We start from the raw sequence: 70045 nt of genomic DNA on the forward strand, positions 1-70045 counted from the left end.
AGGTTTCGTTACAGACAGCCTCCAAGCTCTGTGCATGAAGATACAGCCCCAAAAGTAATCTGACAGCATAACAACGCACCTAAATCATCCAAAAAAGCCCTCAGATTTAGCTCCTTCATTACGTAAGGGTACATATTTTGGATACGAAACATATCCAGGTCGCATTTTACCCTTCCACGACTTGCAACGTATCCATTTACACTTTCACATTTCATTTTAATAACAGGGGAGTCAAGCAAGCCCGACCGGCAGGCTGGTTCCCAGGGAAACATGAGCGACTTATTTCTCTTAAATAGCAGGCGCAAATGTTCCCGGTGTTAAAGCGGGCAGCCTGCTGTGACATTCAGATCGCTGGGGTGTAATTCCCAAAAGGACAGAATGTGTTTGGCTCTGAGGTGGGCAAGGAGGGCGGCACACTGCAGGAAGGTGGGCAGAGCTGGTGACCGGCACCGGCAGGAGGCTGGCACCCAAATCCAAGTTTTGGAGACAGGCTTCTGGTCCTAAACCACTAAGGAAGGGTGAAACAAGGCATAAAAAGAACTGGTAAAATTGCCCGGTGCTGCTGGGAGAGAAACAGAAGGGAATTTGTAATAGCAAGCAGTCAAAAATCTCAGTCAAAATGTTAGGCTGGCTGCCTGATGTTTAGGGACATACAAAGAGCCTAAAAACAGCCGCGTTATCCTGGCCCAGGGTCTGTCCGGCTTGGAAAATTGTTTTGTTGGCTCCAGCTTTGGTTGGGAAGGGGCTGGGAGAAGAAATGAAAGGCAAAGCTGAACATCCAGGCTGTTTGCTGGCGGTGCTGGGGCACATCTGAGCTTAGGACCTGCTGTTCCTGATGGGATTTGGCTGTCAGTAAATCCCAGCAGCTCTCTCCTCCAAACCCTTCACCTCTGGAAGCTCACAGCACCCAGAAGAGCCTTCAGCTAGAAAGCTCAGCCACCCAGTGCTCGAGGACTCATCTCCTTTGGTTTTCTTGGAGCCCGTACCCCAGGAACATCACATGCTGGCACCTTGGCCTCGTGTTGTCTCACCGCCCCATCCCTGGCACTCAGGATTTTCCAGAAGTCCCTCAAGTGCTCCTCCAGTACCTAAAACCACATTCGGCTTTCACTTATCTCCCCTGAGCCCATATCCAAGCGGTTTATAAACAAGCAGGCGCCAGTTTAGCCTCCTGACAATGATTTCTGCCTCTCTTATACAATTTGCTTTTCGTTAAAAAAGAAAAAAAAAAAGAAAAAAGAAAGAAAGAAGGAAAAAAAAAAAAAAAAAAAAAAAAAAGCTTTTCTTTAGGATTCAGAAAAAAATAATAATAATAATTAAAAAAATTAAAAAAAAGATAATGAAATACAAGGTTTGCATGCCAAAGTTTCCAGGTGCCACATGTCCTGTTACCGGGACACGGAGCAAACAGCCGACAAACACGATCCCCTGGCTTTGTTCTGCCAGCTGGAAACCTCAGGTCATTCTGCACCCGGGCACAACCACGGATAAATCCTCAGGAGGAGGCGATACACAGCTGAGCAAAACACTCTACAGGCACCACCACTGTCTCAAAAAGGCTACTAAGAAGAGGCCTGTTTTTTTTTTTTTTTACAGACTGGCTGGAGTTTTTTAGCTCACGGAGGAGCAGTTTCTGTGAAAAGGTCTCTGTCCGTGCAAGTGACTCAGCTCCGCAAACAGCACCGGTGATTCACCGCTGCTGGGTGCCAGCGGTGGCTGGTGACCCATGTGGCGCGGAGTCTCTTCCTCACCAGAAAGCCTTACAAAATGGCAAAATCAGTGTGATTCAAGGTGATGGGTGGCAGGTCTCCCATGTGGGTGCCCGCTCCAGATCTCATTTCATTCAGCTGCCCACGCTGGCTCTTACCGCACGTCCAGGTGGTGCCCGGCACAGTGGAAAGTCTACGCTGGGCTGGGATGCAAACACCCAACCGAGAGAGGAATTCACTCAAACTACAGAATTCAAACCATTTCCCTGAACTTTCCATGAACATAAATAATAATAATAATAATAATAATAAAGGTTACAGAAAGGAAATGAAAGGGGCCAAACATCAAAAGCGAAAGATGGTCCCTTCATGGGCTTGTGGAATTACTTGCTCACGGACACACAGCCCGGGTCGTACATCCCAGCCCAGCTCCCATCGGAAAGGTCTCCTATCAGGTCATTTAAAACATTGAAATGAGAGGTGATGCAGCCTGAGAAATTGGAAGAGTGCATTGAAAAAGCCATGCCTCTTTTCTGTGTTCGGGCCAAATACCCAAATCTCCAGCAGCTCGCAGTGTCCCGGTGTTCCACGTGTCTGAGTCCTGCCAATACTTTCCACACAAAAGAAGAAAAGTTGTCTCAAATAACTGTGATCCTACTCAACTTCAACCTAAATTTTTGGAAATAAAAGTGACTGTTTGATGTTACAAGGACGTTAAGCCCAGCTGTTTTCCTAAAAGCAAAGGGTCCTTTTCACCTTTCCCTACTGCTGCTGTGCCTAAGGGCTACCGTGGGATCCCTGCTCCCGAGGTGCTGAGCAAACCCCGGAACAGAAAGCCCACGTCCATTTTTTTCCTAGGACCACCCAGGTGGTGTAATTAAACTCACCTCACAGCCAAAGCCCATCCTGAGGAGCAGAGGACCACCCCAAGCCCATACAAACACCACCAGGTTTTCTTATCTCCCAGCGCCTGCCTTCCCCCGCTGCCGCTCGGCGCTATCAGCGCCCGTCCAGTTTCACGAGGCAATGCGATACGCAGAAGCAAAACCGTATAAAAAAGCATAAATAGGCGTAACTTTCAACTTTTTTTCAGCCTCCTACAAGGAGGACGAGCCCCTCCGGTGCGTGGTTCACCCTGCAGACGGCACCCCTGCGTGTCCGAGCTACCTCCAGCTGCTGGTGCCCGGGGGTGGGAGCAGGTCCCTTTAAAACCTTTGTTGTGCTTGCACAAGTGGAAAACAGTGCCTATAAAAAAAAAAAATCCCCCTCTGTTTGCCAAGCCGTGTGTAGAGATTATGAATCATTAAATGGCAGCCACGTGTCAGCAAAAGTAGCAGGAAGTGTCTTGTGTTTGACCTTTATTTGTAATAGCAAGAGCGCTTCGCAGCGTATAGCTACGATGAGCTAATTATCCCGGCTCACCAAGAAACATCGGATCAATTGCCTGCACAGGAAGTTTTTTTTCCATTTTTATATATATATATGGCTAATCGCTACTTTTCCATTTATATATATATATGGCTAAGAGTTAGGAGGCTGGAAGGCCTCTGAGAAAGCCCTTTCAGTCTGCTCCTTCTGTGTGTTGGGAAGTCGGAGGACTTCTGTGGGTTTTTTTTTCCCCTGGGATCCCGATGGAATGGGGCACCTGACATGGAGACCCCTTGACAACCTCGGTGGCCGATCTGCTGGCACACCTCCATGGGTGCCAATAATCCCTTATTTCACAGGATCGAGCTGCGAGTTTGGGACGCGACCAGGTGCCAAACCCTCTCCTTGCCTTACGCAAGTAATTTGAAACACATGCTGGGTTTTTAGTCAATCCCACACATCAGAGAGTGCTCCTGAATCATGGCAAAGTAGCTCCAGGCTCCTAGCCAGGCTTCGTCCCACATGACCAGCAGAGCCCTGCAGCTGGTTGGTGACACGGGACAAAGCGAGGTCCCCGAGGTCCTCGCTAGCAGCAAGTGGAAGGGTCTAAACCATGCCAGGTGGCCTTGGCGAGCTCTGGCAGCCCCAGAGCAGAACTCACTGCCCTTCTTGGTCTCTGCTGCTCCACAATTGCCCTCTTTGGTGGGCTCCTCTCCGTTAGCCCCAAGCAGGGGTAAGTCCCCATCCCTCACCCGGTGTCCGTCCCGTGGCGAGCACTGCTGCAACCCCACTGACCGGCTGGGTAACACTGAGCTGGGCAGCCCTTCACCCTTTTTGTAATTAAAGCGCTTCTAATCAGATAGAGGTCTCCATTCTGCTTCGGACGTGGGTCAGGGATGCACCCTATTGCCTTCCCTCCACCACTGGCCCTCCCTGTCCAGTCAAACCAACTGGACAAGAAACTGAGTTCTCGGTGGTCAAGTGCCACTGGCACCTGGGCTTGGTGCTGGTCACTCCCAGAGGCGCCGTTTATCAGCTGGATCAGGCCTTAATCACGCTGTCCTTCATGGGCTGCCCTTGTCCTTTATGGCTCTTCCTTTCACCTCTCCTCGCTCTGCTTTGACTGGTTTCATCTTCAGGCAGCGCCGATCCCCGCGTTGTGTTCTCCAGGACAAGGCTGGGCCATTGCAAAGAGCCCATCAGTGCCTTGCACACTCAGTTCCTCTCTGGAAATCCTTTTTCCAGGTCAGCCCAGATGTCCAGCATCCTCACTTGTCCCCAGACAGTCCCAGCCCCATCTGGGTCTCACCCAGCTCGTCCAAGGGACCAGCTCAGACTCTGTGTTGGCTCTGCACCGCAGCCGCACGCCTGGAGCGGGTGCACGGCACCCTGACCCCTGCCTGGTGCAGCAGGCACGCTGTACATCGTCACCTTCCCCGCTTCCAAGAGGTTATGAAAGCCTGGCACTGGCAGGAAGCTGAAGATTTTGGCAGCTGGGCAGGGGACTCCCATTCAAAACCAGGAGCACGAGGAGCAGATGTGCCGCGTCTCCAAAAAAAAGTGGTCTCGGAGGGCAGAACAATCTGCCTGGCGCAGCATCCGACATGGAGCTGCGGAGCAAAACAAACAGGCCAAGGAAAGCCACGGCCCCATGGGGCTGGAGTCTGCTGCCTCCAGCAGTGAAAGGCGCTGAGATATTTCCTGAAGACACCCGTGTCTGCCCGCACAGGGTTGAAAATGCTCCTTGCTGCACCACTACAGGGCTACAGCTGAGAGCAGAGCTCAGCCCCCACACCCCGGCAGAGCGGAGCCACCTCATGTATCCCACCCCAAAATAATGGTATTCCTGTAGGAGGGGAGTCCTGGAGCTTGCCCCAGGCCTCCTGGGCAGCTGCAGACAACACAGGACCCTTACTTGTGGGGGTAACCATGGCCACTTTACAACCAGGATGCCGGAATTCAATTCAGAAGTCATTTTTTTTTACCAGATGCCAGAACACATCATTTCTGTGCTGGTGCCTTTTATCCACCTGAGATGTTTTTAGGACAGGGGGCATTGCCAGCTCACACCTTGTCATCAGGAGCCTCCTGATCTTCAGCGTCCCTCCTGAAGCTCAGCCTTGCAGTTACACAATTAGAGGAGAAACCCAGGTTTCGTGACACCCCATGCACACAAGACTCCCTTGAATTTTCCAGTCCTCCAGCCTGGTGCCTTATGCTGAGGAGGCAGATAAATGTAGAACTTCAGCCAAATGCCATGTTTTTGGGGAAGAGAAGGGGGAAGGACTCATTTACGACTTGGAGTGTGTGAGCAATTGCTCCTGGTGCCTCACTGCCGTCCCTCGAGGAGCGCAGGCAGCACGAATTTTCAAGCAGGAAAGTTTGCTGTTTGCGCAGTGGAGGCTTCTGGCTGGCTTCATCAACATGAATTCTCTTTTTGTAATGCTCCAGAACCACACTGGGTCTGGGAGGCCAATGCTAAACCTGCAGGTCAGCTTACGTGGCAGTTGTCACCAGGGCTCTTCTCCTCTGAGCAACGTCCCCAGAGAAAGAGAAGGGACCCTGCTTGACTCGGCTACTAAGGACACCACACAGGGTGCAAAAAAAACTCTGCAGCATCCTTCTACCAGCCATGGCTGGAGGCTGTGGGCCTCCTTACCCTCCTAAGACTCACCCTGCCAGGACAGAAGCAGGAGGGGAGCAAGAATAAATAGTTCAAAATGCAGCAGAAGCAATAAAAACCCAATGACTTCACATGGATCTGTGCCTTGTGCTTGGACTCTGCTACAAGGTGACTGCGCATTTGAAAAATCTTTATCTTCATGACTCTCCTACCATGAAATCTGATGGAAGTTGGTCAAATGCCTCAAGAGAAGTGGAAGTAGGGAAGGACAAGATGAAACCACTTGTCTCTTCCAAATGTGTGGTGAAGCCCATAGGGTGTCCACAGAAGGTGTGCTTCCTTAGGAGACTGAGGTACAGCTATCCCCATGGCAGAGAGCCTTGGGAGCAAGCTCAGGAGAGAACAAGGAGACGAGAGCAGGGGCAGAAAGCCAGCGCCTGCAGCCAAGAGCGACAGGTTAGTCAGGTCTGGGGCGAGGTTACACCCAGGAGATGGGACAGACGGCGTGACGCAGCCGCCTTTCTCAGCATCGCCCTGCTCCCAGGCCTGCTTCACACCACGCAGGGCCAGGCAAGCTGCTTGGGAATTTTCCAGAGCAACATTTTTCTCCCATCAGAAGGTGCAGTCGCGTGGAACACCGAGCGTTTCACGGACAAGGCATTGCATTCAGTGAACCTCTGATGGAGCCCGGGCAGGGAGATATTTCCACGAGACAAGACAAATTTCCACCACCAGTTTGTGTGATGCTGTGATGTGCTCCTTACAAACCCACTCGTCCATACCTCCAGGGAGCCAGGCTTGTGGATTTGCAGTCAGGTCCCCAGGTTATCCAGCCGGAGGACTCAATGAGCTCAAAACTTCTCCAAATTATTTTCTGATAGATCCTGGTCATGTATCGGGATAAGCTTGGCACTTCGTGGCTCTGGACAGCTCATTACAGGCGCAATCCCAGCTCATGTTATCTCTGGGATGTTGGACTCTCTTTTGGGGAACTTCACTGTCCCATCAGCCAGGCAGCCCATGGACCCATCAAGCTGAACGGCCTCAGAAGACCTAAATCCAGTTGGGTTGCCCGAGGTCATTGCTCCTTGTTTCACCCCTAGAAATCCCCGCAGCCACCATTGAAACCAGCAGAGCTCTCATCGCCTTGGGATAGCAGCTCTAAAATTTGCAACAATCACAGCTCTTCAGTCAGCACTGCTGGGTCCTGGGGTCCACATACAAGTCTGGAAGCAGTTGGATTTGGCACAGCCTCAGATGAACATGTTATGAGATTTCCATTTGGAAGGGGAAATACATATTTCTGTAGCCAGTGAGGACACGGATGAAATGTGGCATTTCCCAGGAATTTCTAGTGCTGACAACGTTCGCACTGTGGCAGCCCAGAACCCTTCAAACTCATCTGCTGGCCGTGCCTGGCCACGAGATTAGGTCCCACCAAGCTACACTGCTAATCTATAGGAGAAATCTACTTTTCCCTGGTCTCCAGGCCAAGAATTAGCAAGTCTGGCCAACAGTTTCATGGATAGAGATGAAGTGCTGGTGAGGGGACCTTGACTCACAGCCATCAGCTGGTTGAAGCCTGGAAATAGCGCCCTTAAGGTGGTCGATGCACAGGTTCTTCCTCTCCTGCAGAATTCCTGCACCGTGTGTTGGCCCCGGTAGCCCTGTGGTGCAGAACAAAAGCATTTTTCCTCTGCAGATCCTCACCTCATTTGTTGCAGGCGTTGACAGATGTGGTAATCAAGGCAGAAAAAGAAAGGTTGTTCTCACAGAAGTCCTTCGTGACTTTATAGGTGATATCATAACAGTGAAATTCCTGAGAAGTCTGCAGGCTCAGCTCACCAGTTTTCTTACATTTATCGCTTCCCCACATAGGGGAACACGCTCAGCAGCACCAGCCTGCAGTGCTGTGACCACAAACTCCACCAAGAAGCTGAGCCATGCATATTGACAAAACAAACAGGGCAGTTACGGACGGACACCTAATTATGTCTGATAACCCCAGGAGCCAGCAGGCAGACAGATCCAGCTGATCCATTGGTGACTCCCCAGAGACCAGCATTTTCCAGGGGAGGAAGGGTCCTGGCTCCCCGCACACACAAATAAATAAATAAATAAATAATCAGACATCTCTACCCTGATGTGGAAGGTGGCGGAGGATTTCATGGTCTTGGAAGAGCATTTGGTGCCGATGGGAGGAGGTTGTCAAGTTGGCAGATTAAAATGCAGAGGATCCTTCTTGGGGTGTTGCGCGTTGCCTTGCAATCAGAGCAGGCTCAGGGCTTCTTGGCAGCAAAGGAAGAAAGGAAATTTGATTCCTATAAGACAGAGTTGGTGCCTTCCCTCGGGAGATGAAAGGCTTGGAGATGAGACACGGGAGTGGAGCTGGAGTCCAGAAAAGCCAGGCTTACTTCTCCTCCTGCTGCTGCTGCAGGGGATGGAGGAGCCGAGAGTGACTGCAGTCACCTCCCTCGCACCGTCCTGCTCCAAATCCCCAAGCCACAGCGCCAGATAGGAACTCGTGCTTGAATAGGCTGGCGACCCAATTCAAGGGGCCCAGGAGGGACACGACAGCATTTCAGATTTTAGGTTAGTCAAAACAAGGGAATAATGCAAAACTGTAAAGGAGCATTAAGGGAGCAGCGAGACAAGAAGAGAATTTCTCTCTTCTCTTTGGGATGCTGTCCCAGGAGCCATAACTACTCATTCCCTCACACCCTGAATTAAGGATAACTGCAGGAGGTGTCTCAGATCACATACAAATCACCCCGAGGTGTCTGCCTACATACACCATCTACATACACATATATGCATGTGCCTTATAATCACTGAGCATTTCAGGTTGGAAGGTGCCTCTGGGGGTCTCTGGTCCAGCTCCTTGCCCACAGCGGGGTTACTTAGCTCAGGGTGCTCAGGGCCTTCTCCACCTGAGTTCCAAATATCTCCAAGGATGGAGATGCCACCACCTCTCCAGCCCCCTGTGCCTTGTTTGTCCACCCTTGTGAGGCAGAACTCCTCACATGTAATCTCCCATGTTGCAACTTGAGCCCATTGCATGTTGTCCTTCCACTGTCCACCTCCAAGACATATCTCCTCTATCTTCTCTACACCTTTCCATTACCTATTTGTCAACAGCAAGAAGATAACGAGTCGCCCTACCCCTCTGCAGACAACACCCTATCTGCCTGTCCTTGTACCTCCCGTACTCCTCAACCACCTCCAAGGCCTCCACCAGGCCTAGTCCAGAACATCCATGCCTCTTATGTACAGGAGAGACCAAAATGGGGCCCAGGAGCTGGATGTGTCTCACAAGTGCTGAGCAGAAGGAAATAATCACTTCCCTCAGCCTGCTCCCTTGCTGATGTGGCATTATTTGTGGTTTAGTACTGCAAGAGCACGCTGCTGGTCAGTCTTCTGTTTGCTGTCCACTAGGGTCCCCTTGCCTTCTTATGTAGGTTGTTTGTTTTGTTTTGTCTTGCCTTGTTTTGTTTTGTTTTGTTTTATCCAGGAGACTCATGGCCAGCTGCACTTTGATATCCACATCTATGCCCACCTCTAAGCCAAAAAGTGGTGGCAGTTGGGGCTGGTCCCTGGAGAAGGAGTCAGGGACCCTTCCCATTCTCCCACTGGCAAATGTCAGTGCTCCCACTGCTCCCAACACACAGAAACCCCAAACCAAAACCAAGCCAGAGCAGTCAATTACCCTGTTTCACCCTCTCTTTGGGTCAGTTATCCACGTGGCCAGTCACGTTTGTTGAGCCAAGGTACTTTCTCAAGGGCTTAGACCTTTGGTTTTGCTCTGTGAAACAAGGCCGCAGACTTTTCATTACAAAAGGTGAAGTAAATCCTTCACGGCCTTTGAGCAAGCTACAAATGATCTAATTAACTTGAACTACCTCCCTGCTGCCAAAGTTACCCTCTCCAGGAAGCGGTCTGTGGTATCCAGGCTAGATGCTGGGGGCTCTTGTCTACACCCCTCAGAAATACCCATCTGGAACAGACTGACCTTGCCCACTCTGAACAGGGCTTCCTCTGAGTCTCCTCTGTGTCCCCTGATGCCTTTACGCACAAAATGGACTCCTTTTTTAAGTTCAAAGACCTTGTAAGGCCTGTGTCACGACTCACTGGCGTGGTGTCCCAGGGGTCCTGCAATGCACACATGGGGCACGTAGATGTTCTGCAGGGCACCTACACACCACCACTGGTCGTAACACCACGTGGCATGGAGATACACCTGGTCTGTGCAGCCAGGGGTCTGCCCTCGCCTCTTCTGGAAAACCCTTCCCTTCTGCAGTCACCTCCCTAGTCCTAAACACAGCATTTATCTTGCACTTAGAGCTGGTGGACCTATGTTACTCGAGGTCAGACTATTTAAACACCAGCTGTGGTGTCTGTCTTGCTTTTTTTATTATTTTTGTCAAGAAGACAGTTTCAGCATGTACAGCACTTCTTCTTTTGAGGCATTTGAGGGCTGAGACTGTGACCTTTGGCTGCTGCTTGGGCTCAGCAGCTGGAGATGGAGGCCCAGGCAGCAGTCCCAGGGGTGAGGGGGCTGAAGGAGAAAAGCCTTCTTCCTCCTCCTCCATCTCTTCACGGACAAACCCAGACCAATTTTCAGCCAGCTGTGGCTGAAACACACACTGCAAGGAAGACCTTCTCCATGCAGCCCATGGCTGGAGCAGGGAAGTGTTGCTCTCAGTCTGCAGCAGCTTTGGGCAGAGAGGAGCTGGCCCAGCAAAAGCTCAAGCACAGCAAAGCGTATTCCTGCAGTAATGGTCCTTTCCATCCTCTTTTTGGTTGGGGAACTGGCCTCTGAAGGAGTCTGGGCAACGTTTAGATTCAATACTTGACTTTCATACAGACAAAAGTAAGGGAAATTAATCCCAATGGAATGTCTCTGCACTGAAGTACAAAGTAGTACCTACCAAAATGAAGCCTATCTCCCAAAATTCACATTCATGGCTATCTGTTGGTGAAACCTTCCTGCTGCCTTCTGTAGTAGGAATGGTTAAGTTTTATATCAGAGAAGCTCGAGCACAAAGGTTCAGGGAAAAGCTGGAAAGGTCAGGAGTGACTGCCCCATGTTTGGAGTGACTTTGGCTAGCTGGACCAGCAGCTGAGGAGGCTGAACGCCCCCAGAGATGGTCAGCGAGGAGCAGAAAAGGCAGCCCGACAGACCCATCCCCTCCCTGCAGCAGAGCCGGGGACAAGAGAGCAGTCACGTAGTGTGGGACTGTCCCCAGGAGGCTTCTCCTGGAAGGTGTCATTAAATGAAGCAAGGTTATGTCCTTTTGCCCTGAGACGTTTATCAAGCTTCTGATGAAAATGCAAGTGGCTGCAACAGGCCAGATAGCACCGGCTGCCTTGGCAGAGCCCTGCAGGGCTGGGGGAATGGTCTGGCCTGTGGTTAAGACATGGAAACAATCTTTCTCAGTCTTTTGAAAGAAAACAAGAGGCAATGACCATCTTACAACGCATTACTTTTCCTTCAGCTCCACCTCAGTTCAGCTGAAGTTGTGGGAAGCCAACTTTTTGTCAACCCAGGCCCAACTCATGCACGCACCCAACAAGTTCAGATCTCACTCAGGCACCAAAGCACAGCACGGATTTTCAGTTTAGCAGAGAACTGCAAACCACGCCAGCCTTTGGACCATATTTTCAGAATATGTGAGAGTCCTTCCCACCCCACAAAGACCACTGTTGTCAATCCACCTACTTATCTCAATACCTGATGAGAAAATGGGGCCCCACCAGAGGAAGTGGGATTTTTTCAGTCATTCGACCCAAAACGCCCTGCATGGGCATTGAGCATGTGGCATGGCTTATAGAGAGTGAACTCAAGGGAGGGTTAAACTCATTATAAGGGAATGCACTGACCCAGCTCAGGCTGGCAGGACACCTTATCCATGCTAAAGAGAAGCCAAGCTATGAGCAGCGTTGGATCCTGGACTCCAAACGGTCAGCTCATGGTGTCCCCCTCTCCTGCCAAAGCAGACAAACCTCCAACCTAAGAGTATTTCATGCTACTTAGTGAAACTGGTACTTGGGTACTTAAAAACCCACAGCTCTGCACCTGGGGTCAGCCCTCCTGCTTAGCTGCTGGGAGCTCAGCTTTGTCGTACACTACCTGCAGCCCTGTGTGCTGCAGTCTGCAGCTCTTCCAAATTTCCAGCTGGTTTTAGATAGCTCAATATGCGGCCTATAGCCTTCACACCTCTGAATCCCAGTGATGTCGTTTAGCTTGTAACAGGCTAATTGATGCCTCGTTTGCAGCGAGCATCTCCCACACAACCCTGCATCAAAGGTTAATGAGTCGGGAACGTGCAGGTGTTTCTGACCTGTGCAGTGAAAGAGTTTTGGGTAGAAATGATCACTTTTAGTTGTTGGGAAGGGAAAAGTGAAGGTAAGAGCTGAATGGAGGTGTTTTGATGTCAGCCCAAGGGGCAGGAGTCCCCATTGATCTGAAGCTGGGGGGTCCCAGTGGGATGCTTGGGACTGGCCTCTGGGGACAACCTCCAACACTGTCCAGCTACAGCTTCTGTGATGATGCTCACAGACAACACCAAGGCTCAGTGGGATGACATTGCCTGGGGTGTGGACACCAAGGACTGAGAAAACTTCTTCCCCTCCAAATCTCAGTTCGTCTTTTGCACCCTCACCTGCAGCCCTCAGACCCTCCAACCGCAAACCTGCAGGAGCTGTCGCGAGGACAACCAGCCATCCTCGTGCCTTACCTCGATGGAAAAAATCACCTCTCACTTTGGGCTCTGGGCAGGCCACTTGTCAGCCAGCTGCAGGCTTCTGCTTGTCTTCGGTTCCTTCTGGCAGGAAACGTCCACCATAGCCTGCGGAGGGAAGCCAGACAGGGAAGCCAATGTTAATGTGGGTTAACGTGGGCTGGGTTAACGTGGATCACACATGGCACATCTAACAGCCCAGCTAGCTTTGGTCATGTCCTGAAATGAGGGTGGCGATTTCCATCCCCACAGATTCCCATATAGCTTTCAGCCCCTGGAGCAGTCACCCCGTAAAGAGGCAAGAGTCTGGTGGGCCGATAATGCGACAGAGCTGGGTGTTCATCGTGATGGAGCCACCTGCATGTTCACTGAAGCTTTGCTTCAGATGGGGGAGAAATAAATTCAAAGAGTATTGCATCTACTTGGCTCTGGAGGATAGGCAGTTTTTTGACTCGTCTTAAGAGCTGCATTTGGAGACCAGGTAAAAAAATCCCGCAAAAAATATCCCCTAAAAAACATCCCTGGGGAACCTGGATGCTGACGAGAGCAGCTCCTTTCCATTTCAAGCATTAACAACATATCCACCAACAGAGAGGTGAAACTCCCACAGTATACCACCACAGCATCTTCACAAGTCCTGGGACCTAAGAAGTGTCGGTGGCCCTAACCCACCCCCCAGTATTTAGCTAGAAAAACGTGAGACTGTAGGAACAGCCACCAAGCTCCTTCATCCTGGTGCTTCGGTTTTGGCCATGGCCAGGAGTGGATATCTAGAGGAGAGTCAAAATACAGCAGTACTGCCCCAAAAGGCCCACTCAGCTTCCAACAATCTGTGGCTTCCAGACTTCCTGTGCCATGGAGAGTGTTTTCATACTTAATTACCCAGAGTGAATTTTTCTTCCATGAATTTATCTAATTGCCTTACAAACCGCCGTAGATTTTCAACGTCTGCAACATCCTGTTGCATGGAATTCCACAGCTTAATTATACCTTGGGAGAACCACCTCCTCTTGTTTGTTTTGAGTTTTGCTGGTTTCAGCTGCTGCCCTGTCATTCTTGTGCAGGCAGAGGTGGTGGACATACTCTCCCTGCCCACCCTTCCCATAGCACTGAGTGATTTATTTTCCTCTGCTGTTCTCAGATGTCTCCCTTCCGTCCTGACGGGTCCTCATCTACTAAGTGACAGGTGGCCACCAAAGAGTTTTTTGAGCATCCTGGTGTCCTCACCTGAGTCTTTTCCAACTTCACCTTCCTTCCGAAGCAAGCAAGCTCCCTAAAGGAGACCAGGAGCAGCTGAGATCCCTTCCCTGAGGACATGTGTGAGATCCTCCATGGTGACAAAGGTCCAGGGTGCTGATAAAGGCATGCAGGGACCATCAGTACCCTCCGAGAACCTCTCCCCTCTCCCCCTTTCCACCTGTGCTACCCCCAGATGCTGGGTGAACCGTTCCCAGCTCCCAAGCTGCTGAGGAAGCAATGGAGCAGGGCAAAGCAAATCTCACACGAGCAAATCGCAGGCAAACACCCGTGCCTGCTGGTGTCTGCAAGGTCAGCAGAGAGAGGAACCTGCTCAGGGTCGCCCTACAAACACTAGCACACGAGGAAGCTCTGACAGCTGAGGTAGGAGGGCATGGAAGCGCTGCCGAGCAGATCAGGCTCCTTTTGATCCCAGCCCACGGCCGGTGGGAAGTGTAAGAGGATTTGCTGAGCATTTTCTGCCTCTGAGCACAGAAATCACAACCTTCCCGAGCTGGTGGGAGAGTTTCATGCCTGTCCCTGCTTCTTTGTTGTGGTCAGAGCGCCCAGAGGGCTGGTCAGAGAACAGGACTGCGATGCGCTGGCGGCATGCGAACACGGTCAGCCCTTCTGATGAGCACAGCTGAGCCTTGAAGAGGCTCAGGCTGAAGTACAAAACCTCCAGCAGGTCCTGGCTGTGGGCAGCTGGTGTTGGCTGCCAGAACAGCCTCCCTGCCCTGCATATATGCCTCTGCCTGCCTGCACCCTCAGGCAGCTCTGCCTGCCTCCGGCGCCCCAGGGAACCAGGCACGTTTCTGCTGGGATCACAGCTCCAGCGAAAGAGATGCTGAAATTAGAGTCCATAACCCAGGCTCACTCAAACCCCAACGCAGGCATGGCAAAGCTCTCCCCTGAGCAGCGGGAAGGGCACAGCACAGGGAGCACCAGCAATATTTTCAGGCAGAGCACAACACCCAGGTCTGGCAGAAGCAAGGAGGGACAAATTCACCGTGTCAGCAGACACAGGGCTGTCCTCAGGCTCGGAGAAAAGGCACGAGGACAGCACAGGAGGAAGCGATTAGCTGTGCTGGGCACAACCCAAAATCCACGAGGACTTGTCAGACCCCAGCCAAGGTTTTAGCGAAGGCACGATCCGGGGCTTGGCACAGCGCGCGCACAGAAGTGGCAATCGGACCGAGCCGGAGAGGAAACCGGAGCCAAAGGAGAGTTGTTTCAGATGGGAAAGATTAAAATTGTGTTTGGGCTGCGAGGAGGAGGAGAACCAGAAGCCGGTGGGAGGTTAAAGCAAAGGGAGAGCCAAAGTAGGAGGGGGCACGGGGTGACGGACCGGGGACAGGTCTGGCCGTGGCAGTGCCGGGGCAGGAAGGGGGCTGCTGGAGGGGAAGGAAGAAATGTGCTGTGTGCCAAAGTCTCCTTGGAAGAGAACAGCGAGCTCACATGCAGAGCCAAAACGGGGGAAGGACGAACGAGGAAACTGGCTTTATCACCAGATATCCGCAGTGGGAGAGCTGGGGGGTGCTGGGGGGGCCTGCGGCCACCTGCAGGGTGAGGCACCAAGGGCAGAGCTGATTTGGTCCCCCCAGGGACAGCCCATACAGTGCCCTAGCCTGGGGCTGCTGATTGTTGCATTTTTACAACCCCCTTGAGAGAATCAGGAGACTGGTGTAGGGCACACAGCTGGGACGTTACTCTTGCCCCTGCCTAGACAACTACCTGACCTCCTGGACTCCCACATTTTTTCCTTTTTACCCCGAGGAGGTCCCCAGGGAGGAGAGCTGCCCCGAGGAGGGCACTGTCCCCAAGGCCAGTTGGGGCATGGCCACCCTCTAGTGGCCACCACTCATCCCACAGAAACTCCCCTTGATGCAGACACGGGTAAGAGGTTAACCCAGGCACAAAGAAACCACTGGGGAAAATCTCATCCTGCATTTGCAGTGACACTGCGTTGGCTCAGAGTGCAAGAGCTCACCATTAAAATTGTGCCCTCCCCCCACACACACCCTCCCAAGACAACTCATGACTTTCTAAACCACCCTTCTGTCTTCCCACAGCCATCTCTTGGAAGCCAACACGTGCTCACCCAGCTGTTCCTTAGGGGAATATCACTCCATGCTTTTGCCTGCCTCGCTGCCCTTCTCTGGACCTCTCTCTGCTCCAGAACCTCTGGGCCAGGGATGCTGTCTCCATGGCAGGGCTGGGCCAGAACACGGAGCATTGTGATATTCCCTTCTGTTCTTTATTCCAGTGTGAGAGTTCCTGGCACCTCCATGGCTCTGGGGACAGCCCCCATGGCTGAGCTGGTGCCCGCTTTGCTCCTCTTGGCTAAAACCATCAGGGCCACGGGGTTTGGCTTGGCCTCGTCTGGCCCCGGCCACATGCATGTGTGTGATGGGACAGCCCAGGAGTGAAGGTGTCTGAGCAGGAAGGGCTTGGAGAAAGGGGGTCAGCAGCAGGGTGGGGATGGAGAGGCTCAAACCTCACTCCCTCCTGCCTAACATCTGCATGGGAAGGAGTCGATGAGCTCGGTGGAATCTCTGTTGTGATGAGACAGGCCGATGGCAAGGTCTCAAGGACATCAGCCAGGAGCTTGAAGAGATACCGGCAGGGCAGGGCAAGAAAAAATTTGGGCTTGTGAAGGAGCCCAGGGACACGTGTGTGACCCCTTGTGCTCATCCTGCATCTGCTGTGAGCTTAGGACAACAAGGAGGGGCAGCTTTCTTATCCGAGGGGAGTGGAAAAAGCAGGAGAGGCCAGTTCCTGTGTTATTCTTCCCCGGGAAAACCCCTCTGGATATCAGCTAGCTCCACAGTGACGTTGGTGCCTCTGGCTTTTAGCACCAGAAATGATAACAGCAGAGCTCCAGCCAGCCAGGAGGGCAGGGGCTGGCAGCTCCCAGAGCAGAGCATCCCTGGGGACCTCAGCACGGCCATCCCAGGGCTCCCTCTGCTCCCCAGTGGGCATGGGGACAGGGACAGGCTTGTCCCCAGGGTGGCTGGGGCTGGTGCTGTTCTCCACCTCCTCACCAGGGGCTTATTTCCCCTGCTTGCATCCCTGCTCACAAGCCTTTTGTCTTTTCCTTCATTAACCCACAGTGTTGATGGAGCCGATTTGGGATCACGTGTTGCTTAGCAACATTCATTATCCCTGATAACAGCCAGGTTTACCCCGGCTGCTAAAGGGAACCCAAATGAAACGAGCCTTCCCCACCGCCAGCATGGAGGGTGCATCGATCGCTGCCCTGCACGCACACACCCTACAAGACAGGCACGTGGCAATGCTGGTCCTTCCACTGCATCACTTCCAAAGATTTTGTGTTGGGAGCGTGTCCCTACCACGGCAGGTGCCAAATCTCTACTCTGGTAGAAGTACTGGAGATGTAGCTACCAGAAAGCTCACCTGGAGAGGGGGTGAATAAAGGTCTTGGGACACAGGGCAGCTTCTGGGCTGCTTCCATCTCACACGCTGCTTTGGGATGCTCACAGCCACTGCCTCCAGCACCACATCACGCAGGAACTCATCCCACACCTAGGATGCTGCCTGACATCCTTCACTTGTTGCACCACAGGGAGCCAAAATTGCATTCATGCGTGGGCATCTCCCAGGACAGCACAGGTTGCCAAAGGGATCCAGCTTGGGAACGAGCTGGGAGATCATCTGCAGGGCAATGGCAGCATGGATGCGTCCCCTGTACCATGGGCAGGGGATGTGCTGGTGATGCCCCGTGAAATGCATCCTCTCTTTAAGGGCTTGGAGGGGTCAGTGTCTTTCTGAGTGAGCAGGAGTGGGGCTCAGTTCACAGATCAAAACCCCGCTAGCACCAGGTGTCTACCCGGAATAGGTCCTGTTTTCCACTGGGGACCTCCTTGGGTGTCCTACCCACCTCAACAGAAAGCCATGGGTCTCCTGTGAGTCCTGTGCCAGCCTGCAGCTGTCCTGGACACGGTGCCACAGCTCCCAAAAGGTCTGAAATATCTATATTGAGGCAACCAGATCTAGCCAAAGTTGCCCAAGTTCCTGTTACAGTTCATGGAGATTTAACCAAGGGAGCCTGAAGAGGTATTGACCCCTACAGAAAGTGCCTGCCCGTGGTGAGATGAATTACCTTCTGGTAATTGCCTGAGTGCCTCTGCAAGCATCAGAGCGCCCAAAAAGCTTGGGCTGTGCTTGCCCTGGACACTGGCACCCAAGATGCCCATTCAGCAAGTTTCTGAAAACGCCAGCCCCCTTTCCACAATAACAAGCTTCACCCACGGAGGAGAGGAACGATAACAGCTCTGTTTTGTGGCAGCCGCAACAAACAAAAGCAGTGTCAGAGCCCCTTCCAGCAAGGAGGCACAGGGTAACAGATTGCCCCAGAAAATGCAAGGAATTTCCTGGCATCGCCAGCCCTCCTGGTACGATCCCTGCGATCTGAATCCCTGTGTTGCTGGCTAAGAGGGGACCTAAAATCCCACGTAAGCAGCACTGGCACCAATTAGCCAACATAATGAGCAGTGCCGTAAGTGGTGAAGCCTGTAAAAGGCAGCAGATCAAACGGGAACATGTTCAGAGGGCAGGAGTGGTTTTCCAAGGGACTTTCCTCCTGATGAGCCAGGGCAATGGAGAGGGGAAGGTACTGAAGGCTGTGGGCTCTGAGCAGCTTTGTAGTGGAGAACAGAGGGGAAAAGCCACAGAGCTGGGAGAAACGGAGCTGTGGGTGATGGTAATAGCATCTTGACATGCAAGCATGCCTCTGAGAACATCATCACAGGCTTTGGGGAAGGTGAAGTGAGTGTTGTAACCTCTGGTCCGACACATAAGAAGCACGAGGAGGAGCACGGATCACAGCCTGGTGCTTTCTCCTTGACTCACCCATGTGGACGAGCTCTTTCTCATGATGTTCTCTGGGCTAAAAATCAAAGGATTCATGGAGGTGCATACAGGACTTCCTGAAGGTTGCCACAAAATGTGGAGGAGGGCAAAAAGCCTCTCTTCCTGAGCAGAAAAGAGAAGGCAGGCGACACATACAATCCCTTTCCTTCAGCTGCTGGGCCCTATTTCTAATCTGACCCAAGGCTGTAAGGCAGACCACAAGCTTCACCAGGCCTTGGAGCACTGAACCAAGGAGCCACCACAGCCCAGGATGTGGTGATGTCCCCAGGTGACATCCCACTGAGAGGTCCCTGGCCCAAAGCAGCCGTGCTCCTTGGAGAACAAGTCAGCACCCACAGCTGGGGGGAGCTCCCAGACCAGCTTCTGCCCCGATCCCATGGTGGTCACCGTGGGATGGTTCAGATATAAATTTTCTGTGCTGGCCTTGCTCTCGTTAGAGCCACATGAGGATGCAGCCACTTGGGGCTAATGAAAAGCTTGGCTTCCACTTTTATACAGGAGCCCAAACACTAATGGGAACTAGAGGAGGAAGCTCAGCAGACTCCGGGCTGTCCTCCCATCCACTTTTACCCATTCACCCCTGGAAAAAAAAGGGATGAGCGGGATGGGACTTGCCCTGGAAAACGCTGTGCTCGGCCGCTGCGGTTTCCTCCCACCTACAAGCAGCGGCCTCACTGCTCTTGGCACGGCCCGACCGGCCCCGGGATGAGAAGGGGCCTGTGTTTGGGCTGAATGGCAGAAAGCCTGTGTGGGTTTCCCTTTCAAAGGCGGCTGAGAAAATGGGTTTGTTGTGACTCCCTGTCAGGCCAGAAGCAGCAGGGAGGCCTGGATTCTGATCTCTGTGCTCGTTTGTGCTGGTTTCATGGCCCTGTTTACTCTTTAGCTCTGCAGAGAGGCCCCAGCCAGGCGAGGCTGGGGGCTGTGGTTCGTCTTTGAGGCCCAGAGAGCCCAAAATTTCTACTCAGCCCCTCCGAGAACCAACGCTGTCCCAGGCAGGACACCATTGCTATGGGAATGGCCCCAGGACAAGGTCTCTGCCCTGGCCCAGCCTCTCAGCTTGGGGTCCTCCTGCACTGAAGGCTTTTTTCCAGCCCAAACACAGGGAGAAAAAGAGTCAGGAGCACAGAAAGAGCTGCAGCCGCTGGAGATCTCCCCCTTGTCCAAGACCTCTGCCCTCACAACCACATCATCCCACAGCTCCTGCGTCCTCTTCAATTCCCCCCAAGCATCCCGGCAGGCCTGGTGGGAAATGTGCATTCCTCCTAGCTCAGCCTGGCCTTCATCTGCCTCCTCATCAGCTCCTCCTCGGGCCTGGCTGCAGTTTCCCACAGACCAGAGATCTCCAGGCTCCGTAGCTGTAACTCACTCTGCCTTGGAAGGAATCATGACATGAGGGAAACACTCCTGTGCCATCAAAATTTGTCTGGTCAGGAGGGCAGCGCCACAGGGAGCCACATCCACAGGTGCTGTGCCACCACCATCTGACAGTAGACATGCATGAAAGAGGGGCTGTCCTCAGCCATGCAATGTCTTCTACATCCCTAAAGTACTGGCCATAAGCTGACCCCCCAAGGTGGCCATCCTGGCATGGAAACACCCAGGGTCAGTGAGCATTTGGGGCTGAGCCACCTCTGAGCTCATTCCCAGTACTTTGCATTCCTCCCCCTCAGCCAGACACCGATGGGGAGATCACCTTTATTTCTTCTGTTGAAGTATATCAGGTTTTTTGACATATATATAGTGACTTATTCTGGCTGTAAAGCTTGTTCTGGGAACTCCAGGAAGGCTCTGAGTGACACTGATGTGGTGGCCTCATCTTGAGGTAATGCAGCACGAAGGAAAGAGGAGAGCAAAAAGGAGGAGGATAAGGATAAATATTATTTAATGAATATTAATAGTAGGCAGAAGCTCAGACCTCAGTCTGTGAATTCAGATACAAAGCTCTCAGAAAGACTTGGAGGGATTTTTTTGCCTCGTAATCTCATAGGTGCCAATTAATTAGCAGAGCCAGCCTGAGATGCAAGACGCCAGATACAAAGCAGGATAAGCAAAATCGGTGTGTATGAAAGAACCCTTATTTATGAATAATTCAGAATGAACATGGAGATCCCAATTAAGGCCAGCCCTCACAGGGGGAAGCGTGGAGCTAAGATGTGGCTTTTCTGGAGCTACGAGCACATGAATTGCAAGAGCTTGGCACCTGTGTTGCTGCACTTGTGCTGCATCAACGTGCTTTGTGCGGCCGGGCATTAGGGACACACAGCCATTGGTCTATCAGACATCCTTGGGGACACATTATTATTCCTACCCCTGGATATCTGACCTCAGCAAGGCTCGGCTCCAGCCCAGGGAACGTTCTGGCCCTCGCTCTGCAGTCACTGGGGTTGACACCAGGACAGAGCCTTCCGCTCCGTGCCGGGGACGGAGGTGACCCCACCGTGCTCCTTGCTCTCAAGTCCCCTTAGAGAGGACTTGATGTCGTGCTGCACTGGCTCCTCGCTCCCTGCAGTACCTCACGTCGGCTGTGTGACCCTAGAAAGGCATACAGGGAGATGTTCCCAAAGGCACGGAGGTCTCTGAGAAGGCTCAGGCTCTCCCAGCTCTCTCTGGAGCTCACGTATACCCTGATGAAGAACAGATGCATCAGAAAATGCGGGTGAAAGGAGAGGGACCCCACGCACACCTCTCCTCAGGATGCTGATGCCCAACCTTTCCAGGGGACCAGGGACTTGGCACCGCCAGGGAAGGCTTAGAGACATGCTGGATGAAGCCCAGAGCATAGCAGCTTTCACAGTGCATCGGAGAGATCTCATTCCCATCTGCCCTAGAGCCACAATTTGCAAGGAAAACCAGTGTCAAATCCCATTTGAATGCTGAGTGCTGCGAGAAGAGACATCGTTATAGCAAGGGGGGGATGCTCCTGCCTCCCTCTCCCCTCCTCGCAGCCCCTGCCATGCAAAATCCCCCAATTCCCAGCAGCTTTCTGACTTAGGAGAGATAGAGAAGGGGGAAGGGAATTAAATCTCAACCCGAGCCTCGTGCATTTTCACCCATCAGAAAGCAATTTCCCGTGATTACACAGCTTTCTATTCTGGTCTGCAATTGCAAGTTTATTAGTTAAGAGCACACCAGTAACTTTGAATTGTGACTGCATTAGGAGAAGCACTCGAGTCTCATCATCGTCTGAAGGAGACACTTAAGGCAGCATCCCCAGCAGTTATATCCTGTGATGGATCTCTGCCTGCGGCACGACCTAATGAGCTCACGGGGGGAACGGGGAGAGGAGAAGAGGGTGATGCAGCTTCCAGCACCGAAAGCCGCCCCAGGGCAGCAAATCACACCTGTCCTTTAGGGAGCAGGTTCACAAGGAATCGATCTGCTTTCCCTGTCAAAACCCCAGAAAGGGAATCGAGTTTAAGCAGATGAGAAGCCCTCTCTGATGAAAGTGCAGGAATTGCAAAGGGAGACATGCAGGAAGCTCAGCATGGGCTTGCATAAGTTGTCTCCCCAAAGCAAAATCCATCCTGGGGGCCTCCTTGCCAAATGACAGGTCTCCTCCCTGGACAAGCAGTTATCCTCTTTTCACAGCTATGGGCAGTGATAACAAGCAAAGAGAAAACAAGGCCAGATGTAGACCCACATCCTTAAGTACCTGAAGCCCCTTGCCTGAGTGGCTATTCATTCAAAGGGCATAAACCTCAAGAGACTATCATTGATTAATGTATTAAAATTTACTGAGATCACCCAAATTTATAGCAGAATCAGGGGACTGAATTTTTTTTTTTTTTTTTTTTTTTTTTCCATGAGCCACAGACATCTTCCTAAGCTGTGGAACCATCCTTCTGCCCTGAAATTTAAAACGAGGAAATTAAAACCCTGGAATAAAAATAAAATTTAAAAAAAAAATCAAAGCAAATTTCATTGATGTGAAATTAAGACTACCGCCAACATCGGCTTTCTGAGAAGGAGGGTGATAATCCTGAAAAGATTTTGCTTGTAAAGGAGAGAAGCACCTTAAGCCGGAATGTTTTTTTGAATGAAGAAAACCCAGCCAGATCTAGAGGAGCTGAAGCAGCCCTCTCCTTGAGCAGCCAAAATGCCCCTTTCTGGGAAATCCAGCAGATCTGAGCACCTTTTCCTGGAGGATACAACCTCTCAGGAGAGCTGAAACTTCACCCAGCCCTGCAGAGCTGTACCAGACAGAAATAAGAACACCTCCTGAGTCAGACTTTTCCCCTCCATGTCCCCATGCGAGGCTCAGCAGCTCCAGGCAAGGGCACGCCCAACCCAGCACACAGCAGCAGGGCACAAATCCTGCTCAGCCCCGAAGTGCTCAGCAAAATGAGAACATCTTTAAGCGCTGCTTTTCAAGCATCCACCGGCCGACCAGCTCCCTCTGCTGCTGCTTCATCCGACCTGACCCAAAGCACCATTTCCAGAGACGCGAGGCCACCAGCAGCAGCTGAGGAGTTCAGCCCAGCAGTTTTATGGCAGAGCGCTGCCTTTGGGATTCAGGGGTCAGCTGCCTGCCCACAGGGTACCTGTGGATGTATAACACACTATAGGATATCTTAAACATCTTTAAAAGCTGCCTATATCCCACACACCTGTGGGAGAGCCAACACAGGGGCCAGGCAGGTGCTAGGGCATCACCAAGAGCCTTTGGCTGCTGGCATGGCCTGAGCCCCGCTGTCCGTGTCAATAAGCTTTGCACTGACTTGGGAGGCTCTTACTTCACTAGCCAGGTTTCTTTTCTGTCATTTCCTTTTAAAGAATAAAAATTAAGTAAAAAAAATGCCAAGACCAAACAAACTTTTTTACTGCATCCCCAAGAGCAAGAAGAGCATCTGGCATCTCCCTCGCTGATGCATCCCTGCTCTCCCTAGGCTCACTTCCCTGGGCTCAGGCACGGTGAGAAGTCGCCCCGGGTGACAACGTAACCTGTGCCTGTTGCAGGAGGAGCTATCACCTGCCACAGCAGTGATAAACCTACAGCCACCACTATTCCCCACGAGAGCCAAGCCCCGCAGCACATTTATCAGTGTATGTGACACAGCAGGAGATGCGGAGGGGTGAAACAGCCTCCACCTACAATTCACACCTGGGGAAACTGAGGCACGCGTTGGCTCAGAGAAGCCTGTGGTTGCACAGAAAATCAGCATGCAGAAGCGTGCATCCCATCCTTGAGAATGAAGCTGCTGTGGCGGGGTGCGAGGTGTGTTTAGAAGTGAGCAAGGTGAGGCCAGGAGGCCCCAGCTGGGGCAGAGAGCCAGAAGGGGAGGCAGGGGGTGAGGCAAGCTGCTCAGCTCAGTCCTTAGTTTGTCTGCAGGGACTCTCAGCGATGTCTCCAGCCACCTGGCAGTCCTGCTGGTGAGGGGGAGCTGCAGGGGTGCCCACCCTCCAGCAACACGGGGGGCCACCACCTCACTTCACCCACCTGCCGTGGCCATGTTCAGCTCCTCTCCCACCTGCGGCTGGGCTGGACCCGATAACGTTGGGCTGTTTGAAGTGGTGACTGGCAGCACAGCTTATCTCAGAAGTGTTCTTTTGATAGGGTGTCCGCCCTGAAAGGAAAATAGCATGCGGCCTGTTTTAGAGCCGTGCCATGCCACCGCGGCCGGGCAGAGCGGTGGGAGCAGGGCAGCAAAGCCCCAGCTGTGGGGCAGTGGAGAAATGATGTACCAACATGACCTGGATCCATCTCCCCGAGCCTCTGCAGCTGCCACCAGGTCCTGCATGCCCTGTGTTGTACCTACCAGCCTCATGCACGTGTCTCAGAGCAGAGGGATAACACCTGGGCATAGGCCCCAATGATTTGAGGGTCCTGAGGAGGTCCAACAGAGGTCCTGAGGGCATCAGCAGCCATCCTCAGGGCCCATTTAATTCCCAGCTGGTGGCCACGGGCTATATTTTGGGCCGCATATGAAGCCACATCAGTTTGGGTGAGAGGAAAGCAGAAGACGAGTAAGGAGACAACAGACCTGTCTGCACGCACACCATGAGGGCCCCTGGGGACTCTCCAGCTGGAGGAAATTTCTGCCAGGATGTTGGTTTCATCCCCAAGCAGCTGGAAGCCAGAACTACTTGCTGAGCTGATGAAACACCAGCAGGAGATGTGTAGTTGTGCTGCACAAGGAGCGCAGCCCCAGGAGGGAAGGAGGGTGCACCCCCTCTGCAGAGCCACCTCCTCCTGCTTGCTGTCCTTCTGGCCAGCCCAGCAAACAGGCTGTGAAGATAGACCCCAAATTCCTCCGCTGGCACCCCAGACAGATGAACATTTGCTCTGCAGCTCAAAGAGCCCCTGCCCATCCAGGTCTGCCAAACCTGGCCCCATCCATTTTATAACCAGAAGGATTCGCATGGCAAAGGCAGGTGGCTCTGGCAGCTGCGGGCACCGCAGTGACAGAAGGCTTGCTTCAGAGGGTGTTCTAGCTCCAGGGAGGAAGATTTCTACAGAGGACACTGAACAGGATAGGAAGAATGCCTGCAGCAAGGGCAAAACCACCAGGGACCTGCCTACAGGAAGGCTTCATAGTTGTGGATGGGGCAGAAGACCCAGAGGAGCAGAATCAGGGAGGTGAAGGAAAAGCAACGCCACCTCTTTGGTACTCCACAGCTGCAGCCAGGAGGTGCAAGGAGGAGCCAATCTTAAGATGCTCCCTCGTAGCCTGAGGCCTGTCAGCTGCTGGGTGCGACTGATCTCACCTGCAGCATGCAGCTACTGGCTTCTTTATCTTTTTCTTCCTCTGGAAGCTGTTCTGGCGGAGCTTTGCACCATGAAGCACAAGTTCCCTCTCCATACCAGTGCTTGGAGAGCACCGCGGGAAGGGGAAGGCATGGGCGAGCACACCCAGCCCCTGCTTGTTCCTGGATCTCGTCCTAGCTGCACTTCACCCCGTTGATGTTTCAGCAAAGCCTGCCCGAAACAGCAGCAACAAGTCAGCATCGCTTATCTGCTGGCTCTGGAGTGGAACCATCTGGTGATGTCAGCCCAACAACCCTGGCAGTAGCTCGAGAGGTGCCATAAACCACCAACAATAAGTTAATCACTTCAGCTACTAGCTAAGGAGAAGAGGAGTACATTGTTCTGGAATGAAGCGAGATTTGACAGTGACAAACTATGGTATTCCCCCTCGTTGTTTTCTTTTGCGGACAGGAGAGCAACTCTAAAAGGGGTTTGCTGTGAAATCGCTGCTCCCCTCCTGGCAATCTCCCCCATCACCAGTAGGGAGACTAGAGCAGCTCTTAATGTAACTCCAAAACAAAGATCTTGTGTCACCGGGACTTTTGGGAGGAAGACTTCATAAAAAGAAAAAACCCACCTCCTCCTCCTTGATAACGTCAGCTGGCAGCCTCGTGTCAACTTTCACCCAGGGATGTGGAAATGCTGTGAAGCAGCAGGATGCTGAGCCTCCCACTGCCCCGGCGCTCCTGGAGGCACGTGGAGCTCTCCCTCTTCCGAGGTAATACAATGGGAGGCTTCTTTTCCAAGTACATACTTGTATACACACCAAAAAAAAAAAAAATCCATTGAATTAGCCGTGCTTTCCTCCTCCTGCCTCACTGAGCTGACAAAGGGCTTGCCACCTGGAAAGGTTTTTGAGAGCATTTTCGGAAATCACCAGATTTCATGCTGGAGAACTAAAGGGCTGCTTTGCTCTCACTCGGACGCATTGAAAACCCCTCCGTCCACACAAAGTGGATGGCACTTAAAAGACATGTGGCCATGGTGCTTAGGGACGTGGTTTAGTGGTAGATCTGGCAGTGCTAGGTTGGACTTGACCTCTTAGAGGTCTGTTCCAGCCTAAATGCTTCTATGATTTGAAAATGCACTAAAAAATAAATTAAAAAAAACACTTACCCAAGGCACGGGAAGGGAGCTTCAGCCAACAGAGACCAGTTGGGCGCCCCGCCCCGCGTAGAAAGCCAGGGATGCAGCAAGGCAGGGCAGGACACGCACCTTGTTCCTGGTGGCTGTGCTCTTGCCAAGAAGGGTTTGGGTGGGACGGGTATCATCAAGAGAAACCAGAGGAAGATAGGTGGACATTGGGCACCCGATCGTCTTGCAGGCAATGCAATTTTCCTCCACAGGCATGCACAGCACTGCATTATTGCCTCAGAGCTGCGTGAGGCAACCTAGATGAATCCCTCATCACAAATCCCATCCTCTCCTAAAGATCATGCTTTGAAAGTAAACTAAACTCAAGGACCCCATCTTGGCGTAGGAGCGCTGCTGCACCTCTCTGCAGGCAGCAAGCTCGCAAAAAGGGCAGCAGCAGACAGGAGGACCTTGTCACTCCCACCTCCAAGCACCACGCTGCAGAAAGCCAAAGAAATCCATCACTGGGAGAACATTTATCCTATCCCCGAGCTGTTTGTGAGGTTTTTTTTTCCCCCATGGTTTTTCACTGTGGAGCCCTGATTAGTGGCAGATGCGCAGAACGTGCCTGAAGTCAGAGCAGGAGGGGACCGGCCTTCCCTGTTCCCAGCTCTCAGCCGGAATCACGGTCAAGGGGGTGAGTCTGAAATAAAAAGCTTTCACCGTGTGAACTTTCCAGAGGAAGCCCGTTTTCTCCTGGAAAGAACAGAAAGCGTGTGTGGCAGGAGCGAGAGGCTCCTCGGGGGCTGCCGGTGCAGGAAGGAAGATGGTTTGGTTTATTCTAGGTGTGAAGCCAGGCCAGGGAAGCTTGCCAGGTGTTTGTACGGGTTGTGCTTTATCACCGGGCTGTGTTTCTGGTGGGAACTTTGCTCTGCTTCCCAAACCCGGCCTCTTCACAACCAGGAGGAGAAGCGGGGACAGCCAGCAGCAAGCGCACAACCAAGCAGCCAAAACCAAGCGCCCAAAAACCAAGCGCCCAGCTCATCACGACGAATTTCCCAAGCGATGGAGACCAAAAGCAGCACCTGGGAGAAGCCAGAGCTGCAGCAGCTCAAGGCACGGCAGCGACCAGCCTTTGTCACAGCCACAATGCAACAACTTCCCGCAGCCGTGGCCAGTTCCCATCGGCTTTTGTGCCTCCGGGCGGCAGGGAATGGGGCCGGGGAGCAGCCGCCCGCCTTCCCCCTCCGCAGGAACTGCAAGGTGCAGAGATAGCCTGGCAGCAGGCTTAAAACAAACAAAGGGAAGTGCTTTTTCACACCACTCACAAACAGACGGGGACTCGCTGCCAACAAGCATGGCCACGTTACAGCCACTGGAAGCAGTGGGAAACCAGGCGTTTTGTTCCGGCACCCAGCTGGCTCAATACTTGTGCTTCTCTGAATGCAAGGGGCTTTCCTTCCCCTCCCAGGGTGCAAAGGCACAGCTTTTGCTGCTTTTTACTCTTCCCCTTCCCTTTCCAGCATCTTCTCACAGAGGTCTCAGAGGCAGGTGACTCACAAGCATCGCCCCCTCCCTCCACTTGCATTGCTTTCTCACCTTGTCTTCTCCTGTGTGCTGGAAAGGAGAGGATGGAGAGTGTCATTCCTCACCTGCTTCCCTCAAGCCCCTCTAAATCTTCTTCACACCCCATTTCTGTCCTCCCACCTTTCTCCCTTGATTTTTTCCCCCCTTCCCAGCACCCACATCTATTCTGCTGAAGGCAATCCACCCGGGACCCAGCGGTGCAGAGCAGCTCACATCTTCCCTGCTACACCACCTTGTGCACATCCCCACCCCACCACCCAGGGCTGGCTCTGCTCCTCCTGTGGCTTTCCCGAGGCCAGGAGACAGCACATTTTCTTATGGTTTCACTCTTTTTGTTGCTGAAATGACGTCCATGAAGAATTTGGACAGAGCTAAGGTGCTGCAGAACAGCATGTGCTGCTGTGGGGACTCTAAGAGTGAGACCTGGGGTTTAGAGGGCTGGAGGATGCCACCAAGGGCAGACCAATTGCATCCATAAAACCTGAAATCAGGGAGAGGAGCCTCTGGTACAAACTATCCCCAGAATCACACTCAGGCTCCTGCAGAGAACATTCTGCTTTATTCCAAAAGCAATACAGGCTGCTTGTTCTGTCACTCCAGCATTGCTTTCACCACCAATTCCCTTCACTGTTAAGATGGAGGACCAAGGACAACCCCCCGACCCTACTCATTGAAGGTGTTCAAGCTCTCCTTTGCCACTTCAGGCCGCACACCACTGCGGCCTCCAGCTCTTTGGCACCACATCCCCCCTTTTACCCTCTTACCAGACCTTGTGCTTCCTCTTTTTCCTCCCGACATCACCAAAAGGCAGCCACAAACTCCACTCAGTTTGCGTTGTACACCAGGATCTCGGTCTCAACACAGAATCTTGCTCAAGCCAGGGGTAAGGACATCCCAGGAGGTCAGAAGTGCACAGCCAAGCTTCGAGAGGTGATGCAGACAGGGCAAGCAGCCCTTGACTTTGTTCCAGACCAAGCACGCCCCTTTCCTTGGGACGGGACTGACTTGCCAGGCATACACACAACATCCTGCATTTCCCTGACACCTGCACCCAGCAGCGCCCTCGGGGCAACTTGTGGGCAGTCTTCAGCTCTGAGCGTTCCTGGTTTCACAGCCCCAAATCCGACCTTTATTGTTGTGAGAAGGATGTTATGGTGAGCACTGCCACTTCCACTCACTGCTGGGAATCGGACCTTGAACCAGCACTCACATTCCCTGGAATATTAAGCCATCTATTGCTTTTTAGGACTTGGATCAACAGTCCTTCCTTGGAAGGTTAGGAAGAGACCTGCCTTAACAGAAACATGGGCAACCAGACCCACCTGCTTGGATCCTAATGTCTCTTTCCAAGGCTTTTGTTCCAGGAGGACATGACCCAAGCTTCACCCTGTTGAACAAGCAGGTTGCTTCACCTTTCTGAAGGGCTTTTCCTATCCTTTTATCCTGAACTGAAAAACCAAGCTCGTGCTGCGTTTCCTCTCAGCACCTCCAAACACATCACACCAAAAGGAAACTTCTCACCTGGTGGGGCTACATCAGGTCCAACAAAAAGGTAACCCCACCAGGTGAGAAGTTACATCAGGTCCAGCTTCATCACCTCATTCTGCACTACCCACCTCTCCAAAAGCATTATTGTTGGCACCTGAAGCCAGGTCCTGGAGGCACTGCAGTACCTTGGTGGCTTCAGCATGCTTGACTGGGACCTCCAGCCCCTGCCCTGGATGCTGCCTTGTGTCACGGGGCTGCTGGCAGTGCAGGCAAACCGCACGGGAGAAGAGCTGCTGAAGAACCCATCCCAAAGGCCTCGTCATCGGGACAGGCAGCAACGAAGCTCCAGCTCCACGGGAAAGCACCTGGCAGCCCTCTCCTGCTCTGGAGGCCTCTCCCTGGAGAAGGGGGGAGATGAAAGCAGCCAGGTGCAAAGCAGGCAGCTGCAAAGGGCACCAGAGCCCGTCCTTGCATGCGCAGGGTGCCATGTTCCTGGAGAGGAGTCAGGGCAGTGTGACGTGCTCCAAAAGCACCCAGGTCATCACATACCTGCTTGGCTCATCAGTTGGGTCATCGTGGGTGACCCTTGGGTGCCTACCAGGCTCCCAGGAGTCCTCAGCACCCAGCGTGGGCTCTGATCCATAGAAGCGGGCATCTACGCCGAGAAAAGGAGAGGCAGGACGAGGTGGATTTGGAAATCAGTCAAGGAGCACCTCCCTTCTAATCGCAAGGTTGTGTTTTCCTAGGGAGATCTCATCATTAGGATGAGAGTTGATCTCTGTGAAGCCTCGCGGGGGTCCCACATCCCACCTCACCCCCAACCCCGAGCTCCTGACTGAGCGCCGCTTCCGACAGGATCTGCCCGAGCACGCCGCGATACGTGGCTCGGGGTGGCAGCTGGTGTTTTGTAGGAATTAACCTCAAACACAGGCACAAAGTCTGAAAGAAAAGAAAATGAAAGATTAAATATCAAAGCTAAACCCACTAGAAACAGAACCCTGAAGGGACAAAATCCCCAGCCTCAAAGTAGCTTACACATCTCAAGTTCCCGGTGGTTTGTTTTGTGGGGTTTTGTGTGTTTCTTTTCTTTTTTTTTTTTTTTTTTTTTTGACTAGCCTTAGCTAAACCCTGCCCAGCTTCTCTTCCAGACACAGCATTTCCAAAGCACATCGCTTCCTTACCACAAAAGCCTTGCCCCCCCACTGCTAACCCTCCTCTTTGCCACATCTACCAAGCATGCTTTCCCCCAGGAATCCCCTCCAGCTACATCCCCACGGTGCGTCTCCACTTTCTTCCCAGCATTGGTCCCAGATAGCTGGAGCCCCCAGGATCTCCCTCATCTGAGACACTCCCCTCCTCCACTTCCCAAACCCCTGGGATTGTCACCAGCTCACAAAAGCTCTGCCAGGAATGCCATCACCAAAAATCACTCTACCCAGCGCAAATCCAGACAAGACTGAGGCATCTCTCTGCATTTCCCCGGCTCACCACCTGAGCCTCTTGTGGGTTTAGGGCCAAGCTACCCCCAGGTCTCCAGGAGACCTACGCACAGCTCCTCCATCCTGATGTGGGTAGGGGTGAGCCTTGCTCTTCCCTCAATCCCGTGCCTCTGCCTTTGTCATCCTACAACCCCTTATCAGAGCAGAATTCAGATGGCAGATTAGGATGCCTGAACATGTGCGCGTCTCGATGCTGGGCTGTGGTGGGAGAGGTGTCTCAAATGCCACCAGATGCCCGTTTTCAGGCCACCAAAGACAATCTGGGTGTCATCTCCCCTGTGACAGGCAGCGGGTTCTCCCTCTAATTTGCTGCTCAGGCACAGATCTTGTGCCAGCCCCAGGAACGAGCCACATCTCGCTTACCCAAACCATCTGGATTGCCGCTCATCCAACACCAACACTCCCCGTGCCAGGTGTGGGAACATCTCCCATCGCACCCAGGGGACTTCCCATGTTCGCTCCGCGGGGAAAGCAAACACCCCAGGTTTCAGGTGGGTTTTGCAGACTGGTGGGGGTAGGCAATGAAACCCCAGTGCTAGACAGATCTCGTGCCATACACGGATCCCTCAGATCACACCAGGGCTCAGGCACCCTGAGGACAGACTCCCACACAAAAACCCTTCACATCCCTAATCCCTTTGGGCTTCGCTGTGCCATGGCAGACCAGAGGGCACACCAACAGGTCTCCAAGAGCTTGGGGACCACTGAAATTGGTGTTTCTGAGGATCATCCTTCTCAGGGGAAGTTTCCAGTGCCCTTTTTCTGTGCCTGAAAGGAAGCAGAGATAGGAACGAGGAGTCCACGTCTGTCTCCTGCCTTGGATCCCTGATTCAGGGCTTACAGGTAGATCCAGACCCAAAACTCAGCACCAAGACCTACCGTGGGCTTAGTAATGGCTTTAAAGCTCTTCTCCATCATGGATAAGAAACCCACAGGCAGGCGAGAAAAATGAAAACCATCAGACAAATGCCTAAAAATGCTCCACCTTTGTAAAAAAGTAGCAGTCAGGTGACAATTAAAGAAGAAACAAGCTGGTGTAGCATCCCACAGCTTTCTCCCCCACTTCCAGAGCAAGCAGGGAGCCAGCCAGGAGGGCAGCAGCTAAATCCCAGCCTGTACCCCTGAGAAAGGCAGGATTGTGACGGCTGCTCAGGCCAGGAGGATGTTGCAGATGTGGGTGTTGCGGATGTGCTCTGGAATTAACGCCCCACATGCGGGTGTGGGCAACATTCAGCGGAACCTTGCTCCATACCCAGCTCAAAATTCACGTGCCCTGCCAGCACAGCTCATCCAAAGGAAATCATTTGGGGATTAAGTGGGCGAGCGTGCAGCAGCAAGACATGAGCAAGCAAGCAGGGGATAAAGGCACTGCCAGCGAGGAGAGCCCGGCAACCTCCTCCCACCTGGCGGGGAGATGCAAAGCTCACACAAAAGGAATTGACAAGGAGAATGAGACCAATTGCATTTTAGGAGCCTTAAAAAGAAATAGAAGAAATCCAACAAGACAGTTTACGAGTTCAAAACTCATGTCCCAACACCAAACATTGCTTGTAGCAGTGAGCCAGCCTCATGCAAGGGGAAGCAGCACAGCTCTGCAGGGGCTGCGGGAGACACAGCGGCCCCTGACTTCCACCTCGTGCCTTTCTTTTTCCAGCACAGGGAATTTCCAGAGATGAAGAGATCTCTGCATTGTTTGGTAATTATCCCCTGCTAGCTGCTTCCCTTCATCTCCGGTTTTATTTTGACATATTCGCCATGCTCTTTTGATCTCCTGCTTTGCAGTGACACCCTGGGTAATGATTTCCACGGAAGGATTAAATATTTTGACATCTGCACAAGCAGCATCTGCTGTCACTCCTTCAGCCTCACATGATCCAGAACTTCCCATGCTGGGACACCTGTGTCAGGTTTGTGTTTCACCTTCATTACGTTATTCATACCCAGAAACACCTGCATTCAGATGAAGGTGTCGATATCAAACTTTAACATGATGGCAGACAATCAGGAGAGGTCCCCATCCTCAACCTGAGTCCCGGTGCATATAAGAGCTTGTCCCCACCAGACCTTGTTTTGCTCAGTGGGGGGGCAAAGCAGCTCTGGGACCAGATCTGAACCCAATAATAGGAAATCAGAGTCTGCAGATCTCCTGGGGGTCACGGGACAGTGCCCTGCACGAGGCATTGAAGAGAAGGACTGCTGCTTTCCTCGTTAGAGCCACCGCATGTCGTCAGCAAATGCTGCAGCCACCTCCGCTGCCATGCTACTAAATCACCTCAACTAGGAGGAGGAGGAAGGGATTGCTGGCTCACACATTCTTTATTTCCTAGATGCCCATGACGGCAAGGAAACCTGCATCATGAGATCACACAGCGCCTCCAGCAACAGCAGGACTTCGCGCTCTGCCTGAAGAGGACAGCCAGCAGTCACCCAGGGCAGCAAGGAGTAAACAAAAAATAAATCTAAATAACCTCTTTGGTGCACACCTAAAAAAATACAAAATAAAGCACAGATATGATGGGGAAAAATGAAGGGCTGTGCTCTTCCAGATTGTGCCATCACACACCCAAGGAACGACATGAATGTTAGTACAGGCAACCTGGCATCCCCCAGCTTTTGAGGTCTTGGCTGAGCAACCCTCACTGTCTCGGGGCAATTTAATAGTATATAAAAAATATCCACAGTGATACTTGGCAGGGGAGAGGGGGGGGGATGTGGGAAGGTTTTGACAGGTTTGGACTGTGGGACATAAGCTGATGCCAGCTATTGGCAGAGGTGGAGAGAAAACTCCCATGGATTAGATATCTCAAAGCTTGCAGTAAGCAGGACAGCATGATCAAGTGAAGCTACCCTTTCACATAGCTCCAAAAAGCATTTTACAATGTAGAAAAAAAAGTAGAGACCCACCACGTCCATCCTAAGATGGAGTTACCATACTGCCCTCAAGCCCCAGGGTTTGTTGTCAGCCCCACTGCAGAAGTTATAACCTCCTAGTGCTCATAACCAACATCCACAGCGTGAACAGCATGCTGCTTTCAGGAGCTCAACCCCAAAATTCATTACAGAGCAGGCTAACATTACAAGCCCTGAGCTGAAACCAGCATCCTGGAAAACCCCAGGGCACCTGCAAGCTGTGCCAAGGCCGGCTGATGACAGGAACGTGGCCCCGGTTCAGTTTCAGGTGGCAACCTGCCAAGGCACCGTGCTTCTGATCCCACCCCACAGGGCGAGGAGCTCGTCCTCTGGCCAGCCTCCCTCCGCTGCTCTCCCATTTCAGGGCTCTGTGGGCCACACAGCTGTCAGCTGGTCACGGAGCAGGGCAAGCAGATGGACATTACCATTTGGGAAGCTGGAGGAAAAAAAAAAAAAAAAAGAAGAGCCTTAATAGTGTCTTGGGAAGGTGCAAGATCGACACATGTCCAGGTCAGAGGGGTCTCAGCCACAGGGGGTCTGTCCCTTCCACTGCATCCCCAGTTTTCCACACAGTCAGCCCAAGCCAACCTTCAGCAATCAGAGCGTGGGATCCCAGGGGAGGTAAAAAGACAACGCACCACTGCACAGATCCCCAGCACTGTTGGCAACATCCCCCTGTAGTGACAGGGAGCAAGGCAACAGCAACATAGCAAAGGGCAGAGGCTGTGATGTGAGACTGGAAGAGAAAAGATGCTGGAAATGGGCCTTTTGGGACCAGCCTGGAGTTCCACCTGGAGACAGCCTCAGCAGGCTGGAATATCTCCATCCAGTTGCTCAGGCTTTCACTGCTTTTGGAGATGTCTTAAGTCTGCCTTTTCTTTCACCAGTAAAGGTCTACCTTCTCCTAGCCAGCACCCTGGGGAAATTTGAGATGCTCTCAGACATCTCATACAGCAGCACGCCTACTTTGGGACATCCAGACTTGGCCTGTTGATCCTTCCAACCATAAGGATCTCAGTCCAGGAGTTGAATCCCATAGTTTTTTTCCCTGCACGCATGCTCAAGCACAAAAAAGGACCAGGAGATGCTGCAGGAACCCCTCTTTTGGTCACTCTGGTTTGGCAAACATTCAGGAGACACAAACCAACCCTCAAAGCAGAAAGGAGCTGATGGACTAGCTGAGGACCAGCACTTCCAGAAAAAAAAACTCAAACATCATTTGAAGGCCCCAGGCTGAGTTTAAATAGTGCTCCTGGGTCCATGGGTGAGGTGGAGGCCCCAGGTGGAGGTGCTCAGGGCTGTTAAGGCTTATTAGTGCCCTCCGAGCCCTGACACCAAGGGTGTTTCAGATGACACAGGTGCTTGTGTGTGGACAGCTGAATGGAGGAGGATGAAAACCATTCATGCAGCTACACCAGCTGAAAGTTTCAGCAAAGGTAATTCAGCTGTGCAAATCCCAAAAGGGCCAGCAGAATCATTTTACATCAGAAATGCCCAAATATCTTGTCTTCAGATGTTGAACACACCCTCGTTCCTTCCTCCTGCTGTCCTCCTTTATTCTAGGGGTGGCTTTGTTTCAGGGTCGCCCTTTTCTAGCTCCAGGGCTGGCACAGCAGTGAAGCATTCAAGACCCTCAGGCAAGTGGTGCTGTGGTGCTCCAGGAGATGCACGCAGACCGCAAGCCTGCGTCATCCTTCCATCACCCTTTGAAGTGTGGAAATCATCAGATTAGTGGGTAATGCAACTGGAAGTTAAGGAGCTTAGCAATCCTGATATTTATGTTCAAAAGGGCCTGGTTTTACTGCAGCCCAGCAGGGAAACTATTCTGCTGTGACGCCAACCGATGGCTTTGGGGACATTATCTCTCCTAAACATTAATACCCAGGAGCAAACAAAAGCATGTGTCCGAAGGGGAAAGAGTCCCACCCAAGGAAGGAAGTCAGTCTTCTTTTTATGCATTCACACTAAAAACTGATTCTAAATTCAGCTTTAGGAAAGGTCAGTTCCCATGCCAGCATCAGCGTGTCCACACGAATGTTCACAGGTTGTGACCTTACCACCGAGGGACCAGTCAGTCCTTCAGAAGACCTTGTCTTGTAAGACAAAAAGGAAGACCTTATAATGAGCAGAAATCTCTTTACTGATTCACAAAGCGAGTGCTGTGCCAGCGTCAGCTGCCCCAGAAGTCTGAGTTGTGCCTCCAAGGACACGAGCACTGGGAAGAGGCAGAACCAACCCCAGCCCCTCCTCACCTAACCCTGTTTGGACCTGTAAGGTGGCAAACAATTATCTCAGGGACTTGGAAAACCAATTAAAGACCGTGCAAGGAAGGAAGGAGCATGTTCCCAGCTCACCTCTGGCCAGTCTGATTTCTGCCACCATCCACTGCTAAGAAGAGGCTACACGAGGAGCAACATGACACAAGCTCTAGGTTTCTCCCCTGGCATGGGGTAATGCTTTGCTCAGTCTTGCAGATCCCTGTGGAGTCATTGCTAGATGTGCAGACCTGACCTGAAGCCCACTAGGGCACGTGGGGTCTCTGGTTTCCATGGTCAGTGGATGGGATATAGAGGGAAGGAGGAACCAGCTCCCTTTGGATGCTGGAGATGGCCCTCCAGGTCTTCTCTGCCAAAACGTGGAAAAGGTGGGAGCAGGACCCACCCCATAGAGACAACCAGCCCGTCTGAGCCACACCACAGGCATTTCCCACTGTTCTGCAGACTGTGCCTGCTGCCTGGCAGCGATACACACGACCCCCCCCTGCACCCCCGGCTGCAGCTAACGGTAATGTGAGCGGGAAATCCCTCTGCTTTCAGATCTCCTGCCCGCCGTTGCAAGCCCTGGGCGAAGCTGGCTCACTGCGGGCTGTGGAGCGCCTGCCAGCAGCCGAAGCAAACAGAAACAGCATCAGCCAGGGTTGCCCTTGGCAAACCCAGGCCCTGCAGTTCAGGCTCTTTCTGTAAGCCCTGGCTCATGCAGGACCTGCTGAAGAAGCAGCAGAAAGACCTGCGGTGCCTCTGCTAGAAGGGCTTTATTTATGGAGGGTGATTGGGACTGACCTGGCTGACAGCCCACCAGGACCCTAGATTGCTCCCTTGCCCCATGTATAAATCAGAAGGTGGTCACTTTGGAGGGTGGGAGGTAGTGGAAGCCTTAACACAGAGAAGAAGAGGAACCTTAGCACCAAGAAGATGGCAAAACCCTTCTTGTGAAGCCTCACCAGCCCACCTCTCTGATAACATCTGCAACCTGGACCTGGAAATTGAGGGAAGGAAGGCTGCTCACCTCAAATTATCATGGTGCCTGGGCTCAACCCTGCCCACGTGCTGAGGGTAAAATCAATTCAGCTCTCAGGTGCTAGAGAATCTAGCTGAGCAAGAACTTTATGTGCAAGAAGACAAGCAAAGAACAAGTAAATCAGGTGGTGCTGAGTACGTTGCAGCATGAGCTGATCCTAGCCCCTCTAATGACTGTGCCAGCAACTCTGTCCCACCAACTTTTCAGTGAGGGCTTCTATAAGAGACAGTCACTGCAATCTGTCTGCTGACAGGAGGCTCCGTAGACTCCCCTGCCATCCCAGATTAGGGTCACTCCCCCACTGACACCCAGCTTTTTGGCCCAGACTTGTGTGTTTATCACAGCCACAAGCTTCCTTCCACTTTCCTCCCCTCTTTTCACAGACATCATTCTGAATTCAAGCTGTTCACCTCATCTCCAGCTGCAGCCACTGGTGGTGTGGACCTTAGCACAGCTCACCTGCATATGGGGACACTTCAGGATGCTTGGCCAGCAAATATGGAATGACTTTGGCCATCAGGAGATGACTACCTACCCATTCTGGACTGCAGCCAGTAATACCCTTCTTGCTTTCAGAAGGCGATGCGGATGATCATGAGTAGCCAGACTCCACCTGAAGAAGCTCAGGGCATGGCTGTAGCTGGTGTTTCCCTGAGAGGGATGGAAATCCACTGGGACAGTAACTTCTCTTGGCAGTGCAGGACCAGGAAGATCATGTTTGTCCACAGCTTAATGGAGCTGGTTTTTGTTTGTTTGCTTGTTTGTTTGTTTGTTTTTGTTTGTTTTTTTGTTTTTTGTTTTGGTGCAATCTTTCAAAGCCTCTCTGCATCCCCTCCTTCAGAGCCCTCCTGGTCAACCCAGCCTGAATCTCCATGGATTTGGCTGCTGCCTCACAGATACTGAGCTGTGGGTGGCTCTGGGGTCCTGGATGCTTTTTTAGTGCCAGTGGCTCCAGCTGGTCTGCCTCTGCTCCAGAGAGCCGGTTGGGGTGGGAGTAGGAAAATAGCATAGGAAAAAGATGTGACTGCGGCTCTGTTTTGTAATCCGTGGGTGCTCTGTTTTTAATCTAGCTTGGGAAAGCCCCGAGGGATGTCTGTGCAAGGAAAATAAAGAGCGAGAGCACTGAGTTGTCAAGGTCAACCAGCTCCGCATGTTTCGAGAAAGGGCAGGACTCGCTGAGGGCCGGGCCACAGGCAACACTTCGCCCAGGCTGCAAGGCAAAAAGCAAGCCCAGGGCGGGCTCCCACGGGCTGAAAGCACAAACCACAGTATTTCCATTGTGCTGTGGGTGAACCAAGGCCAGGCCAGTCCCTGTGAGCAGTCTGTGTCAGCCACTTAGCCTCTGAAAACCAGGCCAGCAGGACCTTGGAGCCCACCAAGGTGTGGAGAACCCAGAGGCATGTTTAAACACCAGCAAGGGGAAGATGGCAGAGCATGGCCTTGAGCAAGACCCTGTTAACTACCAGCACAAGCAGGCTGAGAGTTGTATTGGTTTAGGGCTATGGTTCCCCTCATGAAGAAATGTGCTCAAACGCCCCTACCAGGCCAGATGTCAGTGTGCTCGTAGCAAGGTGGTGCTCCCCGTGGAGAAGTCGTGTGAGGAGCCTGAGGGCAACACACCATTTGAAATACAATCGCTGTACAGGCATTGGGGGGCTTTATTGATGGCTGGGGGATCTTATCAATGTGTATAAATACATTAAAGTAGAGTGCGGAGAGGCTGGAGCCAGGCTCTGCTCAGCAGTGCCCAGGGCCAGGCCCAAAGGCCATGGGCCCAGCCCGGAGCCCCGGCAGCTCCCTCTGCCCCTCAGGGGGCACCACCGGGACCCAGGGGCCCTGCCTGCCCTCGCAGTTTGGGATTCTGTGACCTCAGAGCCCACCCAAGGCCCCAGCCTCCCCATTCCACATCCCAGTGATATCCTGACTTCCATCAGCCCCTTCCCCACCACACTATGGAAGTAAAGCCCCAAATCACCCCAAACAGCCTCCACTCATCTCAGGGTTGGGACATTTCCCCCTGGCCCAGAGGGAGTTCTGGAGCCACTCAGGACCTCTCTCAACCAAAACCCATTTATTTTTACCCTTGCCCCAGCCCAGTACCAAGCCAAGCACACAGCTAGGAAGCCGTGCACACACACACACATCTCTGCAACCCTCTCCAGCCCACGGCCTCTGGGCTTCAGCACATCAGCAAGGCAGGGATACTCGGTAATCAAAAATTACAGAACATATGGATGTGTGCCTCCACAGGACAGACCCGTTTACATTGCTTTTCCCAGCTCAGGGCAGTTGGGAAGGTTTAGTGTTGTGCAAATATCTTGCTTTGCATCCTCCTAAAATGCAAGGTTATGAGGGGGTTGATGGGTTTTGGTTTGGTTTTGCTGCTTTATTCCAAATTGAAATGAGTCTTGTTGTGCTTGCAATAGTCACCATACCAATAGTTAGGGGAGTTTTACATCCCTGGGAGGACTCAAAGCTCAGTCCTTCCTTTAGGACATGCAGACTATTTCTTTCTCATATCAGTGTAATTACAGGGCTCCTTGTCCCCAGAATCCCTAAATCCCCATATAAATCCTTAGCAATGAGCAGGCCTGTCTCCTCCCCTGTCCCACAGGCATTTTTTTAACTGTGCCAAGCTCCAAACACCTTTTCTCCTGGGTTCAAATGGAGATGGTGAGGAAGGCGAAGTGTTAAGAGGAGAAGCAGGAGACCTCTGGGACCTCCCACCTACAGCTTGGAAGAAGAGGGAATGAGGGGGCTGAAATCAGACACTGGATCTTTCCATAACGAAATGCCCCAACACTGCCAAGAGGGTTTTTTCCACTGTACAGCTACTATAGGGTTGATGACAGGAAAGCTAATTATATCAACATCCTGTTTACCCGGCAGCATGGAACCAGAGCCCAGATATACTTGGGCTGTGAGGGCATGCTCTGATGCAGTTGCATAAAAGTAAAATTCCAGCCATGCACCTGGGCCTTCTTCTTTTGCAGGTGAAGCGCTACTTGCTTCCACTGTCCCAAACTTTTGTTGGTTTGCCCAAAGAGAGACACTGGAAAGCAAATCCTGCAAAGTCTACCATATTGAGTTCCGGCTGAGAACGGCTCACAGAGCTGGGGAACTGCTTTCTCTGCTCTTGTCAGTGCTCATGGGGTTTACTTAAATCCCTTCTGGTTCCTGCTAACCCCTGTGCCAAGCCCCAGCCCCGAGCCTGGAGGGATCTTCCCTGGGTACACCCCAACCAAGCAGCACCCCTTTGGCACAAGAAGCAAAGAAAACAGCAAAAGGCACCCAGCAGGTCAAGGCGCCTTGCCTCAGTTTCCCTCTTTGTCAGAGCTACATCCAGCACAGCGATGTCTTTTTCCCACTGCACGCTTTATGTTTCTGGCCAGCAGGCAGCTGGCTGTGCTGGCAGGCTCCTTTCCAGATAGGGCTCTCATTTCAGCCACACCACCAGCCCCTCTGCTCACCTGATGCCATCCGACTGGTTTTCATCATTTCTCATCTCCTCATTTCTTCTGCTAAGCCTAAAACATCACGGGGTAGCCCACAGGCAGCTGGGGAAAAGAGGGGGCCACCAGAAAGAAGACTTCTCCTCCTCCCTCCACTCTCCAGCCCATTGCCACCATAAGCTGCACCCAAACACCTTGAGCTCATGGCTCAGGGATTTTTATGGTTATGGATTATTTGTTATGGGATATAAGTTAGAGGTTATGGTGGGCATTCACCAGCGTCAGGGTGAGTGATTTTTTTGTTGGCTTTTCTTTCCCGTATTAGCATATCAGAGCACTTTTTAAATGTGAACAATTCAAATAATTTGTACAGGCCTGGAGAAACAATCCAGGATCAGAAAGTGTCACCTTGTTCAACCTTTTGTGCTGGCTCAGGAAACAGGAGGAGAAAGCAACTTCGCCTACCCTCTCCTGGCCAACAAGTCGGCGATGTGACAGTGGTGGAGAGAAGGAGCTGAAAGGCAACAGCTTCCTGAGCTAGAGCTAGAGCTGCCAGCAGGCAGGGGATTTGTCACCTGGATGCAGGCCAAGGAAAGTGCTCAGACCTGCCTCCAGATGTCATGAGTTGACAGCACATTTCTACCTGAGCATTGTGCTGGTGGAGCCCAGAGTGAGACAAACAAACAGACTCCAGCTTCTGGATCTGAATTTCCTCAGAGCTCCAGAGGGCCCACCAGAGTTTGGGGTTGGGTCCATCCTGGTGAGGCCCCGTGGGAGAGAGGAGAGTCTCTGTCTGAGCCGTGGCCTTTGTAGCTACCCTTCAACACCTTCAGCCTCTCGTTACAGGAGATGTGTTCTAGACCCCCAGCCTTCTTGGGGTAGCAAACTGTAGTTCCTGGACTGCTGGAGGTACTAACTTCCACGGCAAAACCAGCCAAGGTCCTGTCACTTCTTCATTATTAGCAACCCTCCAGCATTTTTGGTGAGGGCTATGTCAGTAACACCAAGCCCCTTGTCCTTTTCCAAAGTGCAGTTATATCCTGCTTTCTTCAGATCCTGCTGGAATTCCCAAGGGTTGTGCAGCAGCCAAAATATGGCACATGGGTTTGGGGCACAGCTACACGGTCAGATGTCACCCATCAGGTGGGCTGCCTCTCAGCAGCTAGGGTGGAATAATCACCCTTGCATTAACGTGTAGGTATTATGAAACTCAATGACTTGGCTTGCACAAGGTGCTCTGAAAAGAGCCGTTGAAGGAACACAGGTGGGCAAAGAACAAGGGAACTCGGTGAACCCTCACAACCATTCATTCCCAAAAATACAAGACCCAAGATCAGCCTCTCAGCCAAGTCTGAGTCAAGCAAGCCTGTTTTAGAGATTTTGTTTCCCTTGTCAAACGGAAAGCCAATCCTAATTAACACTAGGCCCAGTGCCATGGCCAAGACTTCAGAAGACCACTCTTGTTGCCAAACGTTCTTCCTTCATTCGCATCAGCTGCAAAACTGAAATGATGACGGGTTTTTCCAGGCCTCATTATGAATTAACAAGTCTACCCAGGTGTATTTATTATTCTGCCACACAGAAATATCTTTGTAGAAGAGCATGGCATGCTGTTTCAGCCTTCTCTCAAGCCCTTTTTCATCAAGGCCATGTGAAGAGAAGGGAGAGGTCCCTGCTCAGGCAGGTATGTGCCACCTCATAGGGTACCGAGGTAGGATGAAGCAAGAACATGGATCACAAAGCCTGGCACTTGCCCCACCAGGGACCCATGGACCACAGAGAACCTCCAGGCACCATCTGCAAGGGGCTGGGTAATCTGACAGAGGACCAAAGAGCAGCATCTGGAGACCCCGAGCTGAGACAGAGCCGTGGGTCAGCGCTTGCCCAAGCATCCTACATGAGTCACGGCACCCTACAGTAACGAGGCACAGCTCAGATGGCCTTTTCCACTGAAAAATGTGTATTTAAGTGGTCAGAAGAATTTCTGAATTTGGCAAATCATTCTGGCCAGACGAAAAAAAAAAAAAAATACACAAAAGCACAGGGTTTGTTTCGGAACAGTCAACATCTGCCACGGCTTTTTCACACCAGCAGTACTAAATCAAAACAGAGTTAAGGCTAGAAACAAAACCAAAATAACTCTTTTGTTTTGGGTCAGATTTCCTTTTTATTTTCAGACTCTGTTTTCATTGGGAGGGGGGGGTGTTCTTCTGTTTATTTACCTCATTTGACTCAGCCCCAATTTCCCTTTGATTTTTTAGTGCAAGCTGCTGAAAGCAGCACTCATTTACACAGCTGCCTGGGGCACCCATGGCTGTCCCTCTTGTTGGAGGACATCGGGGCAGCCATTTAGGGTCAGGCCAGAAGTGCTACTAGGCACGTCCTGTGACAGGGGAGCAGGAGGTCCTCCAGTGTCCCCATCCAACCCTCAGCACCATACAAATAAAGGAGCATGGTGACCTCTCAGCACACGCTCCTTCAGGTCCCTACGTGCCACCGAAGCCACCAGAAACAACGGCTATTCAACTAAAAGGAACAGCAAGGTTCACATCTGCAGAAGAAATAATAGGAGCAAATTAATGAAGAGTTTTGAGGGCAGGGTAGCAGCAGGAACCTGGTTCCCTCTGACTGTGCTCTGGTGGCTGCAGGTCTCGGACAGCACAAACCCCATCTAGGACGTTGGTGGAGAAGGAGGATGGGCAGCCCCAGGCCCCACATCCAAGAACAAAAAGGCTGGAATGAGTCCAGATTTCCCTCTTCCTTCCCCACTGCTCCATACAAACGTGGTCCCATCCCATGGGACACGGCGTGATGAGGAAGAGCCCTCATCCTACGGTGAAGCGATGCCAAAGTCAAGTTTAAAGCAGACCCTGCCTAGGGGAGCCCCCTGCCTCTTGGTTCGGGATGAAGGAAGCAAAAGGGCTGGAGGGTTTCTCTATGGCAGCTCTGATTTGCAGCATCTGCCCCATCTCCGCAAAGGCAATGGCAGGGGATTTTGAGGGTTGACGTTTTGGGGGCAGTTCCAGAAAAATAAACTTATGCCTCATTAAACTGTTAAAAGGTGCTGGATGAGCTGAGGCATCTCTTGGAACAACGAGCTGGGCAATGGCATTGAGACATCCCTCATGTACCAGAGGTGCAGGCACAGCTGAGCAGTCCCAGCATGAGATGTAAAATATTTTTGTGGATAGAGAGGAGATAAAATGAAGAAGCAGATGCTCTAGATCAGGTAGCAGGCTCTGTACTCATCACAGAGTCACAGAATATCCCATTTGGAAGAAACCCACAAGGTTCATCGAGTCCAACTCCTGGGTCCTCACAGAACCACTCAAAAATCCAAGGGCTGAAGACAAAAAGTATTTTACAGGCTTCTCTGGAACTGAAAATGGTTTTCAAGAAGACGTAGACTTTCAGGGCAGCTGCATGCGGCCCTTCCTTCCTTTTTCCTGATCAGGCACTGCAGGAAGGAGCAGCCCCGCCATGCCAGGAGGTTGCATCAGGCACATGGCCAATGGAGGCGAGCTTGCTGTCATCTGGGGACAAGATCTGCCCAGGGACAGAGCCCCATCCTTGGCAAACCCTGCTGTATGGTGAATGCAAGGACCGTTCCTCCAGTCCCCTGGCTTTCAGGGCCCTCTCCAGTGCACAAGACACGAAACAGCTGCAGAAAACAGCTGGAAGCTTCCCTCTCCACCCAACAGGGGCATTTTTTTTCTCCTAATCTCATTCTTGCAAAACGCTGAAAGATTTTAGCTGAAACTTTCCAAAAACATTTCAGCCTGGAGGCAGGCAGCCAGCCCGGAGAAAAACGAGAGTCTGGCTGAGTTATCAGTAATTAAAGGCAAAGTCTTTTAATTGGAAACAAGGAGCACACTGCCAGTAGATGCTCACTCTCCTTTCACATAGGCAGTGCCTCACTGGTCACTGAAATAAAGATGCCCTGGGGCAGTGAACAGGAGAGAGTTATGGGTGGGTGGAGGGATGGATGGGTGGACGGATGGGTGGATGGATGGGTGGGTGGATGGAGCATATCAGTAAGAAGCTGGAAAACCCATTCCCTGCTCAGGATAAAGAGTAGGATGTTCTTCACGACATCCAGATGAAGCCCTGTGAGCACAACCACAGTCAGAGGAGGTCCTCCAAGCCTGCTCTCCATGCACATCAGGCACACTTCACAGCCGCCTAGCAGCCCATGATATGGATGCCACCAGTTGTCATCTCACTGGGAGAAGGGGCGGGGGTGCAAACTCATTTTTTCCCTGATGTCTGCAGAAGCTCTTGGTCTTCTCCAGACCAGAAGCAGCCCCTCAGGCAGCACTTCTGGGCCAGGCGGGTGCCGGAGCCCCAGCACAGCCTCCCCAGAGCTTGGGGAGCTCCTCCTTGGGAAGCTTCAGCAGCCACCGGGACATGGGATTTGTGTTGAGACCACCAAAAGCATCGTGGGGACACAGTCCCAAATTGCACAGAGTGATTTGGGGTTTCCAGGCAGCTGGGGCATGGGGCACACATGGAAAACCTCACTGCAGAGCTCTGGGCTTGCTCGCACTAGAGCCAGTGCCCCAGAAAGAAATGCAGCCAGAGACTGTAATCCAGTGAAAGACAGCTGGAGGGTAGCAAATTTCCATCGTAACCACAAAGCGTCAGAATTGCAGATACAGCAAAAGCTGCGAACAATCTGAAAATCTGCGTCGGCCAAGGATATTTACATCCCACTTGGGATCAGCAGGGCAGACCGACCAAAACACTCAGACCTCGGGGGCACCGACTGAGGAATTTTTGGATTGTTAGAGTATCTCTTGGGGGCTTTTTTCTTTTTCTTTTGTCTGTCTTCTTGCTTTTAAACTATTAGGTCCTATCTTGTCGGCTGCCTCCTCCGGACCACTGATCAGACCAGGCACTTTTCTTGCACAATGATGCATCTGTGCCATAGTCTTGTGAGCACACTTACAAACACAAACCAGGGCAGTAAGGAAAAGCAGCAGAGATCCCATTCAACATCATCTGCATCCCTGCTGTATTGTTCTTAATTAGTTTCCTTCGATAATTTTTCTATTAATTGATTTTATTGTTCTGGTTCCTAAGCTACCCTTTCATGGAGCAGGATCGCTTTGTGCAAGATGCCATGCAATGAAAAGCAGTTTCTGGTGCAGAGATAGGAATTGCACAACTTTTTCAAGATATATTACAAGTTTGCACCAAACTTCAAAAATTGGGTGCGATTTCCAACTCTTGCACTGTTGGGCAGGGGACTGATAGAGAAATAGGGTCAGAATCCCAAAACCAGACCCGACCACACGCATCTCCCCCCAAGGAGCCAGCAGATGCAGTGGCAGCAGGGAGGCATGATGAGTTTCCATCCTTTTATTTGTCCAGTTCCCATTTTTCTGGCCATCAGCACCCAACGGAAGCAGGGGATCCCTCTGCAGGGTGCACGTGGTGACGGGGAAACGCCGCAGGTCGTGCAGCAACCCCGTTTGTCCGATCAACACGGACCTGAGCAAAGCATCACCATCAGTTTTAAATACAGGTTTCCAAAGTCCTGTGGACGCTGAGCTGTTTGCAGGGAAGGAAAGCTGCTCCCGACCCCTGCTGCTGGTGGAGGAAAGGGAAATGGGAGCTCCCGTGGAGCTCCTACCAACCTCCATGTCCACCTGCCCTGCTGAGAGCCACAGCGCTTGTGGCTCCGGAGACTTCACTGCTGTGCTTCTGGATGTAGCCACTAGAGGATGGCAATGTCCTAGGTCACCTGCTGCATGCTGGAAATCACCGAGATCCAGCTTTGGAAACACGAGGTGGCCAAAAATGCTCCCCCGGGATGCGCCAGAGCCATAGGGGGCATGTTGGGGTGCACGGGGCTGTGTGTGCAGGATCCCGAGGGTGACCCTGCCCCATAGCTGAGCTCGGTATCCCCAGGCAGGTAAATTGAGGCACAGCTACAGACACCAGTAACACACCACCAGTTTTGTTCTGACCGCTGGAATTGGTCAAAGTGGAAGCCCGCCTGTGCCAAAAATGTGCTGTCTGAGGGACAGCGAGAGGAAACGTTCCTCCTGGGGAGGAAGCATAAAAACTGAGCTGAGTTTGAGACAATCTCTATCCCCTTTGAACAAGAACCAGGACTAAGACAGCATCAGTTGCTTCAAAATAAGATCACAGCCAAGGGTGCAAGGAAGCTTGAAGCTAAACGTAGGGCATTCAGGGGCACGTGGCTGCATCGCCCTGCAGTGCGTGATCCTAAGCAAGTCACAGGCAACCCACCTCTCCTCTCACCTGGGGATTAATTCTGCCCAGAATTGCAAATATTTCCCTCGGAGCAGAGTAGAAAGTGGTCATTTCCTGGTGGGTTTGAGCAAGGGCATCAGGACAGCCCTCCTAAGACATTGGGAAGAGTTAATTATCTCAATATGCAAATAGATCTGTGTGCAAATAGGCAACATGTGCTCACACATGCCTTAGGGTGAAGAAGGGCGACCACAGCCATGCCAACGTCTTCTCCCAGCTGGGAGAGGCTTTGGCTTGCCTCTTTCCTCCTGTCAAGAAGAGTTGGCTACGCTGAGCTCTGTCCCAGCCTGGTGGACCTGCTGGGCTGGCCCACGTGCACCCAGGTCCCTCTGGGACCAGAGAGCCCCAGATGGGACCCGGTTTCCAGATGTGGTCTTGTGGTGGTCCCAAGTCCTGCTCTGCAGACCTGACTCCAGCTGGGTGCTGAGCCATCCTGTCCTGGACATCTGCTGAACTTCAGGTGGGTCCTGTTGGCCCCTGTCTCCATCCTGCTGTTGGCCATGAGAGCTAAGTCCAGCCCAGGAGAGCTGCTAGCTGCAACCAGCTGCCCACATCAGGGGATTAGGAGAAAAAAAAAAAACAGGAATAAAGGTCCCCATGTCGCCCACAACACACCGCAAAACACACAGGGACATGGCCCTTTGGCCATCTGCTCCAGCCGTTGAGTGCTGGAGGCGCACAGCAATATCTCGTCCTTCCCCAGGCCCAGGAAGGGAGACCCGGCTGCACAGCACCTGCCAGCAGCGTCCCCGAAACGCTTTCCCTCTGCTAATTAAAGCCTCTGACGTACGTGTTTTAATGCCACGAGGTTGCATAACACCCGGGGGTGGCCAGGGCTTGCCGCTGCGCCAAGGGCAGCGGTGGAAACAGATCCCCCAAACCTTGGCTCCCTGCTCGCTACCTAGCACGGGCACTGGAGGGCCGGAGAAGGAGCCGCTGGCTCTGGGGAAGAGGACATCCTGCTCCAAAAAAAAAAGGTGCAGAAGCAGGGCGGATCAGCACTGCTGATCCCACACCCTTCAGTGGAGAACCTCAGCCTGGTCCCTGCTGGAGACAGGACACCGTCAGCCCCATAGGGAGGGTGTCACCAAGCATCTAGACCCTATACGAGGCCCTTTTCTCTCCGGTGGGGATTTCCGTGCGGTGGCTCAGCTTTCTACACCCAAACAGAGCTATAAAAAGGCAGAGCGAGACCTGCGGCTCATCCAGCACATTCCTCCCAGCGAGGAGAGTAGGTTTTCACGGGGGACCGGGCTGAGGTTTCAGAGCCAGAGCCAAGCCCTGCTGAGTCAAAGCTCCCTCGCGCCTTGCCAGCTGGACACGGTGCGCCCCGGGTTCACGGGAATGGCGCCCGGCCAAGAGGAGCACGGAGCATTGCCCGGGTCAAGTGCTCCTCGCCCGTGCACAAAACAGGGCATCGGCTACGTGAATGGAGGCAGGGACCTCCTACAGCCTTCTCTGGTGATCCTAAATAGTCCCAAAGACCTGCTATAACCTGCTGACCCACGGGGAAGCCGTGGCTTTCCATGGGGCTGGTGGGACAGCCGGTGAAGAGCAGCTCATGGAGGACCTGCTCCATGGAAGGAACTGCTGATCTTTTCCCCCTCTATTCCCAAAAGCAACGAGGGACACAACTTCTCTCGGTGCCCGGACAAAATTACGAAGCCGGATGCCTCTGGAGAGAACAGGTCACCTCGGCGGGCCGTGCCTCAGTTTCCCTATCTATCACAAGAGGATTAGCGTGCTTCCAGGATGTCATGAGGTCCATAAATAAACGTGGCCAGGGCAGGACCCGAGCATCATGTAGGTGGGAACCCAGCACCGCCCAGGAAGAGAAAACACGGCCTTGCCTCCACAATTAGCAGGGTGATGGGCAGGGACGTCAACAGGGGCGGATGCGCTGGGTTCCCCCCCGCCCAGAAATGACTGCGGTCGCTGTGCCCGGCTCTTCCAGTCTTCCTGTTTATCCCGAGGGTGAACGCAGAGAGGTTTGTGCAGTCCTGGTGCCACTCCTTCCCGACCAGAGCTGAATGCTGGGGTGGGAGGAGAGGAGAAACCCCGTCCTGGTACAACTCCCACTTTGCAAAGCGCTTCTGGGCTGGGATTTCTCCTGCTGGAGAGGGGTTTGCAGGAGGATTTCACGGTGGAGAGGGGAAAACCACCTTGTGCATCCCCTGCTTATGAAGCCCCACGCTCACCCAAGAGGATTTTGGGGTACAGTCGGGCTCTTCACTTTCCTCTCACCCCCTCGGTGCCCTGGAAGTCCCTTGTCACCTTGCTTGTGTGCAAGGGGGTGATGGCAGTGCTGGGAGCTGCACAATCCCATTGGGACATAATGGACATGAGGAAACGGCCTCAAGTTGCACCGGGAGAGGTTTAGATTGGATGTCAGGAAGAATTTCTTCATGAACAGTGTGGCTTCGCATTGGAACGGGCTGCCTTGGGTTGCCCATGGCAGTGGTGAAGTCCCCATCCCTGGAGAGCTGATGTGGTTTAGCGGTGGGCTTGTAGGGTTAAGGTGATGGTTGGACTTGATGTCCTCAAGGTTCTTCTCCAGACTAAAGATTCTATGATACTAAGTCAGACCCAGAAGCTCAGCTCGGATGGTGTGGTGACCATCCCATAATGCTGCTGCGGGTGCAGTGCCAAGTTTTCAGGGCACGTTGGCACCTAGATCCACAGAGGAGGCTCAGCAAGAGATGTCCCACGGGCAGGAGCCCCTCACCCAGCTTGTCCCCAGCTCCCTCCTGGCACACCAGCACCCAGAGCTGGACGATGCTCAGGGCACAGACCACATCTCCCTATAAACACAGCCAAAATCTAAAACCACCAGGAAACCCGCTCTGAGCAAGGCCCCGACACACCGCCCATGGGAAGCGGAGCTGATTTGCAAACCCCTTGGAGGAGCAAGCGCTGGAGGAAGGATTAGGGAAGATTTGGGGTCACCCCTGCCGCAGATGGACCTGTCGGTGCCATCTGCTGCGTTTCCTTATCTCCACTCTCCCCACCAGGCTCAACCTGCTCGATGGGGAGCTCCCGGAGGAGCGCTCAGAGGTGTTTTCTTGTCTTCTGGTCTGTAAGAGCAGTGATGCTATCGGGAGTCTCCGCCCTGCCCGTACTTGCAGGAGGCAATATGCATTCGCTAGGAAGGGTGGGGACTTTCCTCGCCGACTTAAAGGCAACTTCACAGGAGCAGCATCTGTCTCTAATCAGTGCGCAACGAGCGCAGACATTTGATGACCACTGCGCCAGAGTTTTCAGGCATGCAAGAGGGAAGTGAAGTGGCCCCTCCGGCTGCGGGCCACTGGTAGCCGTGAGAACAGGGCTGGAGGTGTCATTTCTTGAAGAGGCTCTGGGGAAATTATTTTCCTTTCCTTCCTTCTTTCCTTCCTACCTCGCTTCCTCTCTTCCTTGCTTCCTTTCTCTTTTATTTCCTTCCTTCCTTCTCTCTTTCTGCAGGTTAGCAATGCTGTGATGTGCTCCACAAAGGAAGGTTGCCAAAGCAGCACTCCTGGTGGCCTCAAGCTCCAAAAGCTGATGTAAGAGATCAAAACCACCCTGCTCATCCCAACGCTGGATGTTTCTGATTCCTCCCAAATGCTGCCATCCCTTGCACATGGCAGCGTCCCCATCTCCTGCTGACCTGCCACGGGCAGGGGACATCCCGCACGCCTCCCCGCCTGCCTCCTGACTGATGTCCCCTGCCACAATCCAGGTGTCACCCCTCCATCTCCACACACAAGTGCAGCTCCTCTGATTTTCTCCCTCTGGAAGATTTTCCCCCAGCTCTCCCTGTGGATGCTGCTGCTAGGATTTTCCCAGCCTAATTTTAAGGCAAGCCTCGCTGATCAAGAATGGTTGAAATATCACAGCCAGGATCAGAGGGACAGCATTTAACACAGATGTTCTGAGCTCCCCATTCCAATCCTCTTGATCTGGTTGCAAGATCCCTGTTTCCACTCAATTTTTGTTCCAAAAAGCAAGCTGTCCTCCAAACCCATGTGCGGTGATGAATTTTGGCCTCCACTCCTCATAGCTAGATGGACGCTGGGGGATGCTGCCGCTCCCGGTAAGGTTGGGATGACCTCCTCTTTCACACATAGCTGAAAATCCCTGAAATTGCTGAGTCTCCAGGGGATGCTAGTGAAACAGCTGGGGTGGCAGAGCCTTCGTGCTCCTGGACGCGATGCAGCTATTGCTAAAACCCAGCTGAAGCCCGGCAGAGATCTGGGGAGAGGCAGTGTGTGCATGTGGGACCGTCTGGGGCTGCGAAGGGCCGTTTGGACCCGTTCCTGCTTTGGAGCATTCCTGCCTCTTTACGGCTGATGTTCTCCAGATGTTTTGTATCGCGGCCTCATGTGGAAACCCACTGGCCCGGGGCCAAATCCTGCTCAGCCCTCCAACGCTACAGCCAGCAGAGAGGCGGAGGGTGATGTTAGCTCGCTGCCTGCATGGCATTTAGGATCTTTAAAGCACATTGAATGCAACCCTGTGGCTGAACCACAGCTGCACGGAGCCGCGCACGCCGAGCTCCCACTTACTTTTTTGCACATTTTTGCCTGGGGAAATGCGGTGCCTGTGATCACCCCCCTGTCTCCACGAGTCCATCGAGCACTGTTAAACAGAAAGATACGGATACAACCTCTGGCTCGGGAAGTCCCGAAGCAGCAAATTGCCGGAAGCTGGGAAAAAATATAATGTGGAAAGCATTACCCTCGCTTGGCCCTCGCCTCGCATTCCTCCTGAGCAGCTCCTCAGGGTCCCAGCCAGCAGCCGGATGCAGGAGGAGACCTGTGGTGGCTCTGGGCCAGGAGGATCTCTTCCCACCTTGCGTGCCTCTGTGTCCACTGCCCGTATTGCCCAGTTTTGGTGGATTTTGTTGAACGAGTGGAAATTGCAAGCAAAGAGCAAGGCTGGAGTGGCCCCAGCAGCATCAATGCAGTGAGGCTGCATCAGTCACTGGCTGCCTGCATATAATGCATATAAAGTCTTGAACGAGCCGGTTCGACCTCCCTTTAGGGAACTTTCTCATGTAATATGTCTATATTTTCCACCCACGCTGCACCCACTATTCTGTCTGTCTCCTGCATCCATCCCTGTGCCGGATCCTGCACGGGGCACTGAGAGCTGCTGGGTCTCACCACCCCAGCTGGTCCCTGTGGTGGGACCAGAGGGAAAAGATTCAGGTCTTTTTTGCAGGAAAGGAGGGGAGGCAGAGCCCAAAGGTGTTAATGGGGTACGGGAAGATCTGACTGCATCACGGGAATTCCCAAGAACATCTCAGGCAATCTCCTGCAGCCTGAGAGTAAGCGGTCCGTGCTCCGGAAGAAGACCCTTGAAATGTTTTCCTGACGTCAGTGGGAGGAAAACACCCTTGGCAATTGCCTCTCCATCCTGCCCGACCCCATGGATTTCCCAGCGTGGATGCAAGCGCTGATTACCCAAATTCCCCTTTCCTACTTGGACTGGCAGCTTCCTACAGCGGAGCGGAGCCCCACGGCGTGCTGAAGGAGAGGAAGAGCCGCGGGGCTGGGGTTACCACCCAGGAGGAATACCTGCTCCACTCGTTCAGCTGGACCTGACGCTCAGCACGAGGTGCCTGGGTGGGTGCGAGGAGGTGGGTCACCCGTGGGCAAGCCCCGTGGAAGCGGCGCTGTCCCCTGACTCACAAAGCCACGCATGAGTCAAAGCCCCGGGTAATCGCGCCCGGCTGTGAGGAGGAGAAGGAGTCTGCCCTGCTCCACCCCGCTCCACATCGGTCTGGCACGGAGCAGAATCAAAGTCCTGCTGATGCCACAAAGGGAGTGGAGACGAGGTCAGAGGAAGCAGCCCCAGTAAATGCTTCCTCCTAGAAAAGCCTTCCCAGTATCCTTCCCAGGATCTTCACAAGAAGACCCTGCTGGAGGTCTTCTGCATCCCACCTCAGAGGCAGAGATGGAGTGGGAACTCTCTAAATGTCTCGTTTTTTTGACAATTTGGTGGCTGTGCTGCCTTCTGGATCAGACAGCAAAGCACCCCATAGATCTCGAGTGAAAGGAAGAGAAGGGGAGCCAAGGAGTAGGGGGGTAAATGGCTCTGCTGAATGAAGGCATTATAAAGGGGCAATTGAGAGTGATTATTTCCACCAAAGGAGCTGGAGGAGGACTCGGGGTGAAGGTGTCCAGGAGCTGGCAGCAATATGCCATGTGTGCTGGGACCACAGAAGGCCTGCAGGAGCCCACCTCTTCTTCTGCCCACCAGGTCTCCTCTCTGCAGTACTTCTGTAATCAGCTTGGCAAGTCCCCTTGTCCAGGCAAAGACACAGTATGGAGACAGACGGTCCAGACAGGCTGTTTTTATATCCTCTCTACCGCTGACACACACCAAGGTGACCAAAGCTCATTTCTGCTGGCAGACCCGAGCCCACACCACATCTTCTGCCACCAGCAGAGGGGCCAAGGGCTGAGATTTCAGCAGCGTGGACCTGGCCCAGCAACACGATTTGGGAAGAAGCCTGAGGGAAACAGCCTCCTCCTCCACACCAGAGGCTGAATCTCAACCACGAGGTCAAACAGGAATTCTCCCACGAGAGCTGCCGGTGCTTTTCTTCTGCCCGATTTCATCTGGACCTCAGCCAAGCACCTCGAGGAGCCCTGCAAAGCCCACCACGGGCTGTGTGGCACCAGGCATAGGCCAACCTCTTCCATGGTGGCAAACGCAGGGGGTCTGTCCCCAAAGTCACCTCATGATTTTTTGTCCAAGCGGGGGAAATTATACATGTGGCATGCAAAAGCTGCTTAGGTTGGTGTTCACAGACAAATTCTGTGCTTTCTGCTCAGATGAGGGCCCGTGAGGCAGACCATGGCTTCCCTTGGGCTGCATGGGTGCACATAGGCCTCACCCAGTGCAGGGGAACCCAAAACTGCCACCACCTGCAGGCAGGGCTGAAATTCAGCGGCAAAGAGCCTGGTCCCATCCCTGGGCCCAGTCGTGGTCCTGTGGCTGCCCCAGAGGAGCAGGAGAACCTCAGGGGCTGCCACTGCTCCGGCCTCCACCAGCTTCCTGGGGACACACAGGTCCCATGGCTGCTCTGTCACCCCATTTCTCTTGGGAGGACAACAGGGTTGTGGTGGCACTCGTGGTCGAGCACCACCTGAACTCATGTTGGGCCAGGAGGAGGGTTTTGGAACTGGCTTGGTTCACTCAAGAAGAGCTTCCTAAGGAAAGATGGGCTCCCTTTGCGCTTGTGCAGCGAGCAAGAATGGAGGGGAAGAGGTGGTGGTGTCCACACCACAAGCTGGCAGCCTTCCTAAGACCCTGGGTAGGAGATTATCACAAAGCAAAAGCATCCTGGATAGGAAGCAAGAAGAAAGGAGAGCGTTCCACCTTCCCGAGGAGACAGACCCACCCTCCCTTATCACCCCATCTCTCTGTCATAAGGTCCGGGCATGTAAGCCTGCTGGATTTCTTCTCCCTGCACTCAATGAGTAGGAAAAACTGGATCTTCTCATAAATAAAGCGCAGCGTTATTAGCATGAGCACAGGGAGCCCAAGGGTGTGCAGGGAGAAAGTGAACGCTGCAGCTTTCTCTGTAATTAGGGTGATGAATCGGAGCTCAGAAATGTGTCCCTGCTCCCCCAGATGTCCTGTTTCAGGGTTGCCATCTCACGAGCTTCGCACCGCCAGCCAAAGGGGAAACTGAGGCAGGGAGGAAGGTGTACGAGGGGTAGGTAGCCACACTGGCTGTGGGGCAGTGGCTGTGCCAGGGCTGGTCCCAAAGGCCACCCTGCAGTGAGCTGATGTCCAGAGGTCACAGAAGGCCCTGAAGCTCCAGGCTTCGCCGAGGGAGTATCAGCAGAATCTGATCTATGGCTGCATTTGCTTTCCAAATTCATCCCATCCCTGCAGGGCCAGGGCTCCACGGGCTCCTCGCCTGTAGCAGGAGCCCCAGCTGCGGTCACCTCCGGCATGTTCAAGCACATCCCTCCCATGCCAGGTGGGGATTCCCGCAGCACGAATGGGACTTCATGAGGTGCAACCATCCCCAAAATGGGCTCCTCATGTCCTAACTCAGGCACCCTGAGGTCAGGGCTGGGATGCTGCAGGTCATAGAATCATAGATTCATCTAGCCATCAGCCTGGCCTGTGGAGTCCCATCACTGATCCATGTCCCCGAGCACCATGTCCATGAGTCTCTGGGGACGGGGACCCCACCACTTCCCTGGGCAGCCCATTCCGGTGCTTGGCCAGCCTCTCCATGAAGAAATCCCTCCTGAAACCCAACCCAAATCTCCCTGGCACAACTTGAGGCCGTGAAGACCAACAGCTGAAGGACCTCTGTCCTCCAACTGCCCCTTGTTGGACATCCTCGCTGCCTTCCTCTGCTGGCAGGGGACAATGAGGTGGTGTAGGACAGCAGAGCGGGTTCCATCCCAGGACTTCCCTCCCATCACTGTCATTGGAAAAGGACATCCAAAACCTGTGGCCGTGATCAGTTTCACCCCAGCTCCTCCAAGGGGACAAGGAGGATGTCGCTCAGAGCATGCGTGCAAGAGGAGGGATTAAAGGAAAGCCAGTGATGGCCATTTTTGGTCTCCTCATGAGGTGGAGATGAGGTTGGCCACACAGGGCACGGGAGGAGCCCTGAGCCAGGCAGCAGGGCCGGAGTTTCGGGTTGTGCAACGCCTCCACGGCTCGCCTGGGTGAGGTCATGGAGCAGGAGGCACCTTAGCCTCCTCCACGCTCCAGAGATATCGCCCAGAGTGATGGCATTAAACCTGGTGCCACCTCCCTGTGGTCACGCAACGTGCCACCAGTGTCCCCGCTGAGGCCAGCAAGTGGTGGGACAGCCCTGGGAGGGGTGGCACCTCCCACCCATCCCCAGCTCCTGTCCCCACCAGGCCATCCCTTCTTGATGCCACTGCCATGTTGTCCTGTCCCTGCTGCCACTTTGTCCCCACTGGCACCTTCTGCCAACACCTTGTCACCACAGTCACCTGTCCCAGGGCCACCTGTCCCCACTAGACCATTCTCCTGTCTTCAGTGCCACCCTATACCCAGTGTCACCTCTTGTCCCCATGTCACACCATCCTTCTGTCCTTTGTGCCACTGTCCCCAATGCCTCACATCACGTCCCCATGCCATTTCCCTGCCCCAGTGCCACTGTCTCAGCACCTCATGTTCACACAGCCCCATCCCCACTGTCCCCATCTCCATCACTCCTCCATCCCCCATCCACATTGTCCCTCATGTCCCAATCGTCCCCATTGTGCCCATTGTCCCCCCCATCCCCATTATTCCCCCAACCCTCTTGTCCCCACTGTCCCCCTTGTCCCAATTACCTCCCATGGCCCCATTGTCCATGTCCCCCTTGTCTACCATGTTCCCATTGTCCCTAATCCTCACTGTCACCTGTCCCCATTGTCCCCATTATGTCCCCATTGTCCTCCATATCCCCCATGTCCCTATTGTCACCCTAATTCCCCATTATGTCCCCATTGTACTCCATGTCCTTATTATCACCCTATGTCCCAACTGTGTCCCCATTGTCCTCCATGTCCCCATTATGTCCCCACTGTCCCCCATGTCCCCATTGTCCCCATTACCTCCCCATTGTCCCCATGTCTCTATTGTCCCCAATGTCCCCATTATGTCTGCATTGTCCCCCATGTCCTTATTGTCACCCTCATGTCCCCATTGTCCCCTCCACGTCCCCATTGTCCTCCCTATCCCCCATGTCCCTACTGTCACCCTACATCCCCCTTGTCCTCCATGTCCCCCATGTCCCCACTATGTCCCCATTGTCCCCATTGTCCCTATTGTCCCCAATATCCCCATTATGTCCTCATTGTCCCCATTATGTCCCCACTGTCCCCCTTCCCCCCCTCCCCGTGACGTCACCCCAGCCCTCCCCACCCCGGGGCGCGGTGCGCAGGCGCAGTGCGGCGCAGCGAAGCTGGGCGGCCGTGCCCGGCGCCGGGCGGGGCGGGGAGGGGCGGGGCGGGGCGGAGGGGGCGGGGCGGGCTCCATCCGGGTCCCTCCCCGCCGGCGGCAGAGCGGCCTCGGCGGGACGGCGGTGAGTGAGGGACGGGCCGGGCGGGGCGGGCTGAGGGGGGGTCCCGGGGGGGGTCCCAGCCCTCACACGGGGCCGGCACCGGGACACGCACCGGGATACCTCCCCCTGCTGCACCCCTGTGGGGCAGGGGTCGCCCTACGGCAGCGTCATGGGGGGCTGAGCCCACCCCGGGTGCTGCTGTGTGGGGTTGGCTGAGCCCTTCCTATTCGGTGCCCTGAGGGGCTGGGACACCCTTCTTCCAGCAGCCCTATGGGGCAGGGGGACACCCCGTCCAGTACCCCTATGGGACAAGGACTTTCCCCCCGTTATCCTTATGGGGCAGGGGGACCCCCCTCCAGGACCGTTATGGGGTGCTGAGCCCTTGTTATTAGCCGCCCTGAGGGGCTGGGACACCCTTCTTCCAGAACCTCTATGGGGCAAGGACCCCCTGTCCAGTATCCCTATGGGGCAAGGAGTCCCCCTCCAGTATCCCTATGGGGCAAGGAGTCCCCCCGTCCAGTATCCCTATGGGGCAAGGAGTCCCCCTCCGGTATCCTTATGGGGCAAGGACCCCCACTCCGTTATCCTTATGGGGAAGAGACCCCCCTTCCAGCACCCTTACGGCGTGCTGAGCCCTTCTCATTCACTGTCTTGAGGGGTTGGGACACCCCCAGTCCAGTATCCCTATGGGGCATGGGGACCCCCAGTCCAGTACCCCTGTGGGGCAAGGACACCCCCCCCCAGCATCCTTATGGGGCAGGGGGACCCCGTCCAACACCGTTATGGGGTGCTGATCCCTTCCTATTTGCTGCCCTGAGGGGCTGGGACCCTTCTTCCAGCACCCCTACGGGGCAGGGACACCCCCCCTCCAGTACCCCTATGGGGCAAGGAGCTCCCCCCCATTATCCTTATGGGGCAGGGTGAACCCCCTCCAGCATCCTTATGGGGTGCTGAGCCCTTCCTATTTGCTGCCCTATGGGGCTGGGACCCCCGCCTCCAGCACCCTTATAGGGCAAGGACACCCCTTATGGGGCAGGGACCCCCTTCCTTCAGTACCCCTATAGGGCAGGGGGACCTTCCATCCAGTACCCCTATGGGACAGGGACACCACCCCTCCAGCACCCCTATGGGGGCAAGAGGACCCCCCCCCAGCACCCTTATGGGGCAGGGTGGACCCCCCCAGCACCCTTATGGGGCAGGGGGACCCCCCCCCAGCACCCCTATGGGGCAGGACCCCTCCCCTTGCACAACCCTATAGATCAGTGGGGCTGCCCCTTCCTTCCCTCCTGTTCCCTGCAGGGCACCGCCTGCCCCTGCCGCCCCCTGCGCTGTCCCTTTTTGGGGTGCCACCCCAAGAAGGTCCCGACGTGGCGGGGGGGGGGGGGGGATGCGACATCTCCGCCAGCCAGGCCTGGGGACCGAGGCGACGCGCTGCGGGCTGCTCTGGCTAAAAAAAGCCCAAAAATGAAAAAAAAAATCGGGCTCGGGGTGGAAGCAGGGCGGCGGGGCGGGCTGTTCCTGCCATGCAGGCACGTCCCGAGCCTGCTGCTTTTGGCAGGGGACGCGTGCGGGTCCCACGGGGCCGCAAACTGCGCGTCTGGGGGGAAAAATGCACCTCTTGGGTTTTTTTTTTCTGTGCGTGTGTGGTTTTTTATTGTTATTTTCTGGGGTTGTGTTTCTTTGGACTTCCTCAGCCCGGCTTTGTTTTAGCGCGGCTGTGCGCTGGAGGAGAGCATCTCCCGGTCCCAAACACAGCCCTCGGTCACGGCGGGGGGGAGGTCCTGCGGGACCGGCCGTGTCCCCGTGTCCCCAAGGATGCCATCGAGGGGGGTCCTGCCGCGAGCCACGTGCGCCGAACAAAGCGCCGTGCGAGCGCGTGGATCGTTTTGTTGTGCTGCTTTTTCATTTTTTTCTCCTTCTCCTCCTTCCCACCTCCCCCCCCTCTACCTTTGGCAGGAGGTTTGGATTACATATTGCTCTGGCACGCTCCCCGCCTTTGATCTCCGGCTTCCTGCCGTGCACGACGTGTTCGGCCGCACGCGAGCCCCCGCTGGGCGCGCGGGGACGCCGGGCAGGGCGATGCGGGCGCCCGCTTCTTTCTCCCCGCTCGCCTCCTTTTGTCTCCCCGGCAAACCTTGGTCTGCTGCCGCCCGCACCAGGTGGGTGCCCAGGTGGACGAACCCAATTCTCACCCATCCGGGCTGTGGGAGCTCGAGCTGAGCTCTAAATATGAATCTTTTGCCTTTTTTTTCGTGGCCTGTGCTGCTTTGAGCTCTGTCCTCGTTGTGGTTGTCCCTCCCGGCGCCCCGTAAGCCAGGTGGCTGATTTATCAGCCAAAAACCCGTACAAAAATCGCTCCCAAAACCCGTCCCGATCTCAGGAGGCGCGACGTTTCACGCTCGCTCTGCTCCTCCTGTCTCCGTTCCCTCGGACGCGCTTGGTTTCACGGCGACACCGTGGCCCGAGTTCATCTCCGTGTCGTTGGTTTCCCTTTTTATTTTCCTTCGTGCTGGGTGTAAACAGAGCTACCTCGAGCACGTTAAGCAGCGCCGAGTAAATCGGGCTGTTCGCTCCGCTGCTTTACGCACAAAGGCCGGCCGCTCCGGCTGATGCGTCTGGAGCGCTTGGGCCATCTGCAGCGAGAAATGAGACGCTCGTTTGGCCCCGAGCCCGGGAAAAAAACAACGAGCCTTTGCCTCGGATAACTCGGGGAGGGAAGAGTGCATAGCCCCTGACAGAAGGAACGCTCGGGGGCAACGTGGAAGGAACCCAAAACGTGCGAGTTGAGGTATTTAAAATTAAACAAACAAAAAGGGAACGTGCCATGTGGAAGGAAGGGTCTGCGCAAGGTCCTCTCCGCGGCCACGCTCCTGCTTTCTCACCCCGGCTCTCCGCAGACCCTTCAGCCCAGCGTGGCGCGGATTTTCCCGGTGGCTGCTCAGCCTGCGCTGCCGGCGAGCTGCTGGGTGAGGTGCTGGCCCCGAGAGGTTTTGTGCTCGGCCGCTTCGTGGTGCCCGCGGAAAGCAGCATCCGAGTCCAGCGGGTATTTTATTTACAGAGGGAATTTCCCCCGGCGTTCTCTCCGGCTGGCGCTTCTGTTTATTTTTGTTTCCTCTAACCCGTGCCTCGCGCCGACGGCTCTGCCCCGTCAGACTTTGCCTCGGGAGCGGCCGCCTCGTGGCATCGCGGCGGGGTCGGCTCAGCCCTCGCCCGGCCCGGGAGTTTCGGGGTGAGAAATCCGAGGCCGGAGACGACCCGCTTGGAAAAGCAAGGAAAGGAAACCAAACCCTTAAGCTCTTACCAATTAACGAACGTCTCGCAAACGAGACATCGACAGGAGGAATGGCAGCCGTGGGAGGCAGGTGGCGAGGCGAGGCCAGCTCCGGAGGTCGGAGATGCCCCCGTGGGCGCGCTGCTGCCTTGCTCACGCCGGGAGGCTCGGCTGAAAACGTGAGCTGACCCAAAAAGCCCTCGATTTAACCGAGGTGCTTCCAGAGGATGGACAAGCCGCCGCGGTGGCGGTGCCGGCGTCCCGATCCGCATCTCGCCATGCCCCAAACCCCGCACCGGCACCCAGCAAGTCGCCGCCGCGGGCTTAAATTAGCTGGGAGCAGCTGGGGCGGCGCGGGCAGGGGCTGCGAGGGCTCAGGTTGCTCCTGCGCCGCCGCCGCCTCGGCTAAAACTGGATCGAGGCCTCGGGAAAGGAGCGGGACGGGGGCTGCGCCCGGCAGGGGATGCACCGAGGGAGCGTGGGGCAGCTTGGGGTGTTTCAGCATTACGGACGATTCCTCCCTCGGATGGTTTAAAGGTCGCTGTTGGGTTTTTTTTGGAGCCTTTTTGGGTTATTTCGCAGCTGTCGCTGATAAAATACCCGCAGCGAGCTCGCTGCGTCGAGGAAACCGGAGCTGGAAGGGCTCGTTCCTCTGCTCGCTTCAACTCGGGGGCTGCGAACGCGGTGAGGAGACGAGCACAACTTTTTTTTTTTTCGGGTTTTAATTCCCGCGGGGGGTTAGCCGTGCAGGATTTACGCCGCGCAGAGCCCCCGGAGGAAACGGCGCCAGGTTCCCAAGCGGAGAGAGAAACCGAAAGCGCCGCGCCGACCTTGCCCCGTTATCGCTTCTCGGACCTAGCGGCTCGTTTTCCCGGCTTCCCAGCTGGGGAGGGCTTTTGGGGAGAAAAAAAAAAAGAAAAGGGTGAGGCAGGAGCTGGAGCCTGGTGCTGGGAGGCAGAGCTCGGCTCGTCCATCGACCCCTTTCCAACCCGGAGGGAATCCCGGCAGGTAAGAGGGCTGGGGAGCCCAGCAGCCCGTCCCGATTGATTTTGGGGAGCCAGAGCTCATCCTAGCTGCTGCCAAGAGCAATAAATCCACCCGAGCATCTTCCCTTCCTCCCCCCAGCCCCGAGCAGGCCCTTCCTGCCCGCAGCCCGCCCGGAATTACAGCGCTGCCGTAGCGTAAGGATCGAATTAAACTCGCGGAGCTCTTTCGCAAACCAGCAAATATTTCTGCCTGCCTTTTAGAAGACTCATTTTTTCCATTGTTCCGCGTGAAACCCTCGCCGGGGCTCGGCTTCCCCCCCCCGGGGGGTGATTTCCTGGCGGATGGGTTATTAACGCAGCTGCGTTTTGGGGGCTTATTTATTTATTTCTCCCTTTTGTGAGCCGCTCAGCTGAGCGGGGCCGCGCAGCGCCGGGGGCGAACAAAAGCAGAGCCCCGCGAGCAGCTCGCTCTGCGCCGGCGCCTGAAATAAAAGAGGGGGGGTCCTGGTTGAAACTGGGGGCGAAACGGTGCAGCTTTCTTCGGGGCTTGGGCTTGTTTTGGTGGTTTTCTTTGGGGTTTTTGCGTTTTCTCTCGGTTTTGGTGGGAGTTGAAAGTGGGAAGTTTGCTTTCTGTGCGCCAAAGGTTCGCGCGGAGCCTTCTCCCTGCTCTCAAAGCCTCCCTCCCGCTTTGATTTCTTTCACCTCTTGATGCTTCTCTTCCGAGCGAGCAGGTACGACCCCAGAGCGAACCCTCCCGAAGCAGGCGGCTGGTTTTTATCACAGGAAAGCCCGTGCCTCGCTTCGTTCCCCAGATCAAATCAGCTCTCCTCCCGCTGACCCGTGCTCGCTGCGGACCCCCTCGCCCCTTCTCCTCGCCGCGCTCCGCTTTGGGGGTACGTCCGCCTGAAAACTTCTCAGCTTTACTCCCAGTAACTCTAATCCCTTTCAATGAGATCAACGGATTAACGTCGTATAAAACCGGAGGATTAGCTTGAGCCATTTTTTTCTCCCCCCCCCCCTTCCTTTCTGTGCAGCGTCACGCCGGAGTTGTAAAAGGGACCCGCTCGCTGCTGCTCCCGGAGTGTGAGGAGCCGAACCGATTTATGGGATCTGGGGCCGATCCAAGAGTTTAAAGCAGTGTCTTAACCCTCCCCCGTGTTCTCTGCGGAGTTTTGTGCACTGTCAGGGGTTTTTTTTCGGCGCGCTTTGCCTCGTCGGTCAGCAGTTGGGTTGGAGGTGCGTGGCTCGGATGATTTGCGGCTCCTGGTCAGGTAAGCACGGAGCTGGCCTGAAAGGTTTCCTGGCAGGAGATCTGCCAAATCGCCTGCTGAGCTACCTCCACGAGCAGTTCCTGGAGACAGCGCTACCCCTGGAAGCGGTGTTATTTCCCCAAGTACCGTTATTTATTAACCTTCCTCCCTCGGAGTGATCCCAGGGGGCTCGGGCTGCGCGGGGTCTTCGTCGGGATGCGACCTCCAGCCCGATTGTTCCCAGCCCCCGAGGAAAACCCGTGCCCACGTTGTGGGTTTTTTTTTTGTGACATCCCCGCTTGCCGGCGCTGCCTCCCGGCTCTGCCAGGAATGCCTGGCCGCAGCCCAGCGCGCCCTGAGACGCGCACAAAAAGGCCAGCTCCTAATTACCGCCGTGCTAACGAGGCCGCGGCGCCCTCATTGAAATGCGCCGGCAGCCGCCGCTCCGTTCGCCCTGGGAATTGGGACGGGATTTAACGCCGAGCCCCGCGATGCCGTGGGGTGCCGAGGGGAGGATCCGGGGTCTCCCCTCTCGTTCTAAAGGCCGCGGTGCGCTGCGATTCGACCTCCGGGCTCTCTCCAAGCGCCTTCAGCTCGCGGCGAGAGCTTACGCAGAGAGCTGCCGGGCATCATGCGCTCCCCTGACCTTTGGAGAGACACTCGATGCAGCCCGCGCGCTCGTTGCTAAGCCAGGTCGTTAGCGCCAGCAATATATTTTGCCTTCTAGTAGACGATTCAGCAGCCAGGAATCTGTAGAGATCTGCTGTGGGCCTGTCTCGGGGAGGGGGATGGTTTCGGCCCGGCTGCCTGAAGGAGGTCCCGGTAGCCTTGAAGCTTTGGTTTGGGTTTGTTTTCAACGAGTTCTGCATCACCGTCGCGGCCTTAGCTTGGGTTTTTGCTTATTCGGGGCTAAATTTCTGACAAATTTTAGCCCTCCAGCCCTCGAGCAAGTGGGGAGTCGGGGTAGGCGATGCTCGAGATTTGCCCGTTGCCTGCCCGTCGCCTCCCAGGTCCCAACACCCTTACCCTGAATTTTGCGGTCCCTTGACGTTCTCTGTCCCGCTAAGGTCAGGCCATGGGGAGAGCTTTCTGGCTGCAGAAAATGTCATTTTTAAACCGTTTCTGTGCCAAACAGCTTGCCGGGCGTGAGCACCGTGTGTCAGGAGGGGTCTCTTCTGCCAGCTCAAGTCTTCCCGGGAGCCTGAGGACTTTCTGGAGGAGGGAAGGAAGGAAGGAAAGCGCGCTCCTGAAAGTGTCCGCTCCTCACGTAAGTCAGGAAAATACGGATAATTGACCTAATTAACGCCTGCAGCTCTGAGATCAAGCCTCCTTTCTCCTCTTGGACACAGACCAGGAGAGGGACAGCAGCGCTCAGCGTCCTTGGAGATGGAGAGACCCACGTGTGTTGTTCCTACACACGTTTCTCCGTGGGGCACCCTGCTTGGCCAGGCACTCCGGGAGCAGAGAGGTGATTCTCCTGGCTCCTGCTGACCTCTGAGGCCTTTGCCCACCTTGCAGGGCCGTGGAGGTGAAGCACTTTGTGCCCCCGGCTCTTATTTTTTTGCTGGGTTTTAAAGCGCTGCAAAGCCCCCGGTCGCTGTGAGCGGAGCAGAACGAGTGGGGGGAAAAATATTCCCCCAAACCCAGCGCTTTTGTTCAACCCAGAGGACGGGCGGGCCCACCACGGAGCTCCTTTTTTTTCCTCTAAGCATTAGGAAAAATATCAGATGACAGTGACACGGTGGTGGGGTGAATTCCCAGCAGGCTGAGGCTTGGCTTTGGGGTTGCCTGGGTTTTCCTGAAGGGTTTGTAATGCTGTCAGCAGCTCACAACGCGGAAACAGAGGGGCTTTCGGGGCGGCTCTTCCACGGGATTTCGTGGAGGTTTTGGGTTTGGTGTCCAGCTTTTGGTTCTGCATCGAGCTACCTGTTCTTCTTACGCTTCTTGTCTATCTAGTAAAAATGAAGAGAAAGGGCCCGCAGAGGGCACTCCCAAGGACCCAAATCCGGGGTCTGGGCTCGGAGGGAGCAGAAGGCAGCAGCATAAAGAGGAATTCTTCCCTCCCAGGCCTCACGCTGCTTTTCCACCGCGAGGCTTTGCGGCCATCTGGATCCCCTTTCAGATGATGCCCCCAAAAAAATCCATAACCTAGCAACCTCGGGTAGTTGAAACGAGCGCATTCTTCCCTCCCGCATCCCAAATTGCCCTTGGCTCGGCTCGCCGCCTTCCTCGGGCTGCCGCCAGCAGCTGCGCTCCCCGTGTCCCCGGAGCGGGGTGCTGCCTCCTGGAGCACTCTGCAGGGATTATTGATCCCCGCACTGCCTTTTTTTTTTTTTTTCTTTTTCCATTAAAGGAGCTTAGGGAGCAGGGCCGAAGGGATTTCGGGTGGTCGTATCGCCCATCTGCTTGGCGATATAAAAGAGCGGAGAAGGCCGGTTGCTTTTTAGTTTGCTTTTGTTCAGCCTGCTGAGGGTGACTCGATCAAAGCGTGATTTTTTTTTTCCCCAAGTTGGGATATTTTGGGAGCCCCCTTAGCACCCCCCAGCTCTCCTTGTCCGGATGGCAGTTCCCTGGGTTATCCGGGCGTTGAGCACCGGGTTTGGCCTGGCGGGGCTTGCGGGGAGCCCGTTAATTGGGGGCAAACCTCCCTAAATCGGGACTTTGGCACCTGATGGGATGCGGTAGGGGCTGGTGCTGTGGGGGCAGCGGGGACAGGTCCCATGGGGTCCCAGGGGATGCCACATTTCACAGCCAGGAGGACGGACGGGGTCGGGACACGAGGAGGCAGCGGCGCATCCTTTCCCTTCCCGCCGCGCTGTCGGGAGGAAAAGTGAGCTCAGCGGGTCGTGACATCGCAGCTGGGACGGAGCCACGGGCCGGGAAAAGGGGAGGAAAAAAAAAACCCACAGGGCCAAAGGGAAAAAAATTCCTCCAGCATTATCTCATCGCCGAGAAGCCCGGCGAACCTCGCTCGGGCAGCTCGCGGCCGCGGTTCAAAGCGAGCAGCGTCCGGCTCCGCTTCAGCCTCCTGAAGATGTTCTTACAGCCACGGATCCCGCGGCTGCTCCTCCAGCTTCCTGCGGCTTTCCCGAAACTTGCTGCCTTGCCCGCAGTTCCCAGAAAAGCTGTGCCGGGCGGGATGACCCCGTAGCTGCTTTCCATTCCTCGTTCCTGCTGCTGCGATACACGGGGAGCCCCAGTCTCCGCTTCCCTGCTGGCTTAGGCTGAATCAAAAAGCACCAGCGATTTTTTTTTTTCCTTTTATTTATTTTACCTCTTTTTTTTTTGCCTGGATCTTGCAAAATCAGCCCTGAGCAAGCCTCTTGTTTGCCTCGCTGACGGCACTCGGCTCTAACCTCGCGCTGGGAACTGCAGCTGACCTCATTCCTGCGTCTCTCCGGCAGTAGCGAAAACGCTTTTCCTTCTCAAGATGCGCCTCGGGACGGAGGTGACGGGGCTGCTTCTCCACTAAGCTGACCCTCCAGGATCCAGAATACCGCAGCGGTACTGGTGGCACTGCCAGGTTGTTCATTTCTTCTTTTATTTGAAGACTTTTCATCCTGGCTGCTGATGGCTTCGCCGGGAGCCGCGCTTCCAGCTCGCTCTTTCCCCGCCAGTGGCCGAAGGGGTTAAATTTCTGTCTTTGGTGTCGTCCAGCCAGGGAGCGAGGCCAGGGAATTTTGGTTCCCATTCAAAAAGCATCCAGCTCCCTCTTGGAGGGAGGGGAAAGGGCTCAGAGGTCTGAACCGGGCAGCATCCTCCTGGGCAGGCTTTGCTGGAAACTCACGGTGCGATGGACGGGCGGCCTGAAAGGTGCTGGGTGTGGCCGTGCTGGCACAGGCACGTTTAGAGTGAGATAAATCATGCCAGGAGAGGTTTTAGGGCACCAGCATGGGGGTTTGCAAACCCCGTCCCGTGCACCTAGCTGCCCCTGGTCCCTGCGTGGAGCATCCTGCTTCCGTGGGGAGGAATTCCTGACCTGTGATCCGCCTGTTCCATCGGGTCCTTCTGCTCTCCAAACTCCTGCTGTTCCCCGTTCTGCTTTCCATGGGCTCTGCTGGGTCTGGGGGGCTGGCACGGCTTTCGTCACCCCCTCGGCGATGGCTCTGCTCGCTCCCACGTGCGGTGAGCCCTTGGGTGCCCTGGCGGGGACTGCTCCGTGTTGGGGTTCACCGGAATTCACCCACGTGTCGCGGCTTCCCCCGCCGGGCTGCTTTTCCGAGTAGCTGCCGGTTCCAAAGTGCCCAGAAAAAGCTTTTTAATTATTTTTTTGGAATTTATCCCACCAGACAGACACGTCGAGTCCCATTTACGGCGGGGATTTATTGCGGGGAAGCAAACCTCTCCTCGCAGCCGACCCTGACGTCGGGCATCTCAGCGTTTCGCGTTCGGAGCCGCTCTCGGTTTAACTTCCAGCCGAGTTAATCGCCAGGCTTTTGGTTCAACCCGTCCAAAACGCGTCGTGGGCTTGCGTAAAAGCCTTTGAAACTCGAGAGGCGGCTCAAAACCCTTCCCGCAGATAAAACATCTCGGCTTGGAGATGGGCCAAGGCCACTGTTTGCTCTTGCCGAGATCGCTGCTTCCAGCGAGCCGGGGGAACCTGCGCAGCCCTCAGCTTTTTGGGGGGGTTTGTTTCCAAACCCTGTGGGTCCTGGAGGCGAGGCAGCAGGTTTGGTTTGCCCGGCCCGTAGGAGGCTGCACCGGCTCCGAGCACCCCTTCACCCAGGGCGGCTCTGTCCCAGTGCCCAGAAGTTAGGGGCTTGGGGTCAGTTGCGATTTGGGACGGGTTTGGGTTGGATTCGGATCCCCGGGAGGAAGCTGTCCAAAAACCATCAAGTAAATCCCTCGGGGGGGAAAAAAAATGTTCCATATTTATGGCTTGTGGAAATTCCCAGGCGATGGGGCACGTTCCTCAATTCCCCCTACAAACGAAGGGGTCTGGGGAAACTTTTCCTTGTGCCTGCTGCCCGGAGCCAGCAGACGCGCCGCCTCCAGCCCCAAAACCAAGCCCTTGGCCTGGGCTGAACGTAGCTGTGATGCTCAGAGCTTCTCAACAGCGGCGTAAATAAATAACGGCGACAAAAACCCACCCGGGCAGCCCCTCGGAATGAGCAAAAACCGGAGGATTGTCGGGAAGCAGCGAGGGTGAGGTCGCCGCGGCGCTCCCGGTGCCACCCGGTGCCCCGCTTTCTCTCCGTGCAGCAGGATAATCGCCTCCTGGCTTCCTCCCTTGGAGGCCCCCTGATGAAAGCTGCGTGGAAGAGGTCGGCCGTGCTTGTTCAGCTCGTTAAGCGCTTGCTGTTATTATACCAAGGATTAATTTGGCTGCGTGGCTTCTTCGGGTTTGCCTTTAACTGCCCGACTTGTAATCAGAGGGCGCAGCGAGCAGGGGGAGGCCTGCGGGACCTGCAGCGCTTCCTCTCCTGCCTCCCCCGCTCTTTAACCTCGCGTTAACCATCAGGCGGGTTTAATTAAAGCTGTTAATTAAATCCTGCAGGGACGGAGGGGACACGCGGAGGCCGGGTCCTCCCCGTCCCCGCAGCTGCGTGCGGGCCGGCATCTCCTGCAGGGAGTTTTGGGGTTTCCTGCGGGATCCCTCCCTGCGTCCCTGTGCGCAGCCCTGTCATGAGGACACCGCCGTGCCTTTTAATTTCTGCGGGGCCTTCAGCACGTATCCTCCGTGCCGCAGCCTGGGGAAATCCGACTTTCTCTCCTTGGCTTTCATCTAGGCGGCCGGCTTTGCACTGAGGTGGCTTTTATCTGCTTCCCTCCCCCTGGCCCGCGGGACTCTCAGCGGGACTTCCCCACTTTGGGGTCGCTTTGCTTTTTCCCCCGGGTTTGTCTTCCACCAGCAGACCTATTTCTGCCGCAGCGGGCGGTCAGGCACCTTTTTATAACCTGGCCTCGAGGTCCTGCTGGGTTCAGGTCACGATTTCAGACCTTCAGCCAGCCCCACATGGGGGCTGGGGACCCACGGGCACGGCCTGAAGGCTTTTGTTCTGCCTCAGAAAGCTCCCGGCCTTCTTTACAGCTCCTTTTTATTTCTTTTGGCAGCGCTCTCGTAAATCTGAAGCGAATTAAAACACAGTTCCTCCCCCACCACGCTCCCCACCCCCCAAAAAAAGATAAATAAAACACAAACCAAAAGCTTGGCTCCTTAAAATCATCCCATTTCGGTCTTTTTCAAGTTAACAGTTTCCTGGATCCTGGGCAGGCTGCTTGGATGTGCTCGGCACGGGTCTGCTGCACGTGCACCTCTGGGATCGTCCCCAGGAGAATGAGCCCCTGCCGTAGGGTCGCGGCCACCTCGGGCACGTCGTTTTTGGGGCAAAATAACCAGCCAAAAGGCCGCGGTGGGCGGCACGGAGCTCGGGACTGCTCGTTTCCCTCGGGGCTCTCGGGCAGCCGTGGCGGTTTGTAGCTGCGGTCTGGTGGAGCAGCTGGATGTGGCCGTCGGGAATTCGTGGCTGGAGGAGATCCGAGGCCCTAAATCCGAGGCCCTGAATCCAGGGCCCTAAATCCGAGGCCCTAAATCCAGGGCCCTAAATCCGAGGCCCTAAATCCAAGGAGCATCTGAGGACCAGTGCATCTCTGCTGATGGTCTCGGTGCACCGCAGCATCGGCTGCTCCGGGAGCTGAACCGAAGCCCACAGGCCTGGCTCAGTTAGGAGAGCGCAGCGACTTGGAGGAGCTACGAAGGAAGAGGATCGGTCCCGTGCTGGTTGGTTTTGGTGGTTCTTCTCCAAAATTGGAGAATCCTCCCATAGAGGATTTCCCATCCCCAGAACCCCAAAACCATGCTGCTGACCACGGCGGGCCCCGAGATGGGGACCTCAGCCGCTGACGTTCACGATGGGATGCCGCGGGCGCTGCTCCCGGCTCGCAGAACCGCTCCCTCCCCGGGTGGGGCAGCCGGCAAACCTGGAGCAATTCGGGACAGCCAAGGCAGCGGCTGGATCCAAAATAAAAAAAGGAGGGATCCAAAAGAAAGCAGAAGGAGGCTCACGGAGCGACACGGCGCGAGCACGACCGACGGGGGAGGCCCTGCACCGCCTGAAATCCCTTTGACCCAGCAAACGGCACGGGGATTAAAACCCGAAGCCAACCCCGCGCAACCACGCTAAGCTGCGCATTAACTGTGCCCGAGTCGGGAACAAAGGTTTGGGGGTGGTGTCGCCTTTTTTTTTTTTTTTTAATTATTTATTTGCAAAGCCAAAACCACCTGGGTGGAATTGAGCAAGCCTTGGTGCGTGCGGCTCTTGCAGCCTTCCCACTCGGGCCGGGAGCGTTGCTGAACACGTGCTCGGCTCTCCGGAGGCTTTAATCGAGTCCAGGCTTTACCAGAAATTGCCTCAAAAACTTGCAGCGGGGCCGAGGGAGCCGAAAGCGGCGGCGGAGGGGAGCTTCGGGCAGCGGGGATGCTGCCCGCGGCGTGGGGCGGGAGGTAACGCCGGGCCGGGAGGTGAGGACCGGGTGCCAGGCCCAGGTGAGGATGCGAGGTGGGGGCTGGAAGCCGCGGGCGAGGGGCTGGGTCTGCGTTTCGGGCTTCGTTTGCGTTTGGCCGAGGCTGCTGAGCTTGCTGCTGTCCCGGCGTCTCGCTGC

General features: G+C 54.4%; 1 protein-coding gene and 3 long non-coding RNA genes across 4 annotated transcripts in view; 2 read left to right on the plus strand and 2 right to left on the minus strand.

Moving 5' to 3' along the window:
- Positions 1-3532: 3532 nt before the first annotated feature.
- LOC118167004 lies at positions 3533-29658 on the plus strand. Its single transcript, XR_004750868.1, has 3 exons — positions 3533-3544; positions 21039-21049; positions 29528-29658. It is a non-coding gene; the product is annotated as an uncharacterized LOC118167004 (long non-coding RNA).
- Positions 20435-23232, minus strand: LOC118167003. Its single transcript, XR_004750867.1, has 2 exons — positions 22583-23232; positions 20435-21449 (listed from the first exon to the last, which is right to left on the minus strand). It is a non-coding gene; the product is annotated as an uncharacterized LOC118167003 (long non-coding RNA).
- On the minus strand, positions 26786-29469 carry LOC118167002. Its single transcript, XR_004750866.1, has 2 exons — positions 29298-29469; positions 26786-29190 (listed from the first exon to the last, which is right to left on the minus strand). It is a non-coding gene; the product is annotated as an uncharacterized LOC118167002 (long non-coding RNA).
- Positions 29659-61085: 31427 nt separating the features above from the next.
- RNF24 (ring finger protein 24) overlaps positions 61086-70045 on the plus strand; it is a 17960-nt gene continuing 9000 nt past the window's right edge. The window contains 1 exon segment of the mRNA XM_035325750.1: positions 61086-61215. The gene's annotated coding sequence lies outside the window, so the exon portion shown is untranslated.

The sequence above is a fragment of the Oxyura jamaicensis genome, chromosome 4 (assembly GCF_011077185.1).
Source record: "Oxyura jamaicensis isolate SHBP4307 breed ruddy duck chromosome 4, BPBGC_Ojam_1.0, whole genome shotgun sequence".
NCBI lineage: Eukaryota > Metazoa > Chordata > Aves > Anseriformes > Anatidae > Oxyura > Oxyura jamaicensis.